The 72,089-nt window shown below is 41.9% G+C and overlaps 2 protein-coding genes across 2 annotated transcripts in view; one reads left to right on the plus strand and one right to left on the minus strand.

Moving 5' to 3' along the window:
* Positions 1-7,117: 7,117 nt before the first annotated feature.
* LOC124253754 lies at positions 7,118-33,823 on the plus strand. The gene is made up of 3 exons (XM_046687582.1): positions 7,118-7,542; positions 8,133-8,258; positions 33,050-33,823. Exons 1-3 carry the CDS (start codon positions 7,218-7,220, stop codon positions 33,301-33,303), a joined length of 705 nt encoding a protein of 234 aa, XP_046543538.1. The 5' UTR covers positions 7,118-7,217; the 3' UTR covers positions 33,304-33,823.
* Positions 33,824-69,980: 36,157 nt separating this feature from the next.
* The window catches only part of LOC124253763 (snaclec A10-like), a 14,006-nt gene continuing 11,897 nt past the window's right edge, over positions 69,981-72,089 (minus strand). The window contains exons 3-5 of the mRNA XM_046687591.1: positions 71,617-71,708; positions 70,996-71,080; positions 69,981-70,584 (exon numbers count right to left, since the gene is read on the minus strand). Of these exons, the coding sequence (XP_046543547.1) occupies positions 70,358-70,584; positions 70,996-71,080; positions 71,617-71,708 (404 nt within the window). The 3' untranslated portion in view covers positions 69,981-70,357. The remainder of the gene's footprint in view (positions 70,585-70,995; positions 71,081-71,616; positions 71,709-72,089) is intronic.

Below are 72,089 nucleotides of genomic sequence, written 5' to 3' on the forward strand. Positions count from 1 at the left end.
TTGATCCAACACGAACTTGAAATTTTCTGTCTGCTAAAAACTGGGATATAAAATGAGGCAAACGGCCTCTTAAACCAAAGTCATGTAAATCTCTTAAAATACCATGTTTCCATGTTGTATCATAAGCTTTTTCCAGGTCAAAAAAAGGTTGATACAGCATGCTGGTTATTAACAATGGATTTTTTAACGAATGATTCTAGGCGAACCAAATAGTCAACAGTGCTTCTATTTTTGCGAAAACCACATTGAATGTTAGAAATAAAATTATTGGATTCTAGAAACCATACTAATCTATTATTGACCATGCGTTCCATGGTTTTACAAACACAGCTTGTTAAAGAAATTGGTCTATAGTTAGATTGATCTGTATTGTCTCGGCCAGGCTTATGTATTGGCACAACAATGGCATGAAGGAGGAAAGTGTCCTGTTGTCCAAATATGATAAAAAAATGTTCAGAAGTGTTTCAAGATATGCATTGGGTAAATGTTTCAGGAGCTGATAGTGGATATTATCTGCTCCAGTTGCCGTATCATGAGCGTGCGCCAATGCAGTATTCAGCTCATGCAGTGAAAATACTTCATTTATAGTCTTCACCATTTTGGATTATAATTTGATGAAAAAGTATGAGTAGCTAAAGTTTCACCCAGCTTGTTGGCAATGTCAATTTTATCTGTTAACATACTGTGTCCATCTTTAAGATGATGAACACTAGAATGTCTACCTTTGCCCTTGATTCTCTGTATCATGTTCCACACCTTCCTCATTGGTGTACGTGAATTAATTTTTCATACAAAGTTCCTCCAAGACTGAAGTTTACTTTGTTTAAAAGTACGTCGAACCTTGGCATTATTTATTTTTGCATTATTTAAATTGTGAACATTAGGGTGTTGTCGAAAGTACTTCTATGCCTTTTTCCTACACTTCCTTGCTTGTTTACAATCATCAGAAAACCATGGTTTACGACAATGAGATTTAGCAGAGGACTTAGGAACAGTTTCATCAGCGATATCATTCAGTGTATCCGCGAACAACTGAATAGGATCCGGGACATTCACAAAAAGGACGGATTTCAATTTGTCAGTACAAAGTGTTTGAAATAAAGGCCAATTAACCTTATTAAGATTCCACCTTGGGTCAGCAGTCGGATTTATAGCTGAGAGAATTGTGGGAAAATGGTCACTACCACAGGGGTCATCATGGACCGACCATTCAAACTCGTTATAAATATTTGGAGTGACAAATCAAGTTCAGAATACGTTCCCGTACCAGGATGTAAATAAGTGGCTGATCCATCATTAAATATGCATAGATTATTATTAGAAATTAAGTCTTCAAGGATTTTCCCTTTATTGGTAATATTGGTACTTCCCCATAAAGGGTTATGACCGTTTAGATCACCCATGACAATACATGGTTTGGGAAGCTGATCAAACAGATCCTGAAGATCGGACTGCTGAAGAACTGAAGAAGGAGAAATATACAAAGAGCAAAGCGTAAAGGTTATCTGTAGAGTAAGACGGACAGCAACAGCCTGAAGATTGCTTTTAAGAGGAACTGGGCTGTGAATAACACCCTGCCTCACGAGAATAGAAGCACCGCCAGTGGTGGAGGTGAGAATGAATGAAATGAATTGTATCGACGCAATTCAAATCGATCTGTACTTTTCAGATATGTCTCTTGTAGACCAAAAGCTGATGGTGTAAAATCTTGTGACAATAATTGTAGGTCGTTAAAATTGTTCCTGAGGAGATGCAATTCCATTGTATTATTTTCATAAAACTGCTCAGGGAGCTTCCACTGAAGATCGTGAGCGTGCGGCAGCGCCACTCCTACAGCCTGTTTGTGAAGGAGTGATCTCCATGTCAAGCGGTTCGAACAGATTTGAACCGCAACAGAAGGTGTTGAGGAGAAGGCTCTTCTAAATGTTGAAGGGGTCTGGTCTTTCTTCTCAACTTTTTCTTTTCTTTATTTGCGAGTTTAACAACGCTCTGGGTATATGGAGTTAAATCAATATCTGATATTTGTCCTGCTTGGGTCTCCTTAGTCTGGGAGGCTGATGAGCGCTGACAAACTTGTGATGATTGAGTCGTGTCATCTAAGGTTATCTGAGCGTCATTCACCAAAGATATTACAGTCAGACAAGATGTTGAAACGGATGCAGCATTTTTGACAGAAGAGGGAACAAGAGAAGAAACTGTAGCAGAATAGGTAAGACCTGTTGCTGGTCTTGATTGAGCCTGAACCAATTTCTTTGCTTCAAAGTATGAGATATTATTATTGCAGTTCAATTTAGGATTTTGCACTCATACTCAAATTTTGGACAGGTTTTCGATGATGCCAGATGCCCACCACTGCAGTTGGCACACTTCATGTCATTGGTACATTCAGTGCTTCCATGAGTTCCACTGCAGCGTGAACACACTGACCTACCTGTGCAAGAGCTCGCACCATGTCCAAATTTTTGGCATTTGTAACACCGGAGTGGATTTGGTACATATACCTCCACTCCGATATTACAGTATCCAGCTTTTATGAATTTGGGAAGAGTTTTCAGACCAAAAGTGAAAAGATATGTATTTGTTTTGACAAAAGTTGATTCTTGTTTCCTGCTAAAACGTTTAAAAGGAGTAACGCCCTGGTCTTTCGGTTCTGATACAATCACATCTTCTGTCATATGGGACAGACAGCGGGCCCTGTCTCTAATAATGCCTCTACATGTGTTGAGAGTTTTATGAACAGAAACAACAGCCTGGTTGTTTACAAATTGCTTTAGTTCCAGCAGATTGATAGACTGTTGCCTACGTAAGCATTCAATTAAAAGAGAACCATTTCGTAGACGAGTGACGTTTTTTACCTCTCCGCAGATACCTTGTATACCCTTGGAGACGGAAAAAGGATTGATCTGTAAAGGATTTCCATCAGAACTTTCAATGACCAAAAACCTTGGCCAGGAATCTTTAATGAAAGTAGATATCTCTTCATCGGATGAAGAAGACACATGACGACGTTTATTTACTCGTTTTCGATGAACCAGATTGAGCGTTTTTAGTCATGGTGTAATTGTATAATTCAACCACCCTGCCCCCCACCCGCCAATGAGTGTCAACAAGGACGGTATTGCAGTGGAAACCAGACTGCAATACCAGGGTTACAGGGATGTTATACTCCAGAAAATACAGACTTGAAAAGCCATGGTATCTTAAAGAATAAGTGTCAGGCTGGTTCGTCCCATGACACTTTTCTAAGAACACGGAATTCAGAGGTCTATATAACCAGATTGGCCCATGAGCCACCGCCCTCTGGCATAGGACTCTAAGGAAGTAAATATATCAATAATTGTGTATACTAGACGTCAAAATGACCAACACCCAATAATTCAAATGTGCAAAAATACTAGGTGAGGTAAGGGCCGAAGTGGTGTGTTGGGCAATAGGAACACGGTTCCCGGCTCCTACTGCCCTCAACCACCAGATTACCGTCCTCCACCGACACAGGGGCACAAATGTGTTGCCCAATTCGCCTTAAGGCCAGCAATGGGATGCTGTGGACCAAATGTACCCCCGGGTCCATACGGGGGGTTGAAGAGCGCTTAGCGTTACCCAGCACCCACCACGAGGAGGTGGCTCTTCACGGGTTCCACACGTTTTGTAAATTCTCGAAAGCATTGGAAACACATCCTCTGCGTCTTTGCACCAAGTGGTATGAACTTGTACTCAGACCATCTGCAGAAGCATATAGTGTTCCTGTTCCAGTTACAAGTGCCCAAACTGATGGTTATATCTGAAACATTTAACGGAATGAAAGTAATGGCATACGTTGATATTTCAAAAAAGACCTGTGACATTTCTATGACAGAGAAAGGATTTTTTCCCAGGTAGATATCGATCTGAACCTGTTTCTACGGTCTATTTTGACTTCTCCTAACACATTTAGTTGAGGTAACGGTGAGTGTTAGGGTTATAGCTTAAATCCCAGTCAAAGTAAGGAATTGTTACCGAGGAATTTACTCATTTTACACATATGCGGATCCAACAAATCAAATGCCACTTTCCTACGTGACAAACTACAAGTCGATATTTGGAATCTGTGACGATGTACTGTATTTATTTAATTTGGAGAAGGCATCTATGAATGCTTCCGTCAATATAAAACTTTCAATCCTCATCATAACATAAGATAGGACACATTTTGTATTGTGCTTAGAGACTTCACAAAGTCAAAGTTATTTCAATGAAAAACTGCGGGATTTACACTTGAGATTGGTTTCAATACAACTGCTTTGCTACACATAACTCCCATTGTCTTTGTTTTGGTGTCTTCAAATTGCAGTATTTCCAGCACATAGTAGTGACTACGACATCTTTGAAAGTCTCACGAGCAAAGTGATTCTGAGCACCAGGCGGGGAAACAAGGCATGTACTTTGGTAAGTCTTTGCAAGAGGACCGTACACCCGACCTCCAACCTTTCACTGGGTGAACTCTGAAACCATTAGACTCTGGATGACTTGTATGACTGGCAATTTAAATGTGGCGGTGCATTCAAAGATAAACACATTATAAGTGTGTATTTCTTCAATAGTGATTTTCTTGCATCTAATGTAAAAACAACATTAATTTTGAAAATGATTTTCATCGACAATCTGCCTATCCAAAATTAGACATTGAGAAGCAATTTGTTTTTGTTCATTATCAAACTTGTACTGCTTATCTGGTTGGTAGTCTGATGGATTCAGATTTCTACAACCAGCCAATGGCATAAACTGATTCTACAACAAGTGAAATCTATTCAACGAACAATGTTTTAAACAATAACAGTCAATATAAACACTGGGAATGCGCGACCCTGACCTCGATGTGATCAGTGTGTCGCATGAAGTTACTGAGCAACCTGCCAGTAACTGTTCACGTGTGTATGAAAATCAGAAGAAAACGATCAGTGTTGAGAAAAACGTTTACAGCTATGCCCTCCTATTCTGAATCGAATGATATCACAAGGATATCGACGTTTGGAAGAAGTGTTTTTTAATCGGTATACCTTCAAATGTACATCGGACGGTAATTCGCATTTGTGTTCTGTGTGTGAATGAGGAGTCAAAAGTAAATATTCTACGATTAAAACCCTCACAATAATATATACTTTGAATGAAATTCAGTGTTAGTACCTACACTGAAACGTCGCACTCATTGCAATAAAGAAGTTGACTATCCATAGAACTTGGTTTTCCTTTTTGAGAGCTGCTTTAGTAGCAGCATGCGCCATTGTGTGACCAAAGATTCCACCATGACTGGCAAACCAACACAAAATAATGTATTATTGGCCAGTAGCAAGATCGTTGAATAGTTCTAGAATGTTAATAAATTGACAGTGGATGTTTGATTGATTGAGACAGGAAATATAGTCTGAAAAGAGTACAAATTGTTTGTTTTGATTGTTTGAGAATAAGCTCTAGTGCTGTCAGTATCACTCTTGATTCTGAAAGCTAAAAGTGGAAGAGCTATCTGCTCGTGTTGATGATATTGTCTTGGGTCCAATGACGATGACTGCAACTGCATCATCATCATCCTTTCATCCATCGGTAAAGACACATATTTATTAGTATCATACATGTGAGTAGATTTATTACTGTTCAGTTCTATATAAATAGGATTATGATACAGTTATGTGCTGGTGTGGATTTCCCAGAACGTAATATAGAAGCTTACTGTTGGGATAATTTCATACGGCTTTGTTTCAAAGAAGGTTCCTCAGTCTGAATGCACAAACTGTGAGTCGGCGAAGTTCTGAAAGTATCAAGGCAAAGCATCAGGCCTTACAAGATGTACTGAAGCATATTAAACTGATTTTACAAGCTGCTCCATAAATGATGTGCCCTAGTCCTGTTAAGTAAGTAAGTGCCCTATATAAGTAGAAGGAGGGTTTTCTGATGCACTCCGTACTTGTATTTTGTGAGTCGGATGGCATAACCCCGTCGTGTTTTTTTTTGTACCAATGAAGATACGTACGTCACATTTTAACTGAATAGGACTAGCACCTACCTACGCAGTTTCAGTCGGTGCACTGGAACTTTATACAATGATGGAAATGTCCTGGTATTGGCTTATGGTGCAATACATTATTTGAATTGATACTTTTATAACAAGCATTTGCAAGGGAGCCCTTATTCATTCCATTTTATTGGAGATAGGAATGTAGCGATGTTTGCATCAGTTCGTTGTACTACGAAGTTATTTTTGTAAATTTTATGTTTTAAGAAATCCTACGCATTTGTTTTGTGTGTATCAAAATCGCTCACAAAAAGTGGAAAGGAATATCGTAATTTGAAAAGAAATACCAATAAATTGAGTAGAATGTTCTTAGTGTTGTAAATGTGAATCATCATGCGTGTGTTGTAATTTCTTTATGGGAAAAACGAATAAGTGAGTGAGTGAATTTAGTTTTACGCCGCACTCAACAATATTCCAGCTATATGACGGCGGTCTGTAAATAATCGAGTCTGGACCAGACAATCCAGTGATCAACATCATGAGCATCGATTTGCCCATTTGGGTGGGAACCGATGATATGTCAACCAAGTCAGCGAGCCTGACCACCCGATCCCGTTACTCGCCAACAAGCATAGTCACCCAAGCATGGGTTGCTGAAGATCTATTCTGCCCGGATCTTCACGGGTCGAAAACCAAATGAACTTTACAAAATGGGAAAGAAGTCCTGGCAACTGATGAAATGACAACGGTTCTGAAACAATCAATTTGCTGTAAGAAAAATCTGCAACCTCCCTTGAGATGTTAAAGGAAGTGTACTTATCTGCGTCTCCTTCCCCCTATGGGTTATAAAACACGAAGGTTCCCAACTGGGCAAGGCATTATTTACCCCTGACAACATATAGCGCAATTGTTGCTCTTAGTAACAGGCAATATTCCCATAGGGAAATACACAAATACTCCATATGTTTCGTTTATCTGCGGAATTAACGGATGACATGACGCTTGTTTTAGAAACTTACTGAGGCTGCTGTTTGCAATTCCCTGGCGCTTAACATCTTCCTCACGTGAGAGATCTGTATAGTTTGCAGCGTTCACTTCTTCCTTTCACATTTCATCGGAGCGTGAGCCACACTTTGTTCGATCATTTCATTTCACTCAGTTATTTAAATGAGCAATACCAGTTTATTCCAGTAACGGAAAGACGCCAGTCAGCATCACCACACACATAAACATGACGTGGTACAAGACAGTTGAGATTGTTGTGCATGTGCTGTGCTGTAGTGTCCTCCTCTGTGTAGGCGCTGTGCCCATATCGTGCAGCATCCATTCAACGGCCACCCGTGATAACGTTAACACAACAAAAGGTCTCAGATGGACGTCCGCTTTGTCAGCTCGCGTCGACTGCCTACTTCGTTGTTACAACGACATCCTCTGCAAGAGCTTCATCTATAACCCACTGACTGGTATTTGCTCTGGCTATTATGGCTATCCTCTTAGAACCAGCACTGCATATCTCCACAGCTCTTCTGGCTCGAAGTGGTTCACTATGTGTACAGGTGAGAAGACTCTACAATCCTACCCCCAGATTAAAATAGTTAACTTTGTGTTGAGGTATGTAGTCAGTATTTTGGTATACCCTGTTTCCAAGATATTCACTAATTGCAAGGTCTGACAGTATCCCAGCTGAAGGCGATTAATGAGATCGATTGGTCAGGCTGGCTGTTTTAGTTGATGCATGCCATCGTTTCTTACTGCGTAGGTCGAAGCTCATGATTGCGATCACTGAGTCGTCGTTATTTAGCAGGAATACTGCTGAGTTTGTCGTTATATAACAGATAAACAATCTCAATAAATGTACTTACTGTATCATCTGGTCTAAAGTAGTTGGAAGTGTGTACATGTATGTAGGAACCACCGTATTACTTAGTCGCCCGAAATGTTTGCACATGTGTACAGGTATGGAGACCCTCTTGTGCCACCTAGCTTAATGTGTTTCACTGGGGCATATCATGACTTAAAGATGTTCATCTTGTGTACGGTTATGTAATCGCCTTGTAGTATTTCCTAACTGAAAGTAGTGCAGTATATGTAAGGTATATTGACTTAACACTTCTGTGAGTGTTCACTGTACATGCTTTTTTTCCAGAACTCAACATTGTCACCCGACGGTGCGGGTCGGTTAATTGTCCTGTCACCGCCTCCTTCAGGACAGGGCTCTGTGGGTGTGGTTTCGGGCGCAGGTTTGACCCCTCCACGAATTCGTGCGTGAAATGTGAGTACAATTGTGCACTCCTTACCTGTGGTAGCTGTTCACATTCCCAGGTCGGTTCCAAGAACCACCAGTACCTAATACCTGTCACAGAATCCCCGTGAGTGAGGAGCTTCGGCTATTATGGGTCCATGCAAGTAGCAAAAGTACCATAAGTCCCCGACTTTAACTGCTGGTGATCTTAGCCCATTGTTATATTGTATTGGTTTTTGTAGTTACCCTTTGTTTTAACCAAACCTGTGATACTTTTGTGTTTTTGCTGTCCCCTAACGACAGTTTCTTAGGATATAGATTTATTATATAGGGTTAAAGTATAGATTGGTATTGGTCACGGTATGGCAGAAATATTGCCTATGTTACGTTAAATATTAACTCACTCACTCAGTACAATGTATGACCAGCCTTGTGGCTGATTTTGCTTCTGATTCCCCTATTCCAAAGAAGGATATATTCGCTGTCCTGTAGCTGCAATACTGTGAACCACGGCTTAAAAGAAGATTCACTCCGCACTCTAAATAGTAAGTGGATTGTGTTTCGACGAACCAGGGCACCTATTCATGCCTTCCGGCATTCACTTGATTCTTGCTCAAACATGGAATATTTGGAACCCACTTTGAGACGGATTCCTGATGAAGTGTTCCCTAAAATATCAACACACCGGTGGCACTACACACACACACACACACACACACACACACACACACACACACACACACACACACACACACACACACACACACACCCCGAACACACACACACACACACACACACACACACACACACACACACATACATACATACATACATACATACATACATACATACATACATACATACATACATACATACATACATACATACATACATACATACATACATACATACATACATTTGTATAGCGCCGATATCCAGCTCAGCTCAGCTGCTCAAAGGCGCTTTGTTTTTCCCTCGTTCACTGGATGTCAATCTCAACGGCACATCGTATTGTCAATCTCAACTCCCTGGGGATCATACAATAGGCACTATAGGCTAAGCAGGTTCATTCGTAGAAATTACTTAGGAGAAAAAGGTAAACGGTTTGGGTGACTGGCTCGTTGACTGTGTTAATATTCGATATTATTATCCATATGGTGAAAAATAACCAGAGTCATATATATCATATGTTCACATGTGCACATATCACTTTTGCCTAGCAACCATTGTTTCTCTATTTCGACGTCTGTGACGTCACTTAAACAATTGAACGTGACGTCAATTAACAGGGCAGTCACACTTGGTTACCGTATTTTAATGCACAAATGTTCATGAATAAAATGGATAATGTAGAAATTATTAAACTCGTAAGTGTGCAACACGACTTATACGAAACTCGTGCAAAATTGTGTATCGCTCTCGCTAGGGCAATACAAAATTTCACACTCGTTTCTTATAAGCGAATGACACACTTGCTTCTTTAATAATATCTCGTCCACGAAATAATAGCTATATGACAATTACACATGGATATGGTGTCTACCAGCACTTACATTTCAGAAAATAATTCAGAATATATTCTAAAGAACCACATACCTAAAGTGTCATGAAGAAGTGAAGGACCCAAAGTTATTTTTTAGGCCTCCACATGAAAACGGCATGAGTAACTTAGCGAGGGACTTAGTAACTTACTCGATTACTGACTCAGGACGTTACTCAAGGAATCTGCAACACCGCCGTATTGGAATGTTGCTGAGTGCGGCGTTAAACAAATAATATACAATAACTGACAACTGACCCAGTGACTGATAGTGACTGACAAGTATCGTAACATCTCTTGAAACGTTTTTTCTCCCGCTTATTTGGTAAAGGGCGAAGTGATTGACTCAGTGGCGGCTACGAAACGATCATGTTTCGACGTAAATTGTAATAAAAACGCAAATTGTAATACTTGCAGCAAATTGTAATAAACCTGACGTAAATTGTAATAAAAACGTAAATTGTAATAAAAATTGACGTAAATTGTAATACGCAAATTGTAATAAAAATTGATGTAAATTTTATAAGAATTTTCGTTGCGGTAAAATGTAATAAATATTTACGTAAATTGTAATAACAATTTTAATCACTCGTAAATACGCGGGTGTTTTTTCGTTGCATTTCATGCATCAAATAAACTTGTTAGGTCGATAACTCAAGAAAGAATGATGGATTTTGTTCAAATTTGGTACCAAGGTATATTGGCGAGATTCACCGACACAAGTGAAATGGAGTGACCTTGAGATAATTTTCAAGGTCACAGCAAAAATCCGAGGGTTTTGCCAATATAAAGAATGTCAGCGCGATAACCCAAGAATGAATTGACAAATCTTAGCCAAATGACGAAAATGACATTCGTCCTGATATATACTCTCCCAAAAAAGAAACGCATAATGAAAATAGCAATTTCATGTAGCAGTGAATTAAAACGTGATTCCTTTTACAGAAGGTTTTGCTCTGTTTATGAGTCCTATGGTGTTTATGTTTTGAAACATCACAACAAAACGCACCATCCGTAAAATACCCGTATGTAACAGCATGATTTTCAATTTCGGAGTGTAGTGTCACAGAATACACAATTCATATGCAATGCACGTGAAAGTTGGGGATCAGATAGTCTCAATGATGGGTATATAAGGTTGCTCGCTGTCTGTCGATTATTCACTGTATTTGGAATATTGTTGACGAACGCAAAGTGCCACGTTTAAGTGAAGCCAACCGTCATATCGCCATTAGTTTGCTTGAAGCTAGCCAGTCTCAACGTGCAGTTGCCCGACGCATGAATATTCACCAAAGCACCATTTCACGGCTCTGGGAGAGATATCGCCGGCGGAATGCGGTAGCAAATGCCCCTCGTAGTGGGCGACCTCGCGCGACCACTGCGGCGCAGGATCGCTACATCCGGGTACATCACCTGCGTCATCGAACAGCTACGGCGACCAGTACCGCTCGACAAATACCAGGATTGAGGAGGCTTTCTGCACAGACCGTCGGAAACAGGTTGGGAGAGGCTGGTTTACGTGCCAGAAGACCTTATTTTGGCCCTGTGCTTCGACAACAACATCGTCGACATCGAGTTCAATGGTGCACCGACGTTCAGGCCTGGAACCTACCGAATTGGCGTAGAATCTGGTTCAGTGATGAATCACGATTTCTATTGGAACGACGCGATGGAAGAATGCGGGTGTACAGACGTCGACGTGAACGTTTTGCCGACGCTTGTGTTCACCAGGTGGACAGATTCGGCCGGGAAAGTGTAATGATGTGGGGAGCGATCACCTGCCGTGGGAGAAGTGATTTGGTGATGATTAAGGGCAACCTGACAGCTCAACGGCACTTTGACGAAGCCCTACGCCCACACCTCCTTCCAATCATTGATCGCCAGAGGGAGTTGTTTCAACAAGACAATGCCAGGCCCCACACAACACGTCACACTAGAGACTTCATCCAGAACCACAACATCAATGTACTCCCCTCGCCCTCAAGATCACCGGACTTCTGAACAGCTGTGGGATGCCCTGGACAGACGAGTGCGACGCCGTAACCCTCAGCCCCAGACACTTCAGCAACTCGCCCAGGCACTACAGGCAGAGTGGGCTGCGATTGGGCAACACGAGATTCTGAGACTTATTCGTTCGATGCCGAAGCGATGCCGTGCAGTTCTGGATGCCCACGGTGGTCACACGAGGTATTGACTTCAGCGCCACCACACGTCTCCATGTGACACTCAAACTGACTTTCCTCGAGTTGGTGCCAAAGACGGATAAGTCTGCATTCCCAGTGTGCAATTTCGCTATATTTCATTGACTCCTAAAGCCTAAGGTGTTTCAAAATAAACATAAAAATACAGTAAATTCATATATGCGTTTCTTTTTTGGGAGAGTATATAATCGATATAAAATCTCTTACTGTCCTCTGTGTCATGTCTTTTCGCAAATATCTTTTGAGGTTTTGATATGTATAAATATAAAGTGGGGTGGGGTGGGTTTCTAACGGGTTTATCAAATCAAATCAAATCAAATTAGACATTTGTATAGCGCTACATATCCAGAGTCCTGCTCATGTGCGCTTAGTCGAATGCTCGTTTGAAGAGGATGGTTTTGCGACAAGATCGGAAACTATTAATATTTTCCGATTTTCTGACATTTTCAGGTAATCAATTCCAAAGTACAGCACTCGGTCTGCTAAATGATCTGTCTCCGTATGTTGTGGTTCGGACAAATGGAATAGCCTAGCTGACTAGCAATAAAATGCATCACAAATTAAACTTCAGGAAACAAAATATGCAAGAAACATTTTTGTATGTTTGAGATTGGTAGAGGTCGGCTAGAATCAAACTTAGATATTAAACTGCACATAAAGGCAATTTGAACTACAATCGCTTGTTCAAATGACTCCCCCTTCGGTTTACTGAAAGAACTCGAGAAAGAAATGATGGATTTTGTTCCAATTTGGTACCAAGGTTTATTGACGAGATTTACCGACACCACTTGAATTTAGTGACCTTGAGGTCATTTTAAAGGTCACAGCTCAGAAAGTTGACCAGAATGTATTTCTTACATTTCTTACGAATTACTCGGTTCGATTCGAGGTGCGTACATGCGAATTTACTCGATTCCATTGTTTCCTACTCGTCCCAGCCTACTGAATTCCCTCATACATTTTAGAATCTAATTACAACTGGTCTAAATGGCACCAATACCAAGTGTCTAGATAAAGTGAAACGAAAGATATTGGGGGTGGAAACAACTGTTGTGCTCGAAAGACAACACCTGTTTGAAATGTAAACAAAGAAAATTTCAGACTTTACACGGTGTAGCATTTTCTCAAATTTTCAGACACCCATTTGCATGGAAAGAGCATAGTAGCAAGAAATAGGAAATTAAAAATAGATACAATACAGGAATGTGATGTGTTTACATCGGAACTGTTAAGTTTCTGTGCTGGGCGTAACGCCATGACTGGACGCAAAATCACGCAGAACGACAACAGTAATAATCGGCATTTCTGGCTTCTTCTCTTTCTTAAAATGTAGAGTGTATTTGGCAATTTCTCTGAGGTGAAGGTCGGTAGAATAAGAGTATACACAATCACCATATCCCGCCGATTACACTTTCAGTATCATAATGTAATCGTTCCGGATATTTTTTCATGAAACTAATTTAATTATCTACATGTAGCCTTGTTCAATATCATACCATACGAGTGTATAGGGTGTACGTGTTATATATTCTTTGAAAGTGTTTGTTTGAATAATATTTACAGAAGAAATTCACACATTTAGTGTAGTAAAGCATATATAAACCTTTCCACAAGTGTTAAAAGATGAAACGTAGGCATCATGTACTTGTACAACATGTATTTTAGTTCCTATGATGTGCATAGATATAGTTTCGTATGTAACTCTTCGTTAGAATTTCCAATATCGAAGTCCAGTCCACGATACACCCTGTATCCTTTCTTTGCTGAACTGGCATCATGAAAGCAGTGTTAGCCATGAACGCCATTTGCGAGTTAACCACACTGCTAAAAAGAGGGGCGGTCCTTAGGTCTATGTCACGTTGACTGGTGGTAACACTGTGCCGTACGGTACGATCAATAATTCTTCTCTTACAAACCCTCTGCCTGGCCCATCCCTCAAGTAGTACAAGTTAGGCTCGTCTGCTTTCATGTCCACTTTATCTATGTTGTAAGTTTTGACTGACCATATAGGATCGGTGGCTCGCTTACGGCTATCACCCTCGTGTTCCCCATGCTGGTATAGATACCTAACTAGGGCCCTATCTGGTATCTGTTTCTCCTTCCCACGCAATGGAGCAGCCGACTCTGCAACTATTGATTTTAGTTTGATAGCGTCTGCCGGTTTCTTGCCGGTGAGACGGGTGACTTCATGGTTGATTGCCGACACCACCTTAGGTAACCTCACGACCCATTCAGTCGATCGTTTTCCCGGGGTGGCCATCTCCCTCGCATACTGATGTCCGAATAAGCGCTCAGCCAAAGTCCTATTGAATCTCTCAACTATGGCTTGGCTGCGATGGGCTCCAGCCGTGCCACGCCTGACCTTTGTATCGTGTTTGGCTAGCAGTTGTGACACGGCACCCATGAACTCCCGCCCGGGGTCAACTTGCAGCTCTGTTGGCCACGCCAGCGGACTGCGTTTGTATATGCGTTCGAATCCTCTGGCTACCTGGACCAGAATCTTTCGTGGTCAAGGGCTCGGCTTCCTTGTAGCGACTGGCTACGTCCACTACGGTTAAGGCATACTTGTACCTCTTGTCGTGGGGTAGGAACAGTAGGTCTGCCTGGTGAACGCTATTAGGTATGTTAATACCAAACTTCCTTCTAGGCACGTAGCGTGGTGGTGACAAATAGATCTGCCACAGGGCTTGTTTTGTTTTTCAAGCCACGCTTTGGCTTCCTCCGGGGTACTCGCGCCATTTTAGCCAGCTTATCTACAGCGCTAGCTCCTTTCCAGTACCCACGCGGGCTATAGTAAATAGCCTCAAACTTTCTCTGGTTCCGTGACATGCCGTCCCGACAGGGTATTTATTTATATCTATGTTCTTGGTTCAATTTTCTCATGCCCGTACGCGTACGTGTTTATCCCATCAATAGCTATCCAACGTTTAGTATCCATAGGCGACAGGGACGTCTTGTTTATTGTCAGTCCGTATATCTTATGACCATCACTTCTAAGTGTGTTCATTTTATGTCTAAAGGTACGGGTCTTGAACAGGGCTTCCTTGAATCTGGCGTGTTTGATGTGTTGTTTCACCACGTACTTCTTAACACCCTTAGCCTTCCGGATCTCACCATTGTCGGCCTTCAGGATGGAGTACATCTTAGGTCTCAACCCTATGTACTCGGCTATGGGCGTGCCAGCACACTCGTCCTTCATCTTACCTAGGACCTTTTTATTTACCGTGCTGTGTATGGCATGGTCCTTGGGGTAGTCGCTGGTGTCATACAAATCGAGGTGTTTTTTCATGTCCTCGTACACGTCCTCGGTTCGAATCTCCATCAGCAGGGAATCCGTGTCAGTGTACAGCACTTCACACCTGTCGTCGTACTGTTTCTTAAGCTCGTTGTAGTAAAAGTCGTACATCAGGTGTTTGATAAATCGAGGATGCTCATCCCCACGTAAACAGGCCGGTTGAATTTTATGTGGCTTTTCTTCATGTGTAGGGCAACTAGGTCATCGGTGAATATCTTGCTACGGTTGAATGCCGGACTGGCTATCAGTCTCCTGAGCTTGTCTTCCTCATTCGACCGAACCAGCTTCACGGTCACGCGTTTCCTCAGGTTCTCCATAGTCTTACCGAACACCGAGTTGTTCATGAGCTTGTAGAGGTTTTTCTCAAAGTCACTGGTGGCAAGCTTTCGGAGGTCTGTGTTCATTCTGATGTAGGGTTCCATCCATGGGCTCTGGTCGAACACGAGCACCCTGTGTATTTTGGTCAGCCTCATACCCAACGACAGGTACAGCTGTAGGTTGCGATAGTGAACGATGTACTTGGTCTTATTCATTAAGTTAGGCACGAGTTTTTCAACGTCTGCCACCCGCCCACCTAACAAGTTATGTTGGTACTCAGACATCCAGTTCGCTAACCCTCATACGTTCGGGGCCAGGGGTAGCTGTTGTGTGATGTGTGTAATGCCTTGGGGTACTCCAAGTCAACCTCGAGGATATAACCTTTGTTCGAATCTGACGCGATGCTCATAACATCGACCTCGTGTGACGCCCATTCGAATCCCCCTGTGGGTAGATACTGGCTCATAGCCCAGCCGTACAGGTTGTTGGCATCGAGGTAGAGAATGTGATTGGTTGGCTTGCTTGGGTCGTAGCCCTTCACGTATTGATTATTTGCTTTCGCGTATCGTTTGGTTGCCATGGAGATCCCACCTCGCAAGCCTTTCTCAATGAATAGGTGCATGTCGTAATCTGTGAGTAATTCCAACTTAACTCCGGTCTTTTTAAGCAAGGCATCCCACGACAGACCTGGGCTGGTGTAATACCATGCAGGGTCGAGTTTATACTGCTTGAAACATGTCCGCCTAAACGTCTCAAACACGTCGGCTAACAGCAGTACATCTGTCCTCAAGTACAGGTCGTGATAGTCACCCAGATTCCTACAACCCAGTTTATTCCATACTTTAATAGCGTGTGAGTAATCGTCTTGGGATATTTCCGAGTCGGTCAGATTGCTGTAAAATTCTCTGATGGGGGGTAGTCTGGTCTCGGCGAACTTGGCCCAACCATCCATGTACTCATAGGGGTACACACCCTTCCTCATCAACAGGGGTCTAGTCTCGGCGTCTGTGTATCGATCGGTAATAGGGAAGGTATCGTTGGCCTTGACCAGACTGTCTAGTGAAGACAATAGAAATTGAAACGAGTCTATGAACCTAAGACCGTTTAAGCTGAAGGAGATGTATCTCTCCATGTTGTTGGGGATGCACGTTATATTACCATCGATTTTCGCGATGGCCTGCATGATCAAATGAGAGTCGTACCCTCTCAAGTTGTGAAAGACAACGGGGGATGTTTATTATCTTAGGGTTGATTCTAAGCTTGAGATTACACGCGCTGTGAGCGGCGCCTCTATACTTACCGGTTACGTGACAGTGATCTCTCACCGAATCACCGTTCAGTGGTGAGTAACACACGTGACAGTTAGTGCTACAGGCGTGAGCTAGCCTGTCGGCTCGGGCCATACGCATGGGAGCGACTCTATACAGTGCGTTCCTAATAATTTTTTCTTCCTCCTGCAAACACTTTAGAAACCTTTCAGCCGCGTCAGGACCCCTATACACTACCGGAGCTTTCGTTTCCCCGTCACAACGGACGACAACGTATCCAAACCCACAGGCTTCATGCTCCTGTGTTTTGAGTGTGAAGCTCTCACCTGTGGGTAGAGTATTGGGAGTATCCCCAACAACCCCGCCTGTAACAGGTTTGACCAAGGCTTCAAAGTCGGCGTATATTATATAAGGCACAGACATTTGGTTCTTGTGGTTGTCGAATTTTAGGATATTGTCACCTTCCTTAGGCATGTCGACTCGTATGGCCGTCTGCCCCACACCTTGGCAATCCTCCCGGTGGGATTCTAATAAATCAGCTCGGCTGAAACCGTGCAGGCATCGCACACAAAAGTGTTTTTTCCCAACGTGTTTCGACTGATCGTGCAACAACCGGCTGAGATGTTTTATCCACGTGTAGTGATACTTTTCACCTCGTTGGATCATGAATATATTGATAACTTGGTGAGGTTCCCCCCAAGGGCTGACCCTGTGTACTATTGTTGTGTTGCCTTCGTGCCCAAAGACATTTATAGCTAGATTATTCTGTTTTTCTACTTTAGTGATCTGGGATATGGGGGTTGGTTCATCTATACCATCCCAGTTGATCCCATCATCTTGGGGATAGCTAGAAAGCCTGTCTGAATGAGTGTCAGCTGGAAACAAGGCTGACCTGATAGCTACCCTCAGGCAATCGTCTCCTCTATTCTTAACGTTTACTATGGCATGTTTTTTCCTATAGTAGGGGGGCAAGTCTAGGTATGACCCGCCTCTGAACGGCACGTAGTTAGCTATGTCTAGATAGACATTATCGATTTTATCTACAGCCCACCCGGACCCCAAGTGTGTGTAGCGTTCTAGGTATTCTCGTATCTGCTGAAAACTGGTATCGATTGATGCGTCTATGGTCTCTGTATGCGTGACAACCTCTTGCCTACCTCTGAAGTAAGGCTGAACGTACTCAGTGACCCCTCCCCCAACTTGCTTATCGAGCGACATTTTAACTGTGATCTGAAACTTGATACTTCCAAGATCGTTTAGTTCCTGGTTTATTTTATCAGCTATCAGAGGCTTGATATCTGTGATATCTATGTTCCTATCAACATGCATGCGCCAGCCTCTCAAATAGTTACCTACAGCGCGCTCAGTGCGCACGAACTGTAGGTCAATAGCTCTATTCTGCCGTAACAGTTCTACAAGCTGTGGTTTCCTCATACGGGAATACCCACCTAAACCCAAATCGCGAACCTCGGCTTTTAGTTGTTTTACAGTTGGAGGTTTTGCTACGGGGGCATGTGATAACAATGCGACTAACCCGGCTCTCCCCAGGTTTGAATAACCCGTGAGCCCAAGCTGTTTTGTTTGAGCTTTTAATTGTTTTACCGTGGGAGGGGCTTGTATGTTAAGTAATCTCAACAAGGCTGGTTTGGTCATTCGAGAATACCCGATCACACCTCTCTGTCTTGCGATATGCTTAAGCTCACGTATAGTAGTCATAATTGCGTACACACCTAAGAGAATTAATGTCTAATTGGACCGCCGTAAAGGTAAAAAATTAGTAAATATCTAGATACACCTTATCGATTATTCCCTCGACCCACCTTGAACATGCGCAGCATAGCAGGGTGTTTTGTATTACTTGCAACGACTCATCAACAAGTATATCTATCTCCCCATGCACATCTACTCGCCCCCCATCAAAGTAATTCCAAGTGTGCCCAGCCCATGGCACATCAAACCCTACTTTCACCATGATTGTAAACGAGCACCCCTTATATAGTTCACTAATAATCATGGGTTTGAGGACACTAATATCTATACTTTCCCCCACATCCATCTGCCAGCTTTTCAGGCAACCTTCCCTGGGCTCAATTTCCACAAACATAGTTATACCTAAGTGTGCATAATGTCTAATTGGGCCACTGGCAAAGGGAGGTAACTCCTCCAGCCTTACACTGCTATCCTGAGAAGTCGCCTACGTTCTTTTATGTAGGCCTTTTTATTCTCGTAGATGAGGTGATGTCTGACTACGTTCGCCCCGTGAGCTTTACATAGGCAGTAGTGCCCTTTAACCCCTATGCCACACACAGAACACGAGTAGTTAGGGCTTCCCATGTGGAAACAACAGTACCCCTGAGTCCTACATTTCTTATCACAGGGTTCTTTCTTCCCCATAAGTATGTATTCGCATCGGTATGGAGCAGGTCTCATGTTTAGCATACTTATATGAGTACTTAGTCTAATTGTTTTGCAACCAACGCAGTCGCTGCTATACCCAGCGCTATGAAGATCAGTTCACGGTCCATTTGTCCCTTGGATGGTGTGTAGTACTGAGCGAGTGTGGGTTTATTGAGCGGTTCCAATCGTTTACCTGTTAATAAGAAGTATTCTCTCGCTGCGTCGTCGACATCGTGGAATGTTTGAACGGCATGGTTTTCACGCCTGAGTTGTTCGTTAATGTAATCGATCCTCTGGAGGCGTTTTTTACCGTACTCGGATTGGGCAGCCTGTAATTTCTCAATAGCGAGGTCGTGCCGCTTTCTCTCTGCCTGTATTTCAGCCGCGTGTGACTCTCGTAGTTTCGAGAAGAGGATATTACTCCCGGAAAATGCCAGGGCATTTACTAACGCACCACCGACCATCATAGCTATCGTGGCCATCCTATATTTATTTCATAATATCTTCAGGTATCATCCCTTGTTTTACTAGGATGTCTTTTGTAGCCATCGCCATACCAAGGTTCATTATGAGCATACCCATATCCTGCAGGTTGAAATCTAGCTTGATAGTAGGTTGTTTAAGCACCATTTTGGTCAACCGAGCATATCCTACGGCTAGACTGGCGACCACGGTGGCGTGGTATACGTCGTTGACGAACGTTTTCCCCTCAGACATTATGTATATGATATAAAAATATATATTTTATTGCATGATATGTGGGTTGACCTCTAATTGCTGGGGTTTCTCCCTGTGAGGGTTTCCCTCACTGTTCCGTGTATATAACCATGAGATAGCCACGGCAGCAGTTGCGCATACAACCAACAAGAGTCAAGACGGGTGGGTCACCGTTATAATTTTATGTTGGTTACACCACCGTTTTTTACCGGCAGCTACTCTCTTAGGATTCTTCTGCCTGGTTACTGTCTCCCCCAACTTTGGGGTCTCCTCCCTGGGGGTTTCCCCCGTCTCCAGTTGTGTCTCCTCCTGTGCAGCATCCATCTATACTATTATTATTATTTTTCCTCTCAAATTGACAATGCGTTGCCGTAATAATCGCCGCCGTCACCGGGGCTAACAACATACCGTATTTGTGGTACAGCTCGCAGCTGATAGAGCTCAAGGCGTGTTCGATAAAAGGGTCTTTCTCTAGGTCTTCCCACAGGTAAAGTCGGCGCTCCTGGGGGATGGGAAGGAAGTACGACGCAATGCCAGTGTATATCTGGGTCATAGCCGATCCTATTGTTTTTGTCATTTCTGCACCTAGTCTAGCCTCGTATCTAGCGTACAGCTTATCGATTTCTTCGGCTGACATTTTATGAATTTTATCTGGAGTGTACTCCCCAAAGTAATGTTTGGCTTTGCCACCAACAGCCAACGCCACCAGTTTCTCTCGCTTATCATCATCCACCTGTGGTGATTGGGGTACCAACAGTTGCTCTAGCAATTCCTCACACTCCATCTTATAATGTGATAAGTAAGTTTTAGTTTTAACAATATAATATACGATATAAGCGAAACAGAGAGAAATGAAGGTTAAGTTGCACACGACGAACACTTCAAATACCATAGCTATAACTAAATGCTAAGCATTTGCTTAGCTTTACTTAGCATTGCTTAGCATTTGCTTAGCTTTGCTTAGCATTGCTTAGCTAAAACACCCTATAAGCCACGGGTTGGTCGGTCTTGAGCACGAGCTTAGCGTGTTTAGTTTCAGCGAGCTGTTTCTTCACCCGTTCCCGTTCTAATTTACTCATCACATCGTTCTCTCTCAAACACTCCTCGAACGAATCCCTGTCCATGCAGTGAAATAAGGCCACCCATCGCGTCTGCTCCCTTAGGTCTTTCAACACCGAGTTGAACTTCTGCGTCAGTACCCAGACGCTGTGATTTGCGTGTCGGCCAGAGAAGGCCAGGTACGATAGCATGTCTCTCTTTTTTGTTATCTCGCGATTAGCGCTGCAGTCGTCCAGTATGAACAGCGTTGACTCCCCTTTAAATTTCTCGTGAAGAGCTTTCAACCAGTCCTGCAGACGTGTTCCCGGGTCGACTCTGTGTACGTCCGGGTCCGTCATCACCCAAGGTCTTTCCGTGTACGTTTTATTCATGCTCAGAGTAGGGCACATGATAACGATGTGGTCGAACACATCCCTGTAGTACCCCTCCAACATATCCAACACGAAAACGGTCTTCCCACAGCCAGTCTGCCCGCACACTATGGCGCAGTGTGGGTCGCGGGGTAAATCAGTAAATGGCTTGCACGAATCTCCCATTGTCTATATTAAGTTGCGCGTCCATAATAACGTACAGATATAATTTCAACTTGCCAGCGGGTTGAGCCTTCTTGGTAATCTGGATGGTTATCCCCTCGCTGCCGTTGTCTATGCGGCGGCCGCTACCGTGCAGTTTATCGTCATCCGTGGATCGCATGTCCAACCATAGCGCGTACTTGGTGGTCAGGTATTCACCGATTTGCACGGAGGATAGGTCCAGGTCCTTGGTTATGTATGGGTGTTGTTTGATGGCCGGTAGCTTTTTTATCTCATCCCACTGCTGGTACGCCCTCATACCATGACTGAACAGCTGGTTGGGCACGCCCTCGATGGTCACTTCCACCTTTTCAATCTCGGGGTTGAAAAACTTCTCGCTGTCCCTCCGGAACGGCTCGTAATCCTCCACGGGGACGACCAGGATGCCTTTCATCGATCGCGCCGGCACGTTCAGGTTGATATTCCACACAGTGTCGCTCTTATCCCGCACGATAGATCTATGCCTCAGTATGCGATCGTACAGGATGGCCACATTCCCTGAGTACTTACTTCGAACCTGCCTGGCTAGCTCCGGGCTAGTGACCATGTCGAACTCCAGAGAGATGTTGTCGATGGTATAACTGGCCTCATCGCCGTTCGGCGTACGCACTACTTTGCTGTAGTCGTTAAACGTTAGCTCGTATTCAAGCCTATCACCCAGCGCGGCCTGGTAAAACGGCGCGTGTTCCGTGAGCAACTCGAAGTCGAGCGGCACGCAGAACCGGTTCCCGTACGCTTGAGCGATGGCCTTTTCACCGTCCGTGATCTTGTCTAACTGGTCTTGCGTGAAGACATACCCAATGCGCGACCTGGTCGATTTGCTGATGCCCTGATACACATCATTGACGCGTTCTCCCTCGCTTTTCCAGAGGTCCCCGTAGCAGTGAAACACGTCGCTGTCGTCGATGCTCAACACCTCGTTACCGCTGATCTTGATGGTGGTTTTCTTGATGATGGCTCGACCTACGTTCCGCACTAGCTCGCGTTTGTCGTTGGTGGAGGTCAACGTGAGGTTGAACGCCAGTCGAACAGTGCCTGGTACAATGAGGTCATTCACGCCAAGGTTTGGAAATCTAACCAGCAGCGTTTGATTCTGGTCTATCTTGCTGGGATTGTTGGTGATGGTCACCGACTGACGCACGGCTTTGATGCCTAGGGGCTCTCTCGATCTTCTGAAAGGATCTAGTTTTCTACCGTACATTGTTATATAAATGAAATATATAAGTTTTAATACTAAATAATGGCTGAATACATACCTATGGATGATATGTGGGATAATAATGCCCAGGCATTCGACGAGCAGGAGACCTCGTTCCCCTTAAGTACTGAACTTGTACAGTCGGCACGTCGACGATTATTATTACGCGAGTTGAAAATAAAGACAACATCAAGCCGTTGGGGAGGGACTATTCCAAGTTTATAGTCGATAAGAAGGGCACGCTGCGATTGAAGGCTCACCCGGGGGTCGATATCATGAAAAAAGACGGGAAGCCATATGCTTTGTCAACACTCACCAGTTGCCCTGGTGGGAGTCAACTGCTCCGTGAGGAACTAGGCTTCACAGATTACGGTGGTGCAAGATCTAAGCTTCCCCCGAAGGTCGTCCAAGATCTGCAAGCAGCCAGGGCCAATACTGGGGATGCTAAAGAAACATCGGACAGTATCGAGAAAATATTGACCACGTACCATGACAAACCCTTGCCGGGGCTCGAATTTCCCCTGAGGGAACTGCGAGGCCTAGACGAAGCCTTGAAACATGTACGAGGAGAACTCGTTAACAACATGGGGAAACTGAACGAAGTCGATGAGCGCATCGCTCGCGAGAAAATAAAACTCACCGAAACGGAGGATGATGATATGAAACGTCGTATCGAGGAAAGAATAAAAAACTTGGAAGACGAGAGACGGACTCGGTTGGAATCCGCTTCCTCGAACCGGGAAGCCCTCCGATCCCAGATCAGTCGTGTACGGGAAACCATAGATCGAGTCCTAAATGAAGACACCACGCTAGCTGACAGGATCCGAATCCTCTTCCGAGAGCAAGGCATCACCATCGCCAGCATTTTGACTGCATTGGGCTTCATCATATCTACCCTGGTGGTGTCATTGAGTGGGGGTACCCCCACGCCCCCAAGTGGCGGCACACCACCAAGTGGTGGGGGTGTCAAAGACTGGATAAAAAAACTAGGGGAGGCCCTGGCTAAACTGGCTGGTAAGGCCGCCGAAGCCCTGCCTGGCATCCTGGGTAGCATCGTCTCGTGGCTGCTGAGCGCTCTGGCTAAAACTGCCACGTGGTTCAGTCAAAACCTGTGGGCAGCCATCGTCGCCGTGGTGGGTTTGGGGTACGTAGCGGCTAAGGAATTTTTAACCAAATGAGTCCCAAAGCTACCCCACCAACCACCATAGCTGTTTTACGATCGATGTGCTGCTGATTGGATTGTGGGGGTGACCCCACAGGGGGTGTTGGTTGAATCCTAGGCTCCGGGGGTGGCACCACTATACCCGTTTCACCGGTCGTGGGTGGTGGGACGTGTGGGACGTTGACATCGAGGTTGACGCCCAACTTTTGACCCGCCGTGGCTATGACTATTTCGTTGTTGTAGCCCACCACTTTTTTTACTCTCAGTTGCATATCACTCGGAGCCATGTACAACCCCACGTCGAAGACGTAGTCGACTTTCGACCTGGCATATTCCAACACGTCTTGGTAGCGTTTGATGGCACTCGGGAGATCAACTGGAGCATTGATAGCATCCTCAACGTTGACGACGAACTGTTTCTGAGCGTCGTAAGCAGTCCCCTTACCGAGGATATTGGAACGCGTTTGCGTCTGCGCACCCAACAGCGCCCACACGTACGTTCGAATCGAGTTGTTCAACCTGATTACCCCGGCACGAGTGAACCCTTTCGACGTGTCCAGCATGAACTTTTTCCAGTCATCCGCTGCCCCCTGCTCGAACCTCCAGACTCGGTAATCCTTGCTGTCGTCGAATGCCATGTAACGGTCATCCCACTCGTTCGTTGTGAGGTGATGATACGACTTGTAATCCCATTCTTTCAACTTCTCGCTGGCTTCCACGAGGGGCATGTTGTGAACGATGGGGATACCCAATCCGTGGTTCGGCCCCGCAAACGCCAATCCGTCTTCGACTACACCCTAGTCCGCACCGGTGATGATAAATGGATGATATACCCATCGTTCGGAGGCAAACTGTTCGACTTAGACGATGTTGAGAGCACTACCGTCGCCCGAAACAAGCCATATACGCTCGTCTTCACCGATGATGACAAGTGGGTGTTATTACCCGATAAAGTCGACTGGTTTCTCAATATTAGGGTCGGCTCCCCCTACGTGTTCACGGATAACAAAGACAACCACCTAAACAAAGTCGTGAACAACGGAACCCTGCTCGTGGCTTACGTCCCGACTCAGAGACGTAGCGTAGTCATCAGCCCACTCACCAGTATGGCAGCCCACATGCTATCGAGTAAAGCGGGCATGCAAAACGTGGTATTGCAGTTGGTGTCTGAATTCGAAGGTGTGGTCACCATCCTGGAGAGTCTACCGGCGAACTCAACACTGGTCATCCAAGTCTACCTAGGGGAACCATCGCAGGATGATGCCGAAATCGTGAAGGGGGTCAAACTGAGGTGGGGGAAACAACAACAGTATCACGTTTGCAACGTTTACGTGCGGGTGGGTGTCGACTCCAAAACCAGTCTGCAGGGTGTCACCGTGATCGTGGAAGACACGATATCACTAACCAAGATCTTCCTACCCGACAACATACACTTCATGGGGGTGAAGTGCACCCCTGAACTATTATCAGAAAAACCAGTTGGAAATTATCTCGTAATAGTATTATAACAATGTCTTGGCTTCACCCCAACACTACGCTTAACGATCTAGGGGACACGGAGGGATTCGATCAATCTGGTGAGGAAGGTGGCTCATACGTCCTACACTTGAAAGACAACGTGTATAGGCGGGCGGCAATAGCCGATCATCTACCCAAACCCACACTCAGGGGCTTAGGAGACATAGAGGGATTCGATAAGCGTGGTCATAACAACAACTCATACGTCCTATTATTTAAAAACGGTGTGTACATACGGCAGGACCTGGCAGTCTTAAAAGAACCCAAATGGGTGATCAACGTGACCACCACCGCACCTTATATTACACTAGACAAAAATGGTTATGTCTCTAAAATTAGGAACAACGGCACCTTGATCACGTCTTTCATTCCAACTGGAAGGATGATAGTTTCTAACTCCCCATATTGGCCTAGGGACACCCTATTAATTTCATCCAGGCAGTCCCAGTTAATAGCCACCCACCATCATCATACCATAGTAGGGGTTAGGGCTATGGAACCAAACTCCACACTCATCGTAGAAGTCGCTTACAAGAGTAAGTTTGATTCGGACGACTTTGACCCATCCCCAAACTTGGAACTTTTACCCGGTGTGACAATACGTTGGGGTGACGACCTTATAGGAGAAGGTTTCGTATCTTGCAGATTCGTTATACGATTGGGGGGACTCCCAACAGGGATTACTACCCCCCATAATAGACTGCTTTGATGTTGAGATAGACCAGAAGTTACCTATTGACCCTTCCCGTATCTACACATACGAGAATCTAAGTTTTATAAGCCTCAGGTACGTTGGCCAACTATTAACTGAAGCCCAATTAGAATATCTTTCGTAATATATATTATAGGATGGGGCTGTACCCAGTCGTAGAGGAAGTAGCGAAGACCCTGGAAACCGTACGGGTTCCGCTTGAGACAGTTATGTGATGTAAAACACCAACTAGAACAAGACCGCGACACGCGGAAAGCACTATATAAGAAGTACCATAGAGCTTTCAATGCCGTGGACGGGACTGATACTGCCCTTATGGCAACCAGCATGGGACTAGGGGCGGCAGGTGTTGGGTTGTTAGCTACCATCGTAGTTGCACCTATAGTGCTAGGTATTGAAATAACAGCTGGGGTGACAGGGGTGTTAGGGTTGGTGCTTAAATTTACATCACGCAGACTGCTTCGTAAGGCGTTGAAACACGATGAGATCAGGGTTCTGGCCGAAGCAAAGCTGAACACAGTAAGTGAGCGTATTTCCACGGCACTCACTGACAGTAAGATCTCGGAGGAGGAGTTTCGTTCAATCCTCTCTGAACTCACAAAATATGACAAAATGAAACAAGAGATTCGATCCAAGTCTCGTAAGTCTGCTATCAGCGAGGGTGAGAAAAAAAAGTACATAGAACAGGGGATACAAAAAGCCCGGCAAGCCTTTATTACGAACACCAAAGAGATCATAGGCGATTCACATTAAACTGTTTCATCGAGGTCAACGTGACATAGTGTCATAGCGGCACGTGGAGCTATACAACATAGATAAAGTGAACATGAAATCAGACGAACCTACCTTGTATTACTTGAGGGATGGCCCAGGCAGAGGACTATTGATCGTACCGTACGGCACAATGTTACCTCCTGTCAACAGCACGTGATGCGTGGGTGCGCGTGATCTACCCGTTAAACTGACCTACTTCAGCTAAGTCCGCGGTAGCTCAGTCGGTTGAGTGGTGCGACCCCATTATGTATAGTCTGCGCAAGCTGTACATGTGGGGTTCGTATCCCGCCGTCACAACTTTGTGTGATGTGAGGTTCTCTCACGGTGAGAGACACAATTCCCCTTGGGAGGAAGCGCAATACATTTCTATTTCTCCCTTGGGGAATTGTGGCTGCCGGGGACATTTTACTACTTTTCAAAATAGTAGGGGTAATGGTAGCAAGAGCTAAGGGTCCGACCAAAGCCTTATTTGGGAAATAAGGCTTTGCAGAGGCTTTTGTTGGACTTGGTCCAGGACAATCATTTCCTCTACTACTTGTGGTGTGTTCTAACGGTTAAATCTAGCATACTTTAAGACATAGAAGGGGTGGTGGTGGTTCTTACATTTATATCTCAAATACATGTAGAGGCGGGAGGCCTAACGGGTATGAATAACAATAAAAACTTTCATGCATTTATGATACATTTTTTTATCAGTCTCTAAAAGGGAGCTGGCAATAGATTTTAATGAGCTTCGTCCTTCAAGCCTGAAAACCTTTTAACATGGTTGATTAATCCTTTGTCATTTATCAAAAATGTAGTGAGGTTGTGCTTTATTGTTATAGATTTTTTAAAATATATGGACACTATTGGGACGTTGGTAACTGTCATCACACATTATTTGACGACATTTCTCATGGTTTGAATATAGCCGACTTTATAGAAGATAAATATCAGTTTACAACACAACTGCCTAAATCTTGGTATTTTCGGAACCAGAGAAGGGATATGTCGATATTTAGGTCGTTAACCTAGCATATTATGGTCACGAATATAATTTTCTATTTATTACCGAAGTCTTTAATTGCAGAAATTACGCGATAATCTACTTTCCAACAAAGGCCGTCATCGTTGTATTTATTTAGAAGGCGGCTTCTTAGAAGCAACGAAACATCATAACATTGTTCATGATGTCATGTCACCATGACAAAGTGATATTTTACCCGCATCAATCAAATTGCATATCGACAGCGATTTATGATATCCTTACCAAATGTAACTTAAAATTCCCTCTCATAAAAATAAAATAATATGTAGTAATATGATGAAGAAAATAATACGAACCAGGTTATAACTGTGACAGCGCAATATATGAATGTATGATCGAAACATAAATCATAATAAATCACATATGATTAAAACATGAAATTAACTTCAAATATGTCATTGCGTCAATATTGAAAATAATTCGAAAATGAAGAAACAGAAACGTACATTTCAAAGCGTAAACAAACAATACCCTGTTATTTTGGGATATGCTATGAAGAACTTCAAAATGTAATAGAAATAACATTAAATTATTGAAAGCTATTGCTCGTAAAATATGTCCTTGCGTCAACATCAGCGTCAACTCCATAATGAAAAACAATTAACTTTAATTTTCGAGACATACACAAATAATTTCTGGCTTTTTTAAGACGTGTCACGAATAATTTCACAGCTGGTAGAATTAACATGAAATTATAGAAACCATATGCTAACAAAAATCTGAAAATTAGTAATGACAAAGCGTTTGTCACAAACATAGCTATTACCCCCGCCACATGTCGATATCTGAATGTTGCAATTATCCTCTGTCTGACCCTGAAAATTATGTAAACGTTACCGAAACTGTCATCTGATGACTTGATACAAAATGCGAACAAATTCCATCCAATAGGTTTGGAGATATCGCAAGAATACTAGCTGTGACCTTGAAAATAATCCGCAGGTCACTGATTTCGACTGGCGTTAGACGATACTTCCAAAGCAAAACATATTAATTCTGTCTTGTATTTTCGTACTAAAAAGTTAGACATGTGCAAAACACTTTTCACTGTGAACTTAAAATGAGCACAAGTTTCCCAATCAATTGGTGTTGGGGAATCCCGCCAATACACCTTGATATAAAATTGGATCAAAATCTATTAATACTTTCCTGAGTTCGCGGCTACCAAGCTTGGCATGTGCAAAACTGTTACACCTTCGCTGTGACCTTTAACATGACCTCAAGGTCACTAAACTAAGTGGTGTCGGTAAATCTCCAATCTCCAGTCAATAAACCTTGGTACCAAATTTGAACAAAATCCATCATTTCTTTCTCGAGTTCTTTCAGTAAACAGAATGGGGAGTCATTTGAACAAGCGATTGTAGTTTTGAAATTGCTTTTTGTGCAGTTTAATATCTAAGTTTGATTCTAGCCGACCTCTACCAATCTCAAACATAGCATATTTTGTTTCCTGAAGTTTGTGATGCATTTTATTGCAGATTTTACGTTTTTGGGGAGTACCAAGCCAAGATACAAAATCTCACAAAATGGGGATCGTGAGGCTGCAACATAGCAAAACCAATTTGCTTGAGGCTGACAGATAATATGTTGAAAAATATAACATAAAAACAGCTGCATTTCTATCATATTCTAGGTGAGGCTGACTACTATTTGAACGTCCCTCGTAGTTATACCCGTTATAACCCACCTCTCCGACTCTACATGCATGCAAGTATGTTAGACACACCCGTTAGAAACCGACCCTTACCCCACCCCCACTTTATATGTATACATATCCAAACCTCAAAAGATATTCGCGGAAAGACATGATACAGAGGACAGTTTATATCGATTATATATCAGGACGAATATCATTTTCGTCATTTAGCTTAGATTTGTCAATTCATTCTTGGGTTATCCCGCTAACAATCTTTATATTGGCAAAACCCTCGGATTTTTGCTGTGACCTTGAAAATTATCTCAAGGTCACTCCATTTCACTTGTGTCGGTGAATCTCGCCAATATAACTAGGTACCAAATTTGAACAAAATCCATCTTTCTTTCTTGAGTTATCGCCCTAACAAGTTTATTTGATGCATGAAATGCAACGTAAAACACCCGCGTATTTACGAGTGATTAAACTTATTACAATTTACGTAAATATTTATTACATTTTACCGCAACGAAAATTCTTATACAATTTACATCAATTTTTATTACAATTTGCGTATTACAATTTACGTCAATTTTTATTACAATTTACGTTTTTATTACAATTTACGTCAAGTTTATTACAACTTGCTGAAAGTATTACAATTTGCGTTTTTATTACAATTTACGACGTAACAGTTCATCTCTTGAAATTCAGATTATATACTGATGAGCAAAAGAAACTTTCTCTTGCAATTGTTTTCATAATATTAACATAAGAAAATATAATCAAATGCAAATTGCCCCATAGTTATTGCCAACAACAAGCGTTCGATTCTGACCGCTCAAACGCACCTCTTGACAACTTTGCATCGAAAACAGCAAAATGTACGTGTTTTGCAAGTAAGGGTAAAATGCACGTGAATGCATGGTATAAAACCACCTCACAGCACAGAGTAGATCGTACTTCAACAGAAAACCACTTTACAATGCCGAGGTTAACTTCAGCAGAGCGAGAGAGGGTGATCGGAATGCTGCAAATGGGCGCTACAACGGGTCACGTTACAAGAACCTTCAATTGCTCCGTTGTATCCGTCAGGAACCTTAGTCGGCGCTACCAACAAATTGGCCAGACCTCAGACAGGCCCCAGACAGGCAGTCCCCGGGTGAAAACTGCGCAGGAAGACCGCCGCCTGAGCACGTTACACCATAGAAACCGCTTCCTGACGGTAACGGCATCAGCCTCAACAGCGCTCGGTCACCCAGTGAGTCGAAGGATGGTGTCAAGGAGACTACGGGCCTATGGTATCAGGGCCTACCGACCGTACCGATTGACGCTGCTGACAGACAGACATGGTCGCTCGAGTTGTCCAGAACTTCTTTCACACCAACAACGTCAACGTTCTGCCATGGCCTGCACGCTCTCCTGACATGTCGCCAATCGAGCACGTATGGGACCACCTTGATAGAGTTATTCAACGGAGACAGAATCCACCAGTTACAGTACATCAAAATGACTCAAGCCCTTGTCGAAGATTGGAGGCGAATCCCAGCTGACGTCATCAGACGCCTCACAACTTCAGTCAGAAGAAGTGTGTTTACATGTATTCTATCCAGAGGTGGGCAAACTCGCTATTAGAAACTTCTGTTCACGCTTTGCTGTGTTTCCCGAATGGACCCACTGATCGTGAATTCTCTGTCGACCAAAACCTGTTCAATAAGTTATCAGCCTTGTTAAAAATCGAACGTTTTACTTAGCACGTGCCTATGTCATTGTTTCACAAATTATAAATTGCAAACTACGACTTCTTGTTGTTATTTTTAAGTGAGATCAAATTGAACGAGGAGAAAGTTTCTTTTGCCCGTCAGTATATATCTGTTTTCTATTGCTTGATGAATTCCAAACTGAAACAATTAATTAACCCAGAAATGTATCTTCAAACTTTCAGTGTGAAACCAACACATATAAATGCAATATTATAAAATTAACAATTGTCTTCCAAACTTAAACCATGGTAAGGAAAATCAAACAGCAATACACAAGATTTCATCATTAAACAAATCAATGGAGTCCTGAGTTTTAAGTGGATCATACACATGCAACACGGCAATGGTTTGTCCGAGGCACGTTAGTCACGGGGTAAACCACATGCACAGCCGTTGGCGCGTTTTGGAAGTCTCTTTTATGCTGACATCTAACCTCTTTGAGTGGCATTTAGAAGTTGGTGTTTTGAACAACGAGGAGAGTTCTATGGATATACAACTTCTTTATTTTTAATATGAGCTACTAACACCGTTATGAAGCAAGTGATGTACAATACTTTCTGGCAAGGCTATACATACATGGTTGAGTTTGAACAGTCCGCGAGCGAATCCAGCACCACCGCAAGGCCCTAACCCTCACCAACATCGGAGAACAGCAACCAGAGCTCCAGAGCATCATCCACCCCGAGAACTACTCCACCCAGCCCAGCTCCAGACAAAAGCTAACCAGAGCCTAGACCCACATCACAAATGTATCAAGCTCAGACCACTCACCAGCACCCGAATTTCCCCACCCAGAGACGAATACCTCAAGTGAGCCGTGATCAACCTCAGCAGCAAGAGGCTCTCGCAAGACTGACTGACTGACTGAGTTTAGTTTTACGCCGCTTTTAGCAATATTCCAGCAATATCACGACGGGGGACACAAGAAATGGGCTTCACACATTGTGCCTATGTGGGAAATCGAACCCGGGTCTTCGGCGAGACGAGCCAACACTTTTACCACCAGGCTACCCACCGCCCGGTTCTCGCAAGAAGATATCGCTGTGCTTGCTGAAGGCCTGAAACCTCAAGACCCCTGCCTGTCAAAGAACATCAAGCCTATGTGAAGAAGAAAGACTCCAAATCCGCCATCTCTGGCCACACTCAAGCTCACCCAGACTACAGCATCTTTCGGAACAGCATCAATGTACTCACCAGAAATCACACCCACTACAAGATCAAGAAACTACTAGAAACCATTCAAATCAAGAGACTCCAACCGGCCATAAACAGAGACAAGGGATATTTCATCCCCATTGCCTACCACTCATCACCAAGCAACCTTAATCCTATTATTCTCCTGGCCATAATGACTGGCTCCCCCATTAATCCCTCTATAGTTAAATCTGCCTGTGTAACAATTGCCTTCTTATGTAAACATTCTTCAACCATGTGCATCAACCTTATTAATTGTGTAAACATCAGTCAACTTACTGTTCAAACTCTACCACGTATATTTACCCTTGCCTGCAGTATTGTACATCACTTGATTCATAACGGTGTTAGAATCTACACCGAAACGTAGCTCATATCAATAATAAAGAAGTTGTATATCCGTAGAACTCTCCTCGATGTACTGATATCTCTGTGTTCGCTGTGTTTTATATAATTCGAATTGTCTATTCCAGCGTGCAGTTCATACGGGAACGACTACACGCAGCTGACGGGCGTTGGTATAATGGGCTACAATGATAAAAAACTTTCTATATCTGACCCCGACTCCTGTGCAAAGGCTTGTTCAGCTGAAACATCCTTTGTCTGCGCCACGGCAGAATCTGTCTACGGAGAATGTCGTCTTTCCCCTGTGATTTTTCAAGTGGTTAACATATCTCTATTGTACGTGGACGAAACAGCAAATCTCTTTCAACGTCACTGTGTGTAACAGTCATAGGTTTTGTGGTCGGGTGTTTTCATCTCAGATCGAGTAAGATTAATTTGTAAAACTAATGGTGGCAGCAGTGTGAAATATTTTCAAATGGCATTATCTATTATAATGTTTGTCTCTTCGATAAAACATCCAACCATGGGGTGTAAACCCTATCGCAGCCTACCCGCTGTAACATACAGTGCCGACATTTTGTGTTTTTAATGTGTGTTAAGTAACCGTCAGTCTACTTGCACTATTGAACCGTTCGTTACATGTGTCTAATGTGGAATATGTTGAATAACCAGCTATGTCATGAAGCATTACCCCAATCACAATTACGACGTGTTATTTTATTGTCCCTCAGCTGCTTATGCATGGACACCAAACACTGTTGGATTAATCACAGGGCTCCGTATGGTTCCTTTTTTGATCGGTAACCTGTTGACGTTAATAAGAACAGAGGTAATTTGAGCGAGTGAGTGAGTGAGTATGGCTTTACGCCGCTTTTAGCAATATTCCAGCAATATCACGGCGGGGGGCACCAGAAATGGGCTTCGCACATTGTACCCATGTACCCGGGCCTTCAGCGTGACGAGCAAACGTTTTAACCACTAGGCTCCTCCACCGCCTCGGGACCCGTGAAGATCCGGGGTAGGATAGGTCTTCAGCAACCCATTCTTGTCATAAAAGGCGACTATCCTTGTCGTAAAAGGCGACTAACGGGATCGGGTGGTCAGGCTCGCTGACAATTGCGCAGATCGATGCTCATGCTGTTGATCACTGGATTGTCTGGTCCAGACTCGATTATTTACAGGCCGCCGCCATTTAGCTGGAATATTGATGAGTGCGGCGTAAAACTAAACTCACTCACTCACTCACTCCACCGCCTCGGACGTAATTTAAGACATGGAGATATAGTCTGTGTGTCATGGACACACTACAATGTGGTGGCAGCAGCCATTAAAGGAACATCACTCGAGGCGTATATTACTCACGGCAGAACGTTTGTGATAGAAATATCCCTTGTCAGGTGTATTCGCATTTTCAAAGTGTTCCTTATCCCACAGACACCTACTTTGGAGATGTTGTTGTTATGCGGTCTTGGCTGAGTTTTGTATCGATTCGCTTTCCTTCACTAACATGTTAGATTACATCCATACCTTGAAAAAGTAACCGCAGCCACTGTAGCTTCTATTGCTGTGGGAAATGGCTTTACAGTTGTAATTAGCCTGGTGAAAATTATTATTCTCCGAGTGGCACAGAGAGGTTTGGTGATAAAAAAAACGGCAAAACACGGGGTCTCAGTACAAACCCACGAGGGACACCACACCTCAGTGACTGCCTTGGTTCACCCATTTATCATGATGGTTTGAAGACACACTGAAAAGAATCTCTTAAGGCAGTCCCGTTATTGCAATCACTATTCTAAGATAGTAATTTAAGAGGTAACAGTGAGTTTGTGAAACATTCAGAGAGCGAGAGCCGAATATTGTTCACATGAAAGTGACGTCGCTTTCAAGGTTAGTTTACAAATACATATATTTCAATTGGTCATATTTGTATATGCGGTATTAGCCAACACCAGAGCTAATTATAGTTCTCTCAACTGACTAAGACATAATATGCTCGACGATAATAAAAATGCCTTTTGTACATTTCCAGATTTATATATTTGGGTGATCGGCAGGTTTACAAAACAAGTCATAGCAACCTCAGCCCTATAGTTACTCTGACTTTGAAGTTAATCGAACCACACTTTAATACAACTGAGATGTCGTTCTTGCTATAGTATTGTTTGAGTGATGTAAAACAAACTCACTTAATCTTTGAATACAGATGAGGATTTTGTCAGAGTCGAATGAATGGCCAATAGACACCAACGCCTACCAAGGAATTAGTGTTATATCAAATGATGAACGCCTTGTTTGCTGTATTTCAATAAAACTGTTTATCACACAAAGGTTTGCTTGTTTGCGTTGCTTTTTGAGCCCAAGCGTGAAGTTGCGGTTTAGACTTGGTATTCAGTAACCCATGCTTGTGGTAAGAGGCGACTAACGGGTTCGGGCGGTCAGGCTCGCTGACTCGGTTGACACATGCCATCGTATCCCAATTGCATGGATCGATGTTCATGGTGTCAATCACTGGGTTGCGTAGATGCTGATGTTGTTGCTCACTGTATTGTCTGTTTCAGATTCGATTATTTACAGACCGCCGCAATATAGCTGTAAGTCTTTCTGATGAAATAACTGGTCTTCAGGAACCCATGCTTGACAGTATGCCAATTGCATGGATCGATGTTCATGCTGTAAATCACTGGGTTGCGTAGATCGATTGTCAGGTCCAGACTCGATTATTTACAGACCGCCGCCATAAAGCTGGAATATTGCTGAGTGCGGCGTAATTCTAAACTCACTCACTGTAGTATTGCTGAGAGAAACAACAAACAAACTTCAGCACACGAGTTTTGCTTTTCACAAATGAAAGAAACACAAGTGCATTACGCCTTTCTGGTGCGCAAACATCGTCATGGCTAATCAAAGTTTCATGTCAGTTATTGTTTATATTACAGTGTTTGGTGTTTTTCACTATCGACTTTTGCGTGTTTCCTTTGAGACCAACTTGATGCATTGACATCTGTGTTGGTGGGTAACGAAGTGTTATGTATATTCAACCCAAAGTTCTGATGCATGAACAGTTTTATGGTTTAGGTTCAACATATCGATATGTACACTTCCCTAGGATTGTGCTTTAGTTGAATAGGGAAAGGGTTCACGTACTCCTGCTGTGGTGTTTACTTACTGTTGCAGTTTACTTTTTCGAAGGTTGTTGCTTCTTCGGAGAGAGTCATGGATGGAGGCACCCACCTTGGGAGTGGGGGTTTATCCCTAATCATTTATCGTAGGCAGTTTGGAACGGGGTTTATCAGGGATATTTATAATATTCCTTGAGTTATGTAAATTGAATATCTCTCTAAGTAATGACCATGCTGTCATTAGAAATGAAATCAACACAGCTTGACCATTGTCATCATGGCCACCACCATAGAGTCATTAGCTGCATATAATCAAAGTTAGACATTGTGGATGAGGTGCGGGATACTGCAGGCTGACCACACATCTGTCACAAATACGACACGTGATAGTCTGATCAGGGATAAATTGAGAATGCTTAGTATTAGTCGGGACTTGACCCTCGGACAGCGGTTAGGCAGGTTGGCTGACCATCGCCTCCCCAATGCCGCCTAGTCATTGCTGTACAACATCATGTAGTGTTACACATTGAATCACGAATAAAGTGTTGTGGACCCACTGATGGACTTCTGTATTTGAAGACACAGTTATCCCCTTTTAAACAGCCCGGGATGCATTGTAGCAATTACAGATGTTATGTACACTATCTAGGTTGGTGTTTCTGTTGAGAGGGCCCTGGCTGGATGGACCCATCTGGGAGTGTCCACCTACTTTAACCCCTAATTATTGTAGTAATTACACGTCAGATGTTTTGTACACTTTCCTTGGCTGGTGCTTTAGTGGATAGAGACATGGTTAAAAGGGACTCTTGTGGTAGTGTCAACATATTGATGTAGTTTATACTAAATTAGTCTTTCGGATGAAATAGGTATAGTTTAGACCTCAACATACATGAAAGGCAAACATCCCTGTTATTTTCTCCTCTGATGCTCTGGTACAGGTACTTTGACATTCAGGTTCTCTACAATACTGGTGCACTGAACTTCTGACGCGGTGGCGCTCTCACACTGGTTTTCTGACTGTCTGATGCTCTCACAATGGTGTTCGGAGAGTCTGATGCTCTCACAATGATGTTCTGACTGCCTGATGCTCTCACAGTTGTGTTCTGCCTGTGTGATGCTCTCACACTGGTTTTCTGACAGTTTGATGCACTCACACTGGTTTTCTGAATGTCTGATGCTCTCACAATGGTGTTCTGACTGTCTGATGCTCTCACAATGGGGTTCTGACTGTCTGATGCTCTCACAATGATGTTCTGACTGTCTGATGCTCTCACAGTTGTGTTCTGCCTGTCTGATGCTCTCACCCTGGTTTTCTGACAGTTAGATGCACTCACACTGGTTTTCTGAATGTCTGATGCTCTCACACTGGTGTTCTGACAGTTTGATGCACTCACACTGGTTTTCTGACAGCTTGATGCACTCACACTGGTTTTCAGAATGTCTGATGCTCTGACACTGGTGTTCTGACAGTTTGATGCTCTGACACTGGTTTTCTGACAGTTTGATGCACTCACACTGGTTTTCTGAATGTCTGATGCTCTGACACTGGTGTTCTGACAGTTTGATGCACTCACACTGGTTTTCTGACAGTTAGATGCTCTTACGCTGGTTTTCTGACATTTTGATGCACTCACACTGGTGTTCTGACTGTTTGATGCTCTGACACTGGTTTTCTGACTGTTTGATGCACTAACGCTGGTTTTCTGACAGTTAGATGCTCTCACACTGGTGTTCTAACAGTCTGATGCTCTCACACTGGTTTTCTGACAGTGTGATGCTCTCACACTCGTGTTCTGACAGTCTGATGCTCTCACACTGGTGTTCTGACTGTCTGATGCTCTCACACTGGTTTTCTGACAGTTAGATGCTCTCACACTGGTGTTCTAACAGTCTTATGCACTCACGCTGGTTTTCTGACAGTTAGATGCTCTCACACTGGTGTTCTAACAGTCTGATGCTCTCACACTGGTTTTCTGACAGTTTGATGCTCTCACACTGGTGTTCTGACAGTCTGATGCACTCACAGTGATGTGACAATGTAACACACTGGTGTTAAGGTGCTCTACTATATTGAATCACTGACAATGAATCTCTAACCATTAATCACAGACATTGTTGGTTTGCCCAACTGAACTACAACCCATCGACATATCTATGTTGTGTTGGATATTTCATATTTCCTGGACGTTCCATGTTTGTAAATTCTTATTTCTTGGACGTCGCGGAACGTCCTGAACAGAATACACCCCTACTCAATGCAAAAGCGGAACTGACTTTCAAATAGGCATTTACAGATACATTTAACAACTGCAAACATGGTTTATATTTTCAAACACTTGAAACATTATGCTTACACGACACCCTGAATATTCAGTGTTGTGAGTCACCACATCATGATAAAATACAATATTCTCTAGACGCAAATGTTCAACATACGACAGGTAGTAGATCTGATTTGTCCCACGTCCATTTAAAAAGCGATACTTTTATACTTGAGTGAGTGAGTGAGTATGGTTTTAAGCCGCTTTTTAGCAATATTCCAGCAATATCACGGCGGAGGACACCAGAAACGGGCTTCACATATTGTACCCAAGTGGGGGAATCGAACCCGGGCCTTCGTCGTGACGAGCGGACGCTTTAACCACTAGGCTACCCCACCGCCCCTTTATCCTTGAACGAATTACCATCATGTGTAATTTCCCTTAAGCATACACACAGCTGTTTGCGTGCCTCACTCGCATTATTGTGACAAATTTTCAAACAGGTTTCATGAATTTAGTGGCTTTGTTATAAAACGAAACTGGACAGTAAACAACAATAACTGGAATGTGTAAAATACATGTACAGAAATAACACACAAAATTGAAGAGTCACAGACTATAGCAGGAACAACTAGAATGGTGGTTAATTTCCCATAAACTTTAATGTAGCTTCAGATCTATCGAAAACAGAATCAGCATTAACACAGAAACAACAAATCGGATATATTGATTTCCAATCGGATACGGAAGGATGGCTTAGTGACACGTTATGACGACAAGTTCATTACGAGACACCTGGAACTGCTCCGCTGAGTTTGAGAAGCTGTAAGAACGCGCGACGTCTGCAGCCAGATGAGAAGAGTGAGCGAATTCTTTGAAAAGAACTGCGTCGAGAAACCAGAAGCAGTATTTCCATAGGGTTGACAATGATAGATTATCCAGCATCCATAATGAATAATTCTATTGCCAAGAATGGTGATTTCATCACGTCAATGATGTGAAAGTGCACGTAAAAGCACCTTGACATACTCACCTTGACATGGCCTGCTCGCCTTCTCATTACCAGATACCAAAGTACAGTAACGTTCATGACAAAGTGAGTATGTAATGATGCTGGAACTATGTGTGTGTGTGTGTGTGTGCGCGCGCGCGCGCGCACGCGTTCCTGAACTCTCAGGGAAGGCCGGCCCGAAGGACAGAAATATATGAACAATATTCAAGGAGGTAATAGCTAATTCAAATGTAACAATAATTAGAGGGATCTGAAGGCATATGTGTATGTGTGTGTATGTGTAGGTATTTGTGTATATGTATGTGTATGTGTTTTTGTATATGCATGTGTATGTGTATGTGCATGTGTATCTGCATATGTGTGTATGTTTGTGTATGTGTTTGTGTGTATGTGTGTATGTATGTATATGTGTATGTGTATATGTGTGCATGCGTTTGTGTGTGTACGTGCATGTTTATGTGTTTGTATGTGTTTGTGTATATGTGTATGTGTGTGTATGTGCATCTGTTTGTGCATGTGTGTATATGTGTGTTTTTGTATGTGTGTATATGTGTATGTGTATTTCAGTGTATGTGTTTGTGTATGTGTGTATATGTGCATGTGTAGGTGTAAGCGTGTATATGTGTATATGTGTATGTGTATCTGTATGTGTGTATATGTATGTGTGTATGTGTTTGTGTATGTGTGTGTATGTGTATGTGTGTGTATGTTCATGTGTCTGTGTAAGCGTGTATATGAGTCTGTATATGTGTATGTGTACGCGTATGTATATGCGTATGTGTATGTGAGTGTATGTGTACGTGTATGTGTGTGTATGTGTGAGTGCATGTGTATGTGTGTAAATGTGTATTTGTTCGTGTATATGTGTGTATGTCTTTGTGTATGTGTGTGTATGTGTGTGTTTGCGTATGCTTGTAAATGTGTATGTATTTGTGTATATGTATGTGTATGTGTGTATATGTGTGTGTATGTGTGTATATGTGTATGTGTTTGTGTGTATGTGCATGCGTATGTGTTTGTGTATGTGTGTATATTTGTATGTGTGTGTATGTGTGTGTGTGTTTGTGTATGTGTGTATGTGCATATGTGTATGTATGTGTATATGTGAATGTGTGTGTGTAGGTGTTCGTGTATGTGTGTATGTGTGTGTGAATGTGTATTTGTGTGTATGTATATATGTATTTGTATCTGTATATGTGTGCATGTGTTTTTGTATGTGTGAGTGCATGTGTATGTGTATATGTTTATGTATGTACATGCGTGTATGTGCATGTGTAATGTGTATATATGTACAGTACAACCAGAAATTACTGAGAATTTAAGATTGTAATTGTTTTTGTTTTTTCACTCACTACTCACGTATTAAATGTGAATATTAGCAGAACATAACTCCGGATCAAAGACAGGTGAACAGTTAGTATTTTGTCAAATCTCCATGGGCAGCAATGCAGGCTTCAATGCGGCGGGGCATACTACTGATCAAGAAGTTAGAAGTCGTGGTCCATGCTGTCCCAATATCGGACCACCTCTTCTTTCATTTCAGCAATATTTGTCAGATGTTTCTTATTGACACTTTCCTTCATAAGTCCCCAAACATTTTCTATTGGATTTAGGTCAGGGCTATAGCGTGGCCAATCTAATAATGTCATATTTTGAGTCCGAAACCAGGCCTGTGAATGCTTTGAACGATGTTTTGGGTCGTTGTCCTGTTGGAAAATCCAAAACTTTCCATAGAACACATGAGCAGATGGAAGTAAATGTCCCTCGAGAATATCTGTGTACCACTCACTGTTCATATTCCCTTCAAATACACAGAGGGGTGTTGCCCCTAACACAGATATGCCAACCCACACGTTAAATTTCGGACTGTACTTTGGGCGCTGATACAAAGGGTTTTCAGTTTGTTTGGTCCAGAATTTCAGTGTATTAGGAAACAGACACACAGAACCTTCATCTGAGAAAATCACATTCTTCCAGTTAAAATTTCTATGCTGTAAGCACCAGTTCAACCTTCGCTCCTTTTGTTCAGGTTTCATGATCGGTGATGGAATTCCTCGACTTTTCTGCCAACCCATTGCATGCAGCTCAGTTCTAATTGTCTCCTTACAGACAGCCACAGTTCCTCTATCAATCATATCCAGCCTTAAGTTTTCTAAACTCCTTCGTTTGTATTTAGAAACAAGAATACCAAGCCGCCTCCTGTCACCGACAGTCAATGTTTTGGGCCTACCTGCGCCTCCCAGGTGCTCAATGCCATATCCATTTGCAATATTTTTCAGAACACGATAAACAGTGGACAAAGGGATGCCTGTTCTACTTGAAATCACTTTAGCTGATCTGATGTCCTTGTTATAATACTCAAAAGTCAACTTCCTCTTTCTAAATCATCCATACTGAGGATCACTGAAAATGTCGTCTGCTAGCAAGTAAACAAAGGGGATGACTCTTCACAAACTAATGAAAAGGGATTAACGGAGTTGTCTCTCTTGAATGAAACCAAGCACTTGATAGCTGGTCAAGGTTGTTTATACTAGAAATCCAATTAAACATATTCCTAAAATTCTCAATAATTTCTGGTCATACTATATGTACATGCACTATTCACACTTTGCTAAGTATCAAATCATGGATTCAACAGAAAACTATGATGCGGGATCAAATTTTGTTTCAATATCTAAGCTTATTGTAAGCATGGATCCTAGGTTTCAGTATGTCCTTTTTTCCTGTGGGACCCATGACTGTTATTGACGTGTTGTGTACTTGTCAATGACTCGTTCCATGATTTGCAAAATGGTTGATTGGTGCCATGAAAACAATTGTTATGGTTACTCATGTATCAAGTGCATAAGGTTAGAGTAAGGTGACTGCCTAACGAGGGGTTGCCATATCATTATTTATCAAGTTTTAAATGGATACAATTTCAAATTATGAATCTACGTTTAAGTAAAGTTGAGCATTATTGTGATCCTTAGCAAAGTGTGAGTAGCATATGTGTATGAGTATGTATATGTGTATGTGTATGTACATATATGGGTGTATGTATGTGGATGTGTATGTACATGTATGTATATCGATGTGTATGCACATGTATGTATGTATGTATGTATGTATGTATGTATGTATGTGTGTGTGTGTGTGTGTGTGTGTGTGTGTGTATGTATGTATGTGTATGTACACATATGTGTATGTATGTATGTGGATGTGTATGTACATGCATGTATGTGTGTATGTATGTGGATGTGTATGTACATGGATGTGTGTATGTATGTGGATGTGTATGTACATGTATTTGTGTATGTATATGTATGTACATGTATTTATGTGTGTGTATGTGCATGTATGTATATGTGTATGTACATATATGTGTGTATGTATGTGGATGTGTATGTACATATATGGGTGTATGTATGTGGATGTGTATGTACATATATGGGTGTATGTATGTGGATGTGTATGTACATATATGGGTGTATGTATGTGGATGTGTATGTACATATATGGGTGTATGTATGTGGATGTGTATGTACATATATGGGTGTATGTATGTGGATGTGTATGTACATGTATGTGTATGTACATATATGGGTGTATGTATGTGGATGTGTATGTACATGTATGTGTGTGTTTGTATATGTGTACATACAATTATGTATGTGTATGCATTTGTGTATGAGAGAGAGAGTTTATTTCGCATAATGTTTGTTGGTTTGTGCGCATACAATGCATATACATCAATATAATGCATCAATATATAGCAGTCAGACAGGTAGGTTTCTCTTCAGATAGATTGCTAGGCTTTTAATGACATTCATATTTTTTGTGCATAACAACTGCTTAAACTTAAATACAGATGGATTTATATGATAATACCCAGGAATAAGCTGCACCCTATTTGTATGGTAGTAAATACATACTAATAGAAAGTGGTATTCATATTCTAAATGACAATTGATACATATTGCTATAGTTTCGTCTATATTGTCTTTATTGAAACGGAACTGTTGGACACCCAATTTGTACCATAAGCAACGAAATTTACATAGAATGCGCCTCAAGTCTCTATTAGTGTATAACGCAGTTATATACATACACTTCTGTTTCCAAAACTGACTTGTACGATGAATAAACTTTACGAAAGGAACTACTGCCAATATCACTGTTCCAAGATTGGAAACAGATATCCTTGCAGCACTGCTTAAACGTTGTCATGAATACATCTACGTCGCCAAAGTCTTTTGTAATCCACACAAAAGAGAATCCAAATTTAAACAATAGTGAACGAACATGAGAGAGTCAGTTGACATTTCCATTTCCATCAAAGACTTTAATTAAGCATTTCATAACAAGCTGGAGGATACCTATGGCTGCTCATTCTCACGAGTCTTCACCAGTAACTGATACAACGACTAAGATAATTAACAGACATTTGATATCTGCCCAACTCCCCCAAAACAGCTTTCGTAGACTCAAATTTCCCTTAACCTAAATACTTCTTGAAGAACAAGCTGTGAAGCTTTTCAGTATCTGCTCTACATGTATATCCCCAAAATTCGGAGCCATAGAGGAAACTAGGGGATATTTTCGTGTCAAATATGTTCTTAGCCATTTCATGAGGTGCGTCATACTTTATCAACATCTGTTTGACAGGAAAGTTCGCTTTCATTGCTGTTAACGACAGAGTTTCACAAGCTTTAGACCACACTTGCCATGAGGAAAATATGACACCCATATACTTATAATAGCTAACAACTTTAATTTCCTGGCGATCACAGAACCATTTCTCTGCAGTTCTACAACCATTTCTAAGACAATGATTTGAGACTTATCTAAATTCACCTAAAAAACCCCAATTCAAACAGAATTTATGTTGGAAATCAAATTTTCGTTGAAGCCCTACGACAGATTCATCTACCAAAGTGACATAATCGGCAAAGAGCAGCAGTAAATTGTCCTCCAATTCCGATTTGACAAATATACCCCTTATACCACTATTTTGCATTTCCTCTACCAACTCATTTATAAAAAAAATATAATCAATACCGGACTTCACATACACCCCTGTCTGACGCCATGTGAAGTTGTGACTATATCCGACCTTTTACTACCAACTCGGACTCACGCTTTGACCTTAATGTCCATGTCTCTTAAAAGCCTAAAGATCTTACCATGAACACCTTTACATAACAGTACATACAATGACTTATCTCTATCTACTAAGTCGAAAAAGTCAAAACAAGGAATTGCATTGGACATAATTGTTGGATTAAATTGTGTAATGTCCTCCACATGTCTATCATAACACGTTCTGAAAGCTTTTCTGCGGCACTGAATATTGTAACCTTGAACAAACAGTGTTAAATAAGTGTCCTCTGATGCTATTTGAAATCTTGGTACAAGGAGCATGTTCACTGTACCTCAAAATTTGTGAAATGTAAACACCAAAGGCTGGAGCTGTTAGAATATTGCTCGACGTGTATGTCGTACATCCTTGTGGAGAGTTTTTTTGTCAATCTGAACCTTCAGTCTAAGTAAACTTAGGCTCAGTATTATTCGTTACACTGCTACACTGAGTCTAACAAAACCTAGTAGAATGTCGCGTCAGCTAACCTTTGGGGGACCTATTACCGTCCAATCAAACGCGAGACGGATTTAACCAATCAGACAACGACTATTTGTTAGGGTTCGGCGGGACTTACAAAACGGATTTTGGATTTTCTCTTCCCTGGTCACTGACAATGATCTATCAACAAACGAAAATCCGCATAAAACACAGATAAAGAATAATGACAATTATTATGAATGTACAACTTCTTTTATTCTGTGGAGGCGACGTTTCGCCATAGATTCTAATGCCGTTGTCAAGCAAGTGATACATGAGTAACAAATTGAGAGAATGTATACATGAGTTGTTATTACAGTAGATAGGGAATGAGTTGTTTTTACAAGAAATGAGGTCGATGTACAACGATACCCGAGGCTGGCAAGAAATGAACCCGATGTGTTATGACGTCAGTGGCGGCGATCTGTAAATAATCGAGTCTGGACCAAACGACCCAGTAATAAGCAGCAAGAGCATTGATCCACGCAATTGGGATACGATTACGTGTGTCAACCATGTCAGCGAGCCTGACCACCCGATCCCGTTAGTCGCCTCTAACGACAAGCATGGTTTACTGAAGATCAATTCTTACCCGGACCTTCACGGGTTTTTGCAACATGTACTTCGCGCCTGTGTAAATCAATACATGGTCATGAGCACCACGTATGAGAATTCAACAGAACTTGAGCCTGTTATCTGTAACCAAAACAGCTTCAATCACACGTCTGTCGATATGGTGACTCAAAACTATATCCATGGCTACGATATTCCAAGACAAATGCACCATTACTTTTAAATGAAGCTTTTGCTTAATTGCTACTACTACTACAGCTACTACTACTACTACTACTACTGCTACTGCTGCTGCTGCTGCTGCTGCTGCTGCTGCTGCTGCTGCTACTACTGCTACTGCTGCTACTACTACTACTGCTGCTACTACTGCTGCTGCTGCTGCTGCTGCTGCTGCTACTGCTGCTGCTGCTGCTGCTGCTGCTGCTGCTGCTGCTGCTGCTGCTGCTGCTGCTACTGCTGCTGCTGCTGCTGCTGCTGCTGCTGCTGCTGCTGCTGCTGCTGCTGCTGCTGCTGCTGCTGCTGCTGCTATTGCCACTGCTACTGCTGCTGCTGCTGCTGCTGCCACTGCTGCTGCTGCTGCTACTGCTGCTGCTGCTGCTGCTGCTGCTGCTGCTGCTGCTGCTGCTGCTGCTGCTGCTGCTGCTGCTGCTGCTGCTGCTGCTGCTGCTGCTGCTGCTGCTGCTGCTGCTGCTGCTGCTGCTGCTGCTGCTACTGCTGCTGCTGCTGCTGCTGCTGCTGCTGCTGCTGCTGCTGCTGCTGCTGCTGCTGCTGCTGCTGCTGCTGCTGCTGCTGCTGCTGCTGCTGCTGCTGCTGCTGCTGCTGCTGCTGCTACTGCTGCTGCTGCTGCTGCTGCTGCTGCTGCTGCTGCTGCTGCTGCTGCTACTGCTGCTGCTGCTGCTGCTGCTGCTGCTGCTGCTGCTGCTGCTGCTGCTGCTGCTGCTGCTGCTGCTGCTGCTGCTGCTGCTGCTGCTGCTGCTGCTGCTGCTGCTGCTGCTGCTGCTGCTGCTGCTGCTGCTGCTGCTGCTGCTGCTGCTGCTGCTACTGCTACTGCTGCTGCTGCTGCTGCTGCTGCTGCTGCTGCTGCTGCTGCTGCTGCTGCTGCTGCTGCTGCTGCTGCTGCTGCTGCTGCTGCTGCTGCTGCTGCTGCTGCTGCTGCTGCTGCTGCTGCTGCTGCTGCTGCTGCTGCTGCTGCTGCTGCTGCTGCTGCTACTGCTGCTGCTGCTGCTGCTGCTACTGCTGCTGCTGCTGCTGCTGCTACTGCTACTGCTGCTGCTGCTGCTGCTACTGCTACTGCTGCTGCTGCTGCTGCTACTGCTGCTGCTGCTGCTGCTGCTGCTGCTGCTGCTACTGCTACTGCTACTGCTACTGCTGCTGCTGCTGCTGCTGCTGCTGCTACTGCTACTGCTACTCTCGGATTTAACTCAGCTCACACGGAAGTGTATAGAACCTGTCTGTGAGGCGTTGGACGTGTAACGGTCGTCACATTATTATACAACCTACTTCACATCCTGTCAGTGATGTTAGGGGAAACCCAATTTGATGAGGACCTTTGTCGAACCCACTCAACTGCAGAGAGTACGTGGATACCGCCCCGAGTGAGTGAGTGAGTTTAGTTTTACGCCGCACTCAACAGCTTTAGGCTGTCAGATGAGTCAGTCACAAATACCTCATGCTTCGAAGCATCTTGTCATCAAACAAATCGATGACCTTGAGTGAATGTTGTCATCTATTAAGCATTGCACGATTTCAAGTGAGTTAAGTGCGACTTGGAAATGTCTGAAATGATTCCCATTGTAAGTTACCATCTTTCACGGGTTGCTGATCGCGGCAGGTGACAGTCTGGTGATCTTTAGCAGAAATGAATGCGCACAAAGTTGCCAGACAGATCAGTCGCCAAGGACACACTATCCTCTGGACCTTTCTCGCTTCATTGTAAGTATGACGTTTCCTAGAAAATCGTATCGGGTCAACTCAATAGTATGATAATCTTTTCGTAATATTTCATGAACAAGCAAAATTAGAGAATATAACACATTACCTTAATATATGCGCAATGTTTAGTTTCAGATGTATGATTTAACTGTCCGAAACGGGGACATTCTTTGAGGACTCCATTGAAAATGAACACATGAAATGAACACATTTGAGAATGTATATAAGGACGACATATCAGGACTAATATCAAACTGGTCATTGTGGGTCACAGACCTCATCATAATGAAATCCTGTCAAGGTATTTTCCGAGGGATATGATACAAGCAGAATCTCTGATGTTGAAACATTGTTCTCAGTAACAGTTTCAAGAGTGTTCGCTTTCACTCTTTCTGTTACACATCGCAAGGCAAAAAAATCCAAAAAACACCCCCCAAAACAATACAAAACAAACAAACAAAAAGAACCTGAAAACGTGTGTACCATAGAAAAGCAAATGAATAGTTTTGACGGTCATTTAAACAGGATAAATAGCCGGGTCATTCCGGTCCCATGAAAGGTATGCTTAGAAATCGGGTCGATCTCAACAAAGCAATACGTCCTAGATAATTTGTCTTGTATCTCAAATTGTCTTCGCCTGTTTTTTGCATGAAGCGAAAATGTGTTTGTGTGATGTCTCATAAGTCATAATGAACGTGATGAACGGTGTACTGCAGAAGCCAACGATTATAAACAAAGGTTTGTTGATATGAACGAATGTAAGTGATTAATATGACCCTTTAACGGTCATCGTGTCAAGTACCTGGATCAAGGGTGTTCCATAAACTTATTTCTGAAACGAAACTGAAAATATGTTTCCGCTAACAGTAAGCAATTAGATTCAGATTCAGAATAAATTAATCTGATACACAAGTTGACCTCAAGACAAACTTTGGAAATATTGTCAGATTTGTCTTGTACTCTCCAAGTGGAGTAAAGCACAATCAGAAAAACAACAAATGATTACAGAAATACACATATGTATCAAATAATGTTGGTGGTGGTGGAATTGGGTTTAACGTCGTGCTTGAGAAAATTTCGTTCATATGACGACGTGCATGCGTGTGTATGTGTATGTGCGGCTGCTTGTACTAGCCCAGACTGAAGCTGGTTTTATAGTGCTAGGCCACTGAGATACCATGCTGCAGTGAAGCATGAATATCCCACTCAGACACATTATACTGACTCCGAGCCGACCAGTCCTCGTGTACCCATTAATACCGAGCGCCAGGCAGGGACCAACAAGTACCATATTTTAACGTCTTTAGGTATGACGCGGTCGGAGATATCAAATAATGGTAATGGACGGATTAAGGAAAGGACTAGAAGTAACATGACAATCTACAAACCATGTTGGTGTTGTAAGGGTCCAAATCAGTCTTCAAATAACATATAGAAGTTTTATCTTCTCTTCGTGCAGACATAAATGTCTAATTGAGAGAGTATACGTCAGGACTCATGAATTTTTTGTTGGTTACCCAGCCATGTTGAAATTTCTGGTAACATTATGGCTGAAGCTGCAGGTAAAGCAACATCAAACAAAATCTGTGACACCACTTCTACTTCCATATACTGATTACAAACGGATCGTTACAACTTACATCGGTGGTCTAATGCAAGAGAAGTGGGACAATCAAGTGGGTATAAATATAGCATATAAATTTAGATTATACCTACTTGGGTTGTCAGTCCAGATTTGAAGACGTTATTATGCGACGATGTCGTATTGGTCATTCTAGATATACTCTTTGAGTACCAATTAAAGGTGACGATCCTCCATCTATTTCTCTATCCCTTTGTGATGAAATAATCACGGCCAAGCATGATTATGATTTTCCATCACAAGGGATCAATAATATAGAACAATATACTGAATATAACAATAACATAATTGACAAAGAAATTGGTATATATATACATCTCCTCCACTTCATGTATCACTCTTGCTTGACAACGGTACAAGAATCTGTATCGAAACGTCGCACTCATGAAATGAAGACGTTGTTATCCATAACAAAATTTCTTTATTGTACGTGTCAACTTCTAAAATGCCACTCAAACAAGGGATCAATATCTCAGTAAAACAAACAATGAAGGATCTTTTTAACCAGGTCAATTATCATTTAATATTTTTTTAAAGAAGTTGTAAATATATAAATAGCCCAATCGCTAAATAGATAAATATTTTATTATTGGTAGTTGAGATTAGTTACTGAGATTGTTAGTGGCTGAACCCTCAATGGGGGTTGAAGGAGCCTAAAATTATTGTCCTGAGAGGGTACGTAAGTCCCAAAATTTCAAGGTGAATTTAGCTCTTCCAAACTTTTAAGCGTGGAATACTTGTTATTTGTAACAATGGCTAAAACTCAGCACAATCGCCAGCGGCTGAGGTGTATAGTGTATATCCAGCAAGGGTCCATGCAGGAAGCAAACGTACCGTAAGACTGCATGGTCTTTGGTATGGCAAACTACCTTAAGTTGTTGACAATTTGTAACTTGTTGCTTTATATGTTGCTGTCTATTGCTTTAGATTAACATGCTGGTTTTACATTAGACTTGCCCAAATCTTTAAAGTAAAAAATAATAGTTGAAATGATAATTTCTAAAAATAATTAACAACAGACTGGACTCCTTGTGGTGTCCGCTTATCTAGACTTGCCTATTCGAAGGATTGAATTTCTATACAAAATTGGGCTCAGCGTACTGTACAGCCTTGGAGCAAGGCTAGTTTTACATCTGTATCTATGATTTTCTGGGTTTTTTAAATGTAGTTCTTCAATATGTTATTTAAATTCTCGATTTATGTGTCATGAATATATAGCTAGTTTTGGTCACTATATGGCTGAAATACTGCCGATGGTACCAGGAATCTTAACTCGATAAGTTACACACACACTTGCTTTCACTGGAAAAAATATGTTTTCAATCTAAATCTTTTCTTTTTATAATAAGATTTAAGAAATATACTGCTTGAACCCACTTCAGCACCAAGAAGATAACAGGAACGTACAAACTAAGACAGTGTGACTACATTAGAAGACCAAAACCTACATTCACGTCGGAAACGTGTCAACTATAAAAACACACAAGTCAATTTGTAAAACTTTCTTTTGTATGGGCACTTCACTGCCATATTTTATTCATATTTGGTAACGCAATATTTGAAATTGCCGGTTGGTATATGTATATAATTTATAAAAAAAGCCTTTTAAATGGTTGTTTGATCAAAATGAACAATGAGTGCCTTCATGCATTGCACTTTACGTTTAGCCAAACCTTTGTTACGACATTGTTCCGATAATGTGTCTACCCTGTGTTGAGAACCTGTTTCTTCAGATCTTGATCATCTAATATTGACATGCCTTCAAACAATTTCGGGGTCATGAAAAATACTAAAACATCCATTAGAAACGCATCACCGAGATAATTGAAGAAGAAAACTTTCCTGCTGACATTGAAATTGTCAGACAAGATGGAAACACAAGAAAAAGTAGTTATTCGTCATTTAGTGCAACCATAAATTAAGTTGGTTGGTTTGTTGTTTAAAACCACTCTCAGCAATATTCCAGCTATATGGCGGCGGTCCGAAAACATGTAATCGAGTCTGGACCAGATAATCCAGTGATCAACAACATGAGCATCGTTCTACGCAATTGGGATACAGTGGCATGTGTCAACCAAGTCAGCGAGCCAGATTAGGCGGTTCGTACATCATTGCAAATTCACTTACATGGTTCCGTATGCTTTGGCTATTGACCAATCACAATTTGACAAATTTATCTTAGGGGTAGTAAAATTGAGTACCACTAGATTGGTGTCAACCACGAATTCACTGGAATTTGAGCTCATGGTCGGACAAAACTCGATTTGCTTTTGTTCATCGCAGACTGCATATGCACAACGGAATGTATTTGAACAAGTGCCCTTTGGCATTGATTGTTAATTTGATATTGTGACAATCAGATATAATCTGAATAAACAACGGTACATCACTGACATCCTAGAAAGGGCCGTTGTACCACATTTCGATGACCATCCCCTGAATACAAGGCACTCTGATTGGTGAGTGGTCTTGAATTCAACAAAACTTCAACACCCGTAAAAGCAGTCAATTCTTCATCTGTAACATCACTTGAGTACAACATAAATGGCCCGTTAAACTGACTTATACCATGGATTCGAAAATTCCCCCATAGCTCCATCGAAAATTCGTGCCTTTGTAAGATACAGTCTATTTGGGCCTTCCCCCTTCCATGTGCCCGTGAGCTGTTGTGCTCGATATTTGCACCCAGCACATTCAGTTGCCCATTTACGGGGGAATTCCTCGCTGGAGGATACAATCCATGACATCGAAGACAATGAAACCAATGTGCTGTTGGTTCCCATGTGAAGATGCTTTATGTGATAGTGATTCACGACCACTCTTTCTGGTTGCGTCCAGATAAGGCTGCAAGAGTTTACTCTTGGATGCTACTCTGCTGCTCTGTTTTAGTGCCAGAGACTCTTCAGGAAATGCTTCCTTTCGTCCATTTGCTATTATTTGTCGTTCAGCCTCCTCAGTGTCTTCGAGATCAAGATTTTCTTTCCCTCTAATGTTTTTTGATGTAATCAGTGGACCCATGCAAAGACTCTAATATGTCTTTTCCAGTCAGAAAATCTATAAATTCTGTACTTTACTAAGAAGGTGTAATCCCAAATATAACATATGTTACATTTGACCACTTTCCAAATGGCATTGTGCAATCATAGCTTTCGGCCGTGGGAGCCGTGCCAATTTACACTTATCAGAGGGGTACTCAAAGTCTGCATAGTAACTTTGAAGTTTGATCCACTTTTCCTTTCCAGATATACCCTCTGAAAAGCATTTATTTGCGTTGTCCATTGACTAAGCACCCTCGGACCGTGTAGCCATGCTGTTGAGTCCAGAGTCTCAGGTTTACTTCTTTTGATGGGCATGTCAACTGTATTTAACCTTGTTATACATCCACTGACAAGGTTCTCTTGTATGTAGCTCACACGAGTGTCAACGATGAGGGTTCTACTGTGGCTCCTAATTCCCGATAAAACATTCATGCTGTCAGATCAGATCTTTCCATCATGAGGTCACATTTCTACGCCTTTAGCAACAGCAAGAAGTAGTTTCAGCCGGAGAACGGCGGCCATTTTCTCAACTCGTAATACGCGTGCTATTAAAGGTTTCCTGCTTGCTATTCAGAACAGATAGAGATACAGTCCGTCTTTGGGCATGTACCCCCTAACGCTGATACTATGTCTTCATTGATTTAGGCTAGCAACATCAAGATGAACACTGACCTGTATTCTATGATTTCCACTCATTAGGACAGGACCTGTCCAAAGCGAGGAAAATTATGATTATTTTCTTGTTATTGACATTGTTGTTGTTTGTTCTCAATTATAACTTCTTTATACTTTTGTAACTTTTGTGCAAAGAGTTCTACTTTCATGAAACAAACTGTTGTGTGTCAACCTACATCCATTAATACCAGATGTGATCTTTATTTGTCTCAATAAAAGAGTTCATGTAAGCGGCAGGCCAGATGCAAGTTTGTCTTCTGATTATAAGGTCAGGAAATTCAAGGCCCAAACGAAGTCCAGCGTGTTGAATAGCATCATCACAATCTTCATCTATTCCTTTACAGATTTTCATAGCATTATCGTAATCAGTACCTTGATTGTACGATGTGGACAATTCATACAATAAGCTAACAGCTTTAGTCGGAAGCGAACTCACCTTATGTCTCTCATCCCCCACTGCTTTCATCGTGGGAAGATCTTTATTTTCAGCTAAACTCAACATCTTATTATGAACCTTTGTCGCTGCAGATTTTCCAGCTGTCTTTTGTTTCTTGAGCTGGGCAATTTTTAAATCCAGCTGATCAACATCACTTGTAATATATGTTATATTTGGGATGACACTTTCTTAGTAAAGTACAGATTCTAGTACTTTTTGTTGAGTTGAGTCCAATCCGGGATTCGAACCCACATCCTCAGAGTCAGACACCTAATCGCCAGCACACAAAGTCAGCTACCTTACCCGCTTAGCCACCGCGACTTCCACAAAATGGAAGTCGGACAACTGATTTGGCTGCTGATATATTGCGCTCTTTAATGCGGGTAACCACGGTACTGGAGATTTAATCTATTTAAGCAAACACTTCAAGCAATTAGAATAATAATCCTTTCATGTGCCAAAGGTAATCGAATCTTATATGGGTAAAAAGGGTTTAATATACACTAAAGATACGTTACCCTCCTTCCTTTATGACTGGCGTCGTGATGCGTGGACGTCCACCTCTTTCCCTGTCTACGACGACCCCAGTCTGTCTGAAGCCCTGAAGTCTTATAACTCTGATACGTTGGCATCCGAGGGCGTTGGCAACAGCATTGTATGTCGACCCCGTCTGCACCATCCCAATGGCTTTTTTCTCTCTCTTCAGCCGTTAATCGTGGCATATTTCTCGTACTTGTGTATCGTATCATGCATTATATTCTCTCTTTATACCCTATAGAATCATTCTACACGTGAAATGGATGCAAATACTGCTTGAATATGGTTGCGTTTTTGGCGATTGATTTGATATGTTGTAAACAGAAAATAGAAAAATGTTACTCTGCAAGCAAAATTGTTAACAAAGATCATTCTAGATGTTCCAAAACATTTTTTCACAATATCAAGTACACGTTTTACTCCTCTCACTGATGCAAATCAGCAACAAAATGTGACTGAAATCATAGGAATGATTATTTTACAATTTTACACACTCTACAACAGTTGTTTCTTGTTTTAATAGTTGCAAAATGGCGACTTTCAATGATTTGTCTTTGTCTCAAAGCAGAATTTTTTTTCAGCCTTTCTTTTTTGACATCTAAATCAGTGTTATTGGTTTATTTCGGTATGGACGAAAATAGGACAATTTAACTCTTCTGAAAAAGATGCATTTCACCTAAATATGAATGTATTTAAAACTTATTTTTCGTGATTTGCACAAACCTGTGTTGTTAAGATTTCTTGAAAACTAATACCTTCTAACATATCTTTGCTAATTGTTAAGTGATTCATAAAGGTAAGAGGGTAACGTTTCTTTTGGCGTTTAGGTTTAATGTACTTGTGAAAATGTGACTCTAATATCTATTGCGTCTATTTATATTAACCGTTAGAGTAACAATCGCCTTTAGAATGCTTTGAAAAGAGATATGAGTATTTGCTGGATTCACAGATAAAGGTCCGAGTGTTTTGTTTGTATACTGAGTCAAAAAAGAAACTTCACAAAATGTAATTTGAAAAATAGTAAATAATTTTTCTCTGATGATACATCTATGTATCCGAAATGGGATACCTATCTTTCGACTCTAGAAAAACGTTAGCAAAACCCACTCAAATCCATCCATTCGTCGTGCAAATGACGCTAGTGCCAAATCAGGTTTTGCACGTGCAGTCGATCATGTGATCTTCGCATCGAAGGTTTCTTCATATGCAGGTGTTTGCATTGGCCTCAACAATTGAAAAAACACTTTTAAACCACAGTTCTAACGGTACTTGAAATGCCACGATTGTCAAATGTGCAACGTGAACGTGCCGTTGGCATGTTGCAAGCGGGAAGATCAGTTATTGACGTCGCAAGAGCAATGGGATGCAGCCGTCGTACTGTGTATGACTTGCGAGGTCGTCTACAACAAACTGGCACCACTTCTGATCGCCAAAGGTCGGGTCGTCCACGTGTGACGTCACGAGCAGAAGACCGTCAAATCGTCCTACGTCACCTACGTGACAGATTTCTGCCAGCTACACGAACCAGGGCTGAGATGTTTCGAAATCGGTTGCGGGCTGTCAATCTCCATTCTCGACGTCCATATCGTGAGCCAATATTGACGCCGTTTCATCAACGTCAACGGCTGCTGTGGGCCGAACGTCACCTCCGATGGACCCAGAGAGACTGGAATCGAGTCGTCTTTAGCGATGAATCCAGGTTTACCCTCAGATTCGCGGACAGCAGGCATAGAGTCTGGAGACGACGATGTTGTGTACAGGAAGTCGACAGATTCGGGGGCGGAAGTTGCATGGTGTGGGGTGCTTTCTGTGGGAACAACCGTTCCCGACTTCTGGTCATCTGTGGAAACCTCACAGCTACTGCTTACCGCGACCAGGTGCTCACCCCTGAACTCGTTCCTTTCATGGCGGCTCATGGTCCAGGTCTACAGTTCCAGCATGATAATGCTCGGCCGCATACGGCCATGTTGACACGAAATTTCCTTCTAAACGCTGGAATCAACGTCATGGACTGGCCATCGGGGTCCCCTGACCTTAATCCAATAGAGCACGTTTGGGGTGCACTTGGGAGAAGGTTTCGTGGTCTTAGGAACCAACCTCAGAATTTGCAGGACCTTGGCGCTGCCTTGCAAAAGCAATGGCGCAGAATCCCCAACCATGTGTTCACAAGCATCAGGCAGTCGATGAGGAGACGGTGTTGGCAGTGCTGAATGCGCGGGGCGGCCATACACGATATTGAACTGAGAAATTTCGCATTTTTATTCTTGTGACTTGACATTCTGTATACCCATGTTTTGGAACGGCGGTGTAGCCTAATGGAACTGATTATGGCACTGTCAGTGTATCGAGTACATCACACAGATCTCAGCAATGAAATAATAACAATTTAACCATCTTACCATCTCTTGTTCTTTTGGGGCGGTGGGGTAGCCTAGTGGTTAAAGCATTGGCTCGTCACGCCGAAGACCCGGGTTCGAATCCCCACATTGGCACAATGTGTGAAGCCCATTTCTGGTGTCCCCCGCCGTGAATTGCTGGAATATTGCTATATTGAATATTGCTAAAAGCGGCGTAAAACCTAAACTCAGTCAGTCAGTCAGTCTTGTTCTTTTTATAGTGCTCTGACGAAAGAATGTGAAGTTTCTTTTTTGACTCAGTATATTTCGTATATATATATATATATATATACGAATATCCTTGCGTATCTTAAGAAATAGTTTCTATTTCGTATGAAGCGCAAAACAGCTGCACAAGGTTGAACATTAAAAATGAATGGTGACAACATATGATAACTGCATTGTTTGAGGCTCTTTGATTCAAAGCTTTAACATCCAACACTGATTCAGTTATGTTTTTCTTTGTCATACTTTGTCAGCACTCCCGATGATCTTACGTTCTGAAGGCATATATCTTTTTCTTCAGGCTCTGTCGTCAGAACGTCATATAGAACCTCGACCCTCGATCAACATGGCCTGTTCTGGATTGACCGTATATCTGCTATCTACTGGACAAGTGCCCCTGCTTCCTCCAGGATCTCACGCCATGTCCCAGATAGACTGTGTCTCTCTGTGCTTCATCAGTGCATACTGTACCACCATGTTCTACAACAAGGGCACCATGTCTTGTCATATCATGGAAGGCTTCAATCAGACACAACTGGCTGACACGTCTGAGAATATTGAACACCTGGTGTTCGGCAAAGGTAGGGTGTATGTTCTACAACAAGGAAACCAAATCGTATCGACTCGTGGACAACTTGCATCAGACAAAGCTGATCGACACCACTGAACCCATAGAGCACATAGTGTTGGGGAAAGGTACAATGTTTCATGACAACCTTTGATTCGAAATACACATTTTACGTTTTAAGTATAAAGTGTCTTCGAACATCGAGGGTTGTTTTTCTCTGTAGTATATATTTCTTTTAAAGTTTCCATGATAGACGTATGCTTTACATGTGTCTGAACCCCCTGCAGTGTAAATATAACAGCACCTAGCAGACATAATTCTAATTCCTCTCCGATGGTCTACCGGGATATCGCAAGAACTCTCAGTATTTCTTTATGAATATTTCAGTACATATTCACCACGGGAACCCCAGCTGACGATCGACTCATTTTTGTTTCAAAAACGTTTTGTAGAGTTCTAACATATTATGCGTTAAACGTTAAACTGTCACTGAACAAAATATTGTATTACATCGGAACGATTCATATATTTTTACATTTGCCTTATGAATAATAGATGCATTGAAATGGGGAAGGTCGATATGCCCACTGAAGGTAATTCTGCTGCCACTCATGATCATGGGGTGTTGTTTTGTTAACGCTTTACCCAAATAATTCAACACAAACACCCACATGGCCCTAGCTAATATGTATAGAAACATACAGAGGTTCAGGACAATTTGTCAGGGATCACAGTAAATGTCATGAAAAGTTTACTGACAAATCAATATGACTGAGTGAGTGTGTTTAGTTTTACGCCGCACTCAGCAATATTCCAGCTATATGGCGGCGGTCTGTAAATAATCGAGTCTGGACCTGACAGTCCAGTGAAAACTGTGCATTCTAAATGATTCATTTACATTTTACATGATGCTGTATAGCATGTCATTGTTGAAATCAAGGTTTTACTGAGAGCATGTCACAGTCTCTCCTTTCAAGTTGGACTGAACAGTCAGTACTATAATTGCCATGGCACGTCGTTCATTGTCAGAGGCTTTAGCTGAAACATTAGTGGCATAAGAAATGCAGGAATGTCCCTCAGACAAATTGGATATCAAGGTAGGTGCAATCCGTCAACCATTTCAAGACTCTTGAACAAACACATGGATACCAATAATGTTCAAGATTTTCCAAGACATGTCAGACCCCGTAAGACAACCCTAAGAGAGGACAGAGCATTGTTGAGGCTTGTTAGGCGCCACTTGTTTGGGGCCGTTTATGGGGACTCAAGCTCATTGTTAAGGCAACTGTGGATACCAAGGAGAGCCATTTCCTGCAGGACCGTCAGGAATCGGCTGAAACTCACAAAACATTGATTACACAAGTTTCGTTTCCTGCTGACTGGGTTCCGTCCTATTGCGCAGCGTAGTACAATAACCAGTCCAGAATTATGAGACCAACTCATTCAACTGGATATATAAATATTAATCAGTATTATTTGATGAATCTAATTACTTGTATATTGAAACACTACGCCAATTCTTATCCTTGCAAACACGTCGTGCAGGGTGCTCTGTCGTACAGCGTGCTATGACAAACGGAAATGTTGAAATCGTGGAAACGAGGCTCGGCCGCTAGAAAAGTTTGGCGGTCTGGTACGGACTTGATATTATATCAATCACATTGTACGTTGCAAAAATACACTGAATAAGCGCAAAGATTACAGAACAGGGGTAACCCCTGAGCCAGATGAATTGTGAATCATTTCTCGACCTCACCAAACAGGGACAGTCTATGACGTCTTCGTTAATGTCATGCTGCCTAAACCTAGTCATAAAATATAGAAATACGATTATATTGTCCCCCGCCGCAACGCGGAACGGGGGACTGTGTATTCAGCGGCGTCCGTACGTACGTCCGTCCGTACGTCCGTACTTCCTGATTCTTGTTAACGCGATATCTCATGAAATGTTGCACCCGATGTCTTCAGATTTGGCGACAGCCTACATTGGGGGATTATGCAGACACCAGTCGATTTGGGTGACCTTGACCTTATTTTCAAGGTCACCACGACACTTTCACCACTTTTCAAACTTTTGTTAACGCGATATCTCATGAAATGTTGTACCGAATGTCTTCAAATTTGGCGACAGCCTACATTGGGGGATTATGCAGACACCAGTCGATTTGGGTGACCTTGACCTTATTTTCAAGGTCACCACGACACTGACCACTTTTCAAACTGTTGTTAACGTGATATCTCATACACTGTTGTACCAAGTGTCTTCAAATTTGGTGACAGCCTACATTAAGGGATTACGCAGGCACCAGTTTATTTAGGTGACCTTGACCTTATTTTCAAGGTCACCACGACACTTTTCACACTTTTAACTCTTGTTAACGCGATATCTCATGCACTGTTGTACCCAGTGTCTTCAAATTTGGCCACAGCCTACATTAGGGGATTACGCAGACACCACTGTATTTGGGTGACCTTGACCTTATCTTCAAGGTCACCACAATACTTTGACCGCTTTTTAAAGGCGATATCTCATAAAACATTGCACCCAATGTTTTCAAGTCTGTTGACAGCCTGCATTGGGTGATTATGCAGACACTCAGTCGATTTGTGACCCAAAAATTAAAAGTAGTAAATATAGATATTCCATCGGCGGGGGACATTGCCACATCAGAATCCTGTTAAAGCTTAAAATGAAAAATCAATTGACTGTTACACGCGAAAATTCGGATGCTGAAAAAGTAGGTAGTCTGAATTGGTTAAGGAGACTCAACAGGGTTCCTCAGAATCAACTGAGGAGTAATGCATATGGTAGGCGTCTTTACACAACGCGTTGATCAATCGTATGGGGATGCACTTGGGTCAGAGATCATTCATGGTACACGAGATACTGACAGTCCCACATTTGGATAAATCCATTGCCATAGGATTTAAGATCTGCAAGCAACAGAATTGATTCATCCCATGGTCAATGAGTTCAGATCTCAACCCTAAGCAGACATAGGTGTCGTGCTCGATGAGGATCTGTCCAGACACTGTTACTGTGCATTAGGAATGGAACAAAATGAAATTCGAAATGTTTTTGCAAGGCATGGGACGGACAGTTAAGCCTGCGCAAAAAAAGTGAAATTCGTCATTTTCCAAATCTGTACAATCTTCAAATAGACCAGATTACGTCATGATAATCTTGGCTATGTTTCTCCTGAACCCATTTTTGTTTCACTACAAATTTCAAATTGTATAGAAATCTTTGACACACCACATCGTTTTTGCACCAGATCATTAAAGTTGCTCCGCCAGGGAAAACACGCGTATTTTGGGGTTTTTTAAAATTTATTTCCATATGTATACTATGATAGAAACCAGTTATCTGGTTATCAGTATATCGTTGTTATAATACATAAATACAGCAACAATAATAAGGGAAATAGATGATCACAGACTTCATGATCGTTTATCTAGTTAGAAATTGAACAACACTATTAGTGTGGAGCCTTTAAGAGGCAATATATCAAATATTCGGAACAAATGTCACATTCATTCATATAATTTGTACCACAATTTTTTTGCGTTTTACCTCTATTGGAATGTATTTTGGGGCGCGGTGGACGAGTTGGCTAAGGCGCCAGGCTAGTGATCCAGCGAGGTTGGGGTGTCGGGATTGAGCCCACCTGTGACCGGGTGTAAATACCTTGGAGTCAACTTTGTGTGCAGACTGTTGTCCCAACCCCTAGTGCTCAGTACACAACACTGTGCACGGCAAAGAACCCACTAATTCGTTGGTATATGACCACATGGTGGCCACATGAATACCTGCAAACACCTAGTTGCGGGTACAGCAACGTGCAGTGAACTTGGACAAAGTACTGTGACCCAGTCCACCCAGCTGTGAATGGGTACCTCGTAAGGATGAAAAAGCCACAATAACTCGGTGCGCCTAGTGGCTGCAAGAGTTGTATACTACCCAGAGAGTTGAGATGAATAATACGATGTGGATGACATTGAGAATGATCGAGGGAAAAATACCCAAAATACGCCTTGAACATGCACTAGTTGCGTGGATATGTGCTCGCTATATAAATATCCTATAATAATAATTATACTTCTCCAAATTGTCGATTCCCTTAAGGCAAAAATAAAAGTTTTAGACTGAAAGAAAGAATGGGAAAATAAATATAAATTCATCAAACAGAATAACCTTTTTAGAAATAAGGAAAACACATCTACAGACAACTGAAAACAAATGGTGATGGTGAGCATGATAAACGGCCTCCCATGAATGCCAATGAAAGGTTCTGGAAACAGTTGTGGTCTGTATCCGGCGACTGTAACCTGGAGGCACCATGGGTCAGTGATTATGATCATGCAATGCATGAGAATATAACTCGGTCGTTTGTCTGTTACATCTCACCAGATTGCCTGAAAAGTGTCATCAAAAAGTCCAAGTGTAATACAGCTCCAGGGCCTGATGGCATTCGATGCCGGCATTGGAAACTGTTCCCCTGTGTCCAAACAGCTTTACTTCACTGTTTCAGTTCTCTCGTGGACACAGGTGATGTTCCTCCATGGTTCTGCAAAGGTCGCACAATACTTCCCCTCAGAAAAGGAGACTTGACTGATCCCAGAAACTTCTGCCCTATCACATGCTTGAATACTCAATATAAAGCCTTCACAGGGTGTTTGACAAACCTCGTGTCATCTTACTGCTCTTCCAGTGATATAATTTATAGAGAGCAGAAGGGGGCAAGAAAAGGATGTTGGGGGTGCAAGGATCAACTTCTTGTGCAAAAAATTATTTTGGTAGAGGCTAAAACATATCACCGCAACCTTTCCATGTGCTGGATTGACTACAAAACAGATTACGACTCTGTCCCTCACGAATGGATTCTGCGTTGCATTGACCTCTCGGAGCGACTACTTGATTTACTCAAGTCTTTAATGAGTTTAACGACTCAACGTGGGATGTACTCGCAATGGCAGGTGCAGACTTAGGAATCTATTCCAATCAGAAGGGGAATTTTCCAGGGGGGACTCCTTCAGTCCTTTGCTTTTTTGTTTGTCCTTAAATCCTGTGAGCGTTCTGCTCAAAAGAGAGGAGGGTTACCATCCCGGACCTCCTCAGCACAGATCCCCAACACCGCTTACTCATCTCCTTTACAGGGATGATATCGAGCTCCTTGCCAAAGATTCAGGAAAAGCATGATAAATATGCAGACCTCGACTTGAAAATGTCTAGCTTGCATCCCAAGTACACTGTCGTTAGACACCCCGTTGTTCTCGGTGCCCTTGGTGTGGTACCTCCTGATCTCTTGGCGCAGATCAGGACCGGGCCCGGGTTCTCCACCGGGAGCACAGCCCTTCTGACGCTCTGGGTAATGCAGAGTGCTGCATTGTTGGGGAGTCTTCATATTCTCCGGAAAGTTCTTGGTGGGTTCGACTAGGCAGCGTTTCCTGGGAGAAGTCCCATTCGCTGTCAGGGCTGCATGTAGAGGGGGCAAGGGCCCTGAGCTGATGATGAACCTTACCAGTCTGACTGTGCCAGGATCACCCGAACCCTCTCTGCTGCATATTATCTTTAATCTGTAACATAATGATAATATTTTAGGGGGATAAGCCAGGGTCAATCATTGTCTGGCGTATACATTAAATATCTATCCTTTGTCAGTTGCGTTGCGTTTGGGTTCTACGTTTATCACGGTTGTCACGTCAGGTTAGTGTTCTACACAAATCCCAACAAGGACGTCATTTGTTCCAGCTCCGTGTCCAATCAAGTCAGGCTACCTATACAGTCGGAGACTGAACATGTGTTACAAGAAACACACCGACCCTAAGATATGGCCCCGCGCCAAGGAAGCATGCTCATCAGTGGGCAGCTACCTGGTCATCATCAACGGCGCTAAACGGAACCAGTTCATGTACGACATTGCTGCAGATATTGGTAAGTCACGTGGAACAATCAGAATGTATTATATTTGCTCTCGTATGCGTCATAGATAGATACATAAGGAGTGAATCTCTGAGTCTCATAAGGCAACATCAGACCACTCAAACATATGGTTGATCCACTCAGTCCTGGTACATAACGCTAGATACCCGTGAGGATCCGGGTAAGAATTGATCTTCAGCAACCCATATCTGTCGTAAGAGGCGAGTAACGGGATCAGGTGGTCAGGCTCGTGGACTTGGTTAATGTGACCATACCCCAATTGCGCAGATCGATGTTCATGATACTGACCACTGATTTGTCTGCTCAAAACTCGGTAATCTACAGACCACCGTCAAATTAGCTGGACTATTGCTGAGTGCGGCGTTAAACAACAAACAAACAAACATAACGCCGGAATAACACAATGTTCTTTATCTGTGAGCACAGGATAGTTTCTAAAACTGATGGGTGTATGTAATCTAAGAAATTTATTTTGTAGGACCATTTTGGACGAGCGGGAATATACTGGACTTTAGATTCTGGACATGGGGAGACAACTCTCAAATTGTTGAGCCCACATTCTGGAGCCCCGGGGAACCGTCTGGACCGGCAAGTGAAAAATGTCTCATGTTCTATGACCTGAAACTTAGTAAGAGTTGGCACGCTGCTCAATGTATATACCATTTGTCTGCCTATGTCTGTGAAATAGCGATGTAGACACGTATTGTTTTTCTCTAAACATACACATGAGTCATAAGGAGGTGTTCACCATTAGCAGCTAAAGGGGTTGGATGGATAGTCTTGGGTGATTTCCATCAAATATGTCACCGAATCCAAGTTGCCTTCATTATTTACTGGAATAATGTGGAGTGCGACGCTAAACAAAAAAAACTGTTCTTATTTCGTTCAATCTGAAAATATGAAGCATTCTCATATCAAATCGTCTCCATATTTCAAATGTTTGCTTACTTTTGGGAAGTTTCCACAAATGCACATGGACTGAGTATTAAACACATTCAGCTCTATACTGCGCAAACTACATGTCATGGCAGACTAGGCCCAGGGTAGCTTGATTCCGTTGTGATTTGTAATGAGGTAAAACCACACCCCAGATTGCCCTTCCATTCAAACCGATATGTTTTTACAAATGGGGCAAATGAGGACAATTTTCAGCTCAACTGAATACCCTTATGAGTTTAAATTTCCACGTTCCAACTGACCTTCAATATTCAGAAAGGAACCATCAGTTGTGGCAGAATTATATAATAATTGATTTATAGAGCGCCTTTTTCCAAAAGATATTGCTCAATGGCGCTATGAAGAGAAAAGATTGTAGACAATGTCTATGGAAAAGAGAGTTTGAACAGATGAGTTTTGAGGGCAGTTTTGAAAGCATCAGCAGATTCTATTTCTATTAGGGTGAGTGGTAGAATGTTCCAGAGATAGGGGGCTACAGCAGAGAACGCTCTTGATCCCATGGCTGTTTTGACGTGAGGCTGTGTAAGCAGAAGGGAGTTTGACGAGCGGAGCAATCGGCTTGGAACATGGAGATGAATGAGACTTTTAAGATATTGAGAAAACATGTTTCATAGATGTAGCTGTGTGTAAGAAGAAGAAGTTTGTATTGAATTCTGCTTGATACGGGAAGCCAGTGAAGAGTTTGGAGGATAGGTGTCACAGTTTGGTAGCGTGGTGCACGGGCAACAACATGGGCGGCTGAATTCTGAATCCGTTGGAGTTGTGAAAGGGGCTGTTGAGGAATGTTGTAATAGAGGGAGTTGCAGTAATCAAGTTTAGAGAGAACAAGGCTGGTCGTTAGAAGCTGGGCGGTGTTGAAGTCTAAGAGGGTTCGGATCTTGCTAATATTGAAGACATGGTAGAAGCATCCTTTGCTGAGTGATTAGATTTGATTTTCTAGTGACATTGTTGATTGAAAGATGACACCAAGATTTTTTGCTGAGTCGGCCTGCGTGGTAACATCTTGTCCAATTTCAAGAGATAAACTGTCATGCACTTTGGAAAGATGATGCCTGGATCCGATGGTTAAGAACTTAGTCTTTGTGTCATTCAATTTCAGAAAGTTCAAGGTCATCCAGTCTCTTATTTCAGCAATACATTGTTGTATCTTCAGTGCACAACCTTGAGCAAGGTTAGGCTCCGCTGACAGATATAACTGATTGTCATCAGCATAAAGATGAAATTTCAGTGAGTGCTTTCGGACAATGTCACCAATGGGAAGAATGTACAGACTAAGCAGTAAATTCTTCTTATAAGTGTTTGCAATAAGATGAATAACAGCACAGTAAAGGATGAACTGAGTAAATCAATTTGCAACCACGCTCCACAGCCGATGTCGTGTAATGTTGAGACAACATTCCCAGTTCCTCGCTGTGAAACTGCAGAAGAATTGATGTGTCAAACGTCTTGCTATTTGACATGTATGCAGTAGACCTTTATTCTTTTAAAGTGAGTACTTCATGATACGCCGGTCGATCTGAAAGTCATTTTGATTATCGGTGTGAAACAGAACCGCACACTAGCTTTGAATGTTCTTATCTTATTCCATCCATACAGCAAAAATATGAAGCAGTATCATACAATTAGATGTAGTAACAATGCCAATACAGTGGAAATTGTCTATAACGGACTGGCTGGACTCATTTGTACGGAATATAGAGCTGTCCGGATTAGACAACTTTTGTCCGTTACCGTAGACACTGGTATGATGAGTTACCGTATATTACCGTAGATAAGCCGAATTTTGATGACAAACAAATATTTTTCAGATATCAAGCTTATTTAATGCAAAGACAACAGTATCGTTGATGCATTATCACTTATTGTTCGATTGTGATTAATTTTGACAGTAGACATGATTTGTTTTTGTGTAGATATTTATCATGTTTATCGTGTATTATATGTACTGTTTTTAACTGTTCGAAGTAGTTGTTTCATCTATGATGGAGAGAGGTATGTGGCTGTGTTTTTGTGGGACATTGTTGTAAGTGTGTTACATTGTTTCAATTACGATTACGTTGAGGGTAAAGGTGTGTTGGTAACTATTTTAGACTGGGAGAACACGGTTGCAGCGAGGTGAATATTACCATGACTGCCTACAGTGCTATAAGGACGACAGCGAAGCCTAGTAGTTAATGCGTTCGCTCGTCACGCTGATGACGCGGGTTCGATTCCCCACATGGTTACAATGTGTGAAGACCATTTCTGGTGTCCCCCGATATTGCTGGAATATTGCTTAAAACGGCGTAAAACTACACGCATTCATTCATTCACTTTAGTGCTATAATCACTGCTTCTATATTTGTACTGTCGCTCAACCTTTTTTGTACTGCCATTCAAGTTCCTTTATAGCGATTTGTCTATTTAATTATGGAATAAAATTGTTAATTTACAGCATGTGTTTGTAGTTTACACTTTCACGCCAGATTCTATTAAATAAAAATGTGGAGTTACCTATTTGTTTCAGCTTGGGAATCGACAGATTACTAATGATCTTCCCAAACATTTGTTTAAGGTCTTTCCCTAAAACTAATAGTGTATGTTCTGTTCTGTTGTTTTCTGTACATCTATTGTCATAATCATGTTTGGTTCTTTGTTCAGGCTTAGCATTTAAATTAGGAAGGTAACGGACAGGGGTCACTGTCAAGTGAACTTCGTTGTAAGATATATGGGCAACAGGAAGTGGCGGTTTTGTGAAGATACCGATATTATACCGTGCCTTACACAGATTTAAGGGACGGGTGGAAATATATAAATATCTTGAGACAAGTATTTCATTCATTCCGGATAAGGCGTCTGAGGTGGAGTGAGTGAGTTGAGTTTTACGCCGCGCTCAGCAATATTCCAGCTATATGGCGGCGGTCTGTAAATAATCCAGACTGGACCAGACAATCCAGTGATCAACAGCATGAGCATCGCTCTGCGCAATTGGGAACCGATGACATGTGTCAACCAAGTCAGCGAGCCTGACCACCCGATCCCGTTAGTCGCCTCTTACGACAAGCATGGGTTACCGAAGGCCAATAGCCTAACCCGGACCATCAAGGGTTTGTTTGAGTTGGAAAGAAAAAAGCGTCCATCATAATATTGCGAACGCTATATATTCTTCAACAATCAACACCTTCGCCGATGTCGACAGCACAAACAGAAACATGCATATTCAACTCGAGATGACGTTAGACTGCAAGACATGTTAAAGAAGCAAACTCAAATAATTTACGGCAAGCCGTCTGTGTGCTAAATGCATGTCATAAGTCATTTTGTTATAAGTTATTTCACGTCATAAATAATAATACATGTCCATATTTGCAGCTGAAAATACAGATGATTACAGACATGGCGCATCACCTCGCTGTTATGCTCCATTTACGGTCTGTCTTCTTCTACCTCTAAGCGTTGGACTCCAGAATACACCACGTGCTCGTGAAGCGCGTGTTGGTGGACCACGAACTAATACATGACTCCTTATTTGTTTTATTGCATGCAAATTATCCGTAGCTTCGAGGGATTTATGGTGCCAAGGCATTTTGTAAATTGGTAACGTTTTATCAATCGTTATGAGTTTGACCTACCAAACCGTCATGGCCATCATACATTTCTGATATGTAGAGACCATAACCACTTAAAAAAATATATAAGTGTTTTGTCCCTCTGAGTGGTACCGAAACACTGTCTGTCTCATGACCTACAAGGAAAGCCCGAGGGGTCCAGTATAATTAATATAAAGCACATATCGGACATTATACCACTTATTACCTACGAGGGCGAACATATCGGTGATCATATTTTGCATACGATGCCCTAGGGCAAAATATCAGTTTGTCGTGGAGACGTGACGTCATGAACAAGGCTATAACGTCACGTTTCTTCTGTGACGTTGCGTTCTACATGCGGCGACGGCGGGTAGCCAGTCTATGTTTAAAAGTAGATTTGGTTTATTTTCCTCAATTTGACGACTTAGCTAATAAACAGAATATTATTTTCGTGCCAATATCATCTCGCTCGGGAAATACCAACATCTAGGCACTCGTGTCGTAAACATAGTATGACATGGGCACTCAATATAATTTCCTCTATTTATGCGTCTAATCAGTCTCAAACTTCACGTGATCACAGAATGATACAATTATTGGCATTTATCATATTGTGCTTCATTAAAACAATTACTGGCATGTATCACATTGTGCTACATTAAAACAATTACTGGCATGTATCATATTGTGCTACATTAAAACAATTATTGGCATGTATCATATTGTGTTTCATTAAAACAATTACTGGCATGTATCATATTGTGCTATATTAAAACACTTACTGGCAGGTATCATATTGTGCTACATTAAAACAATTACTGGCAGGTATCATATTGTGCTACATTAAAACAATTATTGGCATGTATCATATTGTGATACATTGAAACAATTACTGGCATGTATCATATTGTGATACATTAAAACAATTACTGGCATGTATCATATTGTGATAAATTAAAACAATTATTGGCATGTATCATATTGTGTTTCATTAAAATAATTACTGGCATGTATCATATTGTGATACATTAAAACAATAACTGGCATGTATTATATAGTGCTACATTAAAACAAGTACTGGCATGTATCATATTGTGATACATTAAAACAATTATTGGCATGTATCATATTGTGTTTCATTAAAACAATTACTGGCATGTATCATATTGTGCTATATTAAAACAATTACTGGCAGGTATCATATTGTGCTACATTAAAACAATTACTGGCAGGTATCATATTGTGCTACATTAAAACAATTATTGGCATGTATCATATTGTGATACATTGAAACAATTACTGGCATGTATCATATTGTGATACATTAAAACAATTACTGGCATGTATCATATTGTGATACATTAAAACAATTATTGGCATGTATCATATTGTGTTTCATTTAAACAATTACTGGCATGTATCATATTGTGATACATTAAAACAATAACTGGCATGTATTATATAGTGCTACATTAAAACAATTACTGGCATGTATCATATTGTGATACATTAAAACAATTATTGGCATGTATCATATTGTGTTACATTAAAACAATAACTGGCATGTATTATATTGTGCTACATTAAAACAATTACTGGCATGTATCATATTGTGATACATTGAAACAATTACTGGCATGTATCATATTGTGTTTCATTAAAACAATTACTGGCATGTATCTAATGTGGTACATTAAAACAATTACTGGCATGTATCATATTGTGATACATTGAATTAATTACTGGCATGTATCATATTGTGCTTCATTAAAACAATTACCGGCATGTATCATATTGTGCTACATTAAACAATTACTGGCATGTATCATATTGTGATACATTAAAAGAATTACTGGCATGTATCATATTGTGCTACATTAAAACAATTACCGGCAAGTATCATATTGTGCTACATTAAAACAATTACTGGCATGTATTATATTGTGCTACATTAAAACAATTACCGGCATGTTTCATATTGTGCTACATTAAAACAATTACTGGCATGTATTATATTGTGCTACATTAAAACAATTACTGGCATGTATCATATTGTGTTACATTAAAGTAAATGGATGTCGAACACATTCTCTTGTTCATGATTTATTGAAATGCACCCAATACAGGACATGTCCAAAGCTATAGAGGAAATCTTTACAACTGTAATGAAACAAAATACATCAATTTGATATCCCAATAAAACTCCAGAATAACCTCGCCACATGTGATCAGTTAATGTACGTTTGTGTTTCTCTTTAGCTAAAAAGATTTACAAGATCGCTGCAAATTGCCATTGCTATTTCCCACGAAGGCCTCATGCTGAGAGGGACTTTATGCCAAACACATTTGTATGTGATTTTCATTTTCCTTCTTTCGGTGCAGGTTAATTATGTGTGGATGTCAAGGAGAAAGGGGAAATCGCAAAGAAGCAGAGAGGGGATATCCTTGAGGTTTAATGGCAACAGTTTGAATATTTAAAAGTAAACACTCCACGCAAGTGAAACGTTATGATAATACAATGAATAATGATGCTTTGCTGCTTTGGACATGCAATCCTCGTCTTTAAAACCAACAATAGCAACATCATGTTTAATTTTGAAAACAAAATTAACATGAAATTATGAAAACAAGAATATATTTATCTGAACAATGAAATGAAATTATTCAAAGCAGCGACATGTAATCAGTAAGAATTGTCTATGCGTGCTGTAAATATGTCCCTGCATGAGTTGGGTTAAACACTATACGCCACTTTGAACAAGCCTTGAAATAAGCCAAATAAATTGCGGGCCTTAGACGTTCTTAAAGCAAAAACAAACAAACCATTATTAAAACGAACCGGATTCGAACTCGTGATCATACGTTCCTGGCTCAACTGAAAGACGCAACTCTGTACAGCGAATTGCGCCTTGATGGATTGGGTAATGTTAAATATCGTCTAGTTAGGAAATCAATTTTGACTCATTTTGAACATTCTACAAACAAATCCATGGTTCCGTCCACAGTTTTCGTCATCAAGGACACGCGTGTCAGGCAGGAAAACACCACAGTACTTCCTGCCTCGCCCGCTCAGGAAGCCACCTCCGAATTCATCAAAGGGCACTTCGCTTTTACTTCCTTCCCAAAACCACGTCCCCTTACGTCCAATGTTGGCGCCGGTCCAGATCTTATTTGTTTCTGCAATATAGAAATACACGATGCCCTTATTTCATTCATTTCATTGTAAGTGTCCTGGGGTTAACACATTTACCACTTTTTGTGAAACGCATGACCTGTTTACCAAACATATTTAATGATTGAATGAAAAATAAATAACGTTTGGGATACACGAAACATGCAGTGACACCTCTTCAACCATTTACCATCACACGGACGTATACGAAGAGAAATCAAATCAGCTAGACATCAGACTTACACCAGCAGGTAAGTGGGATGTGCTGGGGCGGTGGTAATTATTTCACACACATTAACCATACATTCAGTGGTTTTTATATTTTTGTCATTTCTAAAAATGTCCATGGATCATTTGAAACAATCTGTATTTTGTCTAAACATTGAGTACAGATGTCAAACAAACTGAGAAATTACCGTTTCCAAATATGCTTGACACAAACTCAGCCTCTTCTTGGGAATAGATTTCAACCAGGAAAGCTCCCGTCTGTTTACACATAAACTGAATAAAAGGAGAAACATTTGTGAGAAATATTATATCAGATAGACATCTATGAATGTGATCGGTGTTAGTTAAGATCTCTGTGGAGCGAAGCATGGAGAGATTGACTCGGTATACATCACCAGTATATCACCAGAACATCACCAGTATATCATGTGAATCTGGCACACGAGCTGCATCGCGTTTTTTTAAACGTCGGAATCCTATGCCACAAAAAGGATGAGTTTAAAATGTTCCTTACCAGTGCTTGAATAATTCCAAAAGACAACAGGGTCATAAAAAACACGATTTTTTAAAACCAGTTTTATATCGTCAAATATTGGTTTGCAACATTTTATGACGAAATCGCGTCTTGAAAGAGTGAATGCAGCTTTTTACGCTGCATATTATAGTGGCTTCCACCATAGTTGCCGACGTTCGGGGTAATCTAGTGGTTAAAGCGTTCGCTCATCACAGCGAAGTCTCATATTCGATTTATGGGTATAATGCATGATCACCATATTGGAATATTGCTAAAAGCGGAAGCCAAATCTTACCTTCGCTATTTTCCACGATGAAGGCTCAGGCACATGAAGATAACACGAAGTTTGAAACCTCTTCCAGTGTTGGGGGCAATCATTTTGGACACCTACAAAAACAGCACTGTATTAACACAGAAATCATAGCTTTCAATACCATGCGTATTTGTCAACAAAACAACACCTTCAATTGTAAATATAGGATGTACTTATGATTATGTGAATTATATGAGATAACAAGGCAATGTTAATGTAAGGAAATGACCAGTTTTAGTGAGTGAGTGAGTTTGATTTTACGCCGCTTTTAGCAATATTCCAGCAATATCACGGCGGGGGACACCAGATTTGGGCTTCGCACATTTTGCCCATGTGGGGAATCGAACCCGGGTCTTCGGCGTGACGAGCGAACGCTTTAACCACTAGGCTACCCCACCGCCCCTATAACCAGTTTTAAAACTAACCGAAACAAATCATCTTAGTACCATTTTTGT

This window comes from Haliotis rubra, unplaced genomic scaffold, assembly GCF_003918875.1.
Source record: "Haliotis rubra isolate DU_JTF1 unplaced genomic scaffold, ASM391887v1 Scf1144, whole genome shotgun sequence".
NCBI classification, from domain to species: Eukaryota; Metazoa; Mollusca; class Gastropoda; order Lepetellida; family Haliotidae; genus Haliotis; species Haliotis rubra.

Coding starts and splice junctions, on each gene's coding strand:
- LOC124253754 (XM_046687582.1), top strand. CDS start 7,218: ATGACGTGGTACAAGACAGTTGAGATTGTTGTGCATGTGCTGTGCTGT. Junction 7,543..8,132: donor GTGGTTCACTATGTGTACAG/GTGAGAAGACTC, acceptor CTTTTTTTCCAG/AACTCAACATTGTCACCCGA. Junction 8,259..33,049: donor CACGAATTCGTGCGTGAAAT/GTGAGTACAATT, acceptor TGTCTATTCCAG/CGTGCAGTTCATACGGGAAC.